General features: G+C 40.5%; 3 protein-coding genes across 3 annotated transcripts; 1 reads left to right on the top strand and 2 right to left on the bottom strand.

Moving 5' to 3' along the window:
• Positions 1 to 5,978: 5,978 nt before the first annotated feature.
• ppip5k1b (diphosphoinositol pentakisphosphate kinase 1b) lies at positions 5,979 to 41,362 on the bottom strand. The gene is given in 32 exon segments (XM_026364865.2): positions 5,979 to 8,175; positions 9,596 to 9,709; positions 9,862 to 9,999; positions 15,833 to 15,895; positions 17,482 to 17,628; positions 20,029 to 20,137; positions 20,238 to 20,378; positions 20,596 to 20,712; positions 20,811 to 20,918; positions 21,174 to 21,288; positions 21,397 to 21,524; positions 21,631 to 21,854; positions 22,026 to 22,167; positions 22,357 to 22,539; positions 22,893 to 23,014; positions 23,967 to 24,011; positions 24,989 to 25,114; positions 25,620 to 25,705; positions 27,798 to 27,907; positions 28,251 to 28,326; positions 28,473 to 28,559; positions 28,740 to 28,841; positions 29,704 to 29,825; positions 31,000 to 31,161; positions 31,318 to 31,419; positions 31,711 to 31,865; positions 31,958 to 31,970; positions 31,972 to 32,044; positions 32,276 to 32,366; positions 33,617 to 33,812; positions 34,554 to 35,040; positions 41,170 to 41,362. Coding segments are annotated over 31 exon segments (3,675 nt in total). The 5' UTR covers positions 34,740 to 35,040; positions 41,170 to 41,362; the 3' UTR covers positions 5,979 to 8,083.
• An 8,556-nt stretch (positions 41,363 to 49,918) lies between these two features.
• Positions 49,919 to 61,283, top strand: acanb (aggrecan b). The gene is made up of 18 exons (XM_026366565.1): positions 49,919 to 50,008; positions 54,284 to 54,362; positions 54,606 to 54,989; positions 55,101 to 55,275; positions 55,537 to 55,664; positions 55,752 to 56,045; positions 56,177 to 56,383; positions 56,802 to 56,976; positions 57,097 to 57,224; positions 57,330 to 57,623; positions 57,712 to 57,822; positions 57,922 to 58,020; positions 58,154 to 59,251; positions 59,347 to 59,505; positions 60,108 to 60,190; positions 60,338 to 60,482; positions 60,585 to 60,767; positions 61,158 to 61,283. Exons 2-18 carry the CDS (start codon positions 54,287 to 54,289, stop codon positions 61,247 to 61,249), a joined length of 3,831 nt encoding a protein of 1,276 aa, XP_026222350.1. The 5' UTR covers positions 49,919 to 50,008; positions 54,284 to 54,286; the 3' UTR covers positions 61,250 to 61,283.
• Positions 61,284 to 64,431: 3,148 nt separating this feature from the next.
• hapln3 (hyaluronan and proteoglycan link protein 3) lies at positions 64,432 to 69,721 on the bottom strand. Its single transcript, XM_026366582.2, has 5 exons — positions 69,619 to 69,721; positions 68,612 to 68,770; positions 66,992 to 67,390; positions 66,091 to 66,393; positions 64,432 to 65,976 (listed from the first exon to the last, which is right to left on the bottom strand). Exons 2-5 carry the CDS (start codon positions 68,757 to 68,759, stop codon positions 65,699 to 65,701), a joined length of 1,128 nt encoding a protein of 375 aa, XP_026222367.1. The 5' UTR covers positions 68,760 to 68,770; positions 69,619 to 69,721; the 3' UTR covers positions 64,432 to 65,698.
• Positions 69,722 to 72,089: the final 2,368 nt, after the last annotated feature.

The raw sequence follows: 72,089 nt of genomic DNA on the forward strand, positions 1-72,089 counted from the left end.
CATTTGATCACAATATGGTGTCATCCATCCATCTAATCTTTCTGCATGTGATTTATTTAGTTATAATCCTGAATGTAATTGTTTAACATGAAAATAAAAAAATACAATGCTATTTTAAAGAGGTATATTTGAAAAATGCTAATTGTCTTAACTGGTACTGAAATGACCTACAGTAATATAATACTGGGCTGTGCTTTTATTGTTTGCCCTATTAACATGTTGTTAAGAAGATGCTGTATTGATAGTTCTGTTTGATTTTCTCTCTTTTTGCATTGTAATAATCTTAGTTATGTTTTTCTTCCTCAGCGCAATATTCAATATCTCTGTCTCTTTAACTGGCAAAAGTAGAACTACTGCAGATTCATTGTAAAAGGGAAACAGCCTGGTGATCATCTATTAAAATACATTTAAATCTACATTTGTCGTGGGTGATGTTTGTGTCTCTTTACAGCTCGTTGTATGTGTTACAGCTTTTCTATACACTATTCCATTCTGTCATTAGTTTTGCACATATTTAATCATAAACACACGTATTGGAGAAAAATCATTTAAATAAATTAAATATAACAGATCTAGTGACGTGTTACAGCAGTCCAGCTGAGATATGTTAGTCTGGATGTGAAGTGGTGAACCGACCAATACTAAACCGTAATATAATTCACTTCAAATAAATTCAGTTATTTGAAAGACAGAATTGTAAAGCAGAAGCTAAAACTAAATAACGTGAAAGTGTATAAAAAATCGAAATGGTCAGTTTGACAGTTCCCGCATCAACATTCGTCTGTAAATGCAGCATTAATTACTGTCTACGTTGGTTACATTCAGACTGTATAGTTATAGAAGAATATTGGACATTTACCAAAAGGTTTATAAATGATCTGTTGATCAAGTTTTTTGTTCCTGATGGAGAATTTCAACGTTTGGACCAAACTTACATTAAAACAGTTGTTGAGACATTTTTAAAACTACTCACGAATTGTAGGATTCATCCTTTTGGGACCACAAATGTCTGTACAAAGTTTTATTACTATCCACCAGTGTTTGGACAGTGTGATCTTAGACGCAATAAAGCCACACACTGCATTAACTGACTGCTCTATGTTGGTTGGTTTTGTTATGCTCAACATTTCTGATCGATTTAGGGGAGTTTATATTTAGTTAAATTTCCTCTACATGATCTGCTGTATTCACTTTGAAATGGAAATAGATTGAGGTTAGACTTAAAAACATTAGACATTCAGTAAATCTGCTAAGTCACTCTGTATTTCACGGTAACTGAAGCAGCTCCGGGCGTCGTGCATTTCAGACATCAGCCGTCAGGCTCTTCAACAGATTTACTGAAGTGTGTTTTCCTTGTTTAACACCACATCACTGGGTTTCTCCGTTGCAGAGTTTTGTGAGAACAAAGACAGCACATGAATATAATTTATGATCTGAGTGAACATTTGATAAAAAAGATCTACTGAATATGAATCAACACTGACCTTTGTGGTCTGAAAGTGGCTTTGGATGTTTTCATTAACTGTGATTAGTTCCAGCTGGTGGACAAACAGCGATTTGCTTCTGTTCCAGTAAAAGCAGTTCAACAGTAATTTGCTCTCTGCTGTTTACTGTAGTTCTGTGCAGAAAATGGGTTTTAACCATAGAGTCCGTCTGACTTTAGAGGCTAGATGTTGATTTGAGGCTGATTTTAAATCTATCTACAGAACGTGTTCACGTTCAGCTACAACATTAAAGCACAAATTAACTGAATATAACATTAGATATTTAGCCATGGTACCATTGTGACTTCTTGGTTTGTCCACCATTTTAGTCTTGAAATGCAATTAATCAAAAATGATCATAAAATTTGGTCAGACATTCATGGCCACCAGAGGATGAACTAAACTTCATCAGCTTATTTATCATCAGTTTGTCTACTTGAAAAATTTTAGGTCTATGAGAAAACACCTGCAGAACTTTGTTGGCAGATGTAGTATAAAGTGTACTACACTACCCTCTATATCTCTAAATTAATTGCATTGTTAATATTAGTCAAATTTCATTTTGATGTGTTAGTAGTGGTGTGTTTGTCACTATTTTGCCAACAACTTCTGAAAAAAGGCAAAAAATGGTCATTATAAACTTCCTATACTGCATCAGCACAAGCCTGACACTGTGTTACTGACATTGCTTTAGAGTCTTAGTTTAGTTTAGTTTAGTTTTTATTTTCATAAAATACATAAGACATTATATTAATAAATAGTTCTTACCTTATTACTTCAGTTGAAGTGTCTCCCAGATGGAGTTGCTGACAGTTTCCTCACTCTGAAACAAAAGCCTCAAACTGTTAACATATCCTAAAGTAATCGTTTTTAACCACACTTTCAACTGTCTGTGTCTAATTCTAATACTGTCATATAGTGACAGAAACCCCATCAGTGACAAAACAGCAGTAAGCAACCAGACGTTAACAAGACTTTTTACAGCCATGCTTGTGACTGTGGGAGACACAGCATTAGCATTTGGTGCAGAATACAAACATCTAATCTTTAAAAATGTTTTGTAGAGGAAAAGTTCAAGCATGACTCAATTTATTACAATTCTTACAACAATCTATAGTTAGAGAAGTTTCTTTTAAAACTACAAATGTTAACTCATTGCGGTGCTTGAGGAAAACTTACAGCAGAATTGATCCTTTAAATCATTGAATGTGACCAATTCACTGGCGTCACCTGCAGCTGCACTGCTAGCATGGCCCAGAAGTAAAGATACACGAAACCCCTACTGGGACGCTGTGTAAGGCTCAATGGGCAGAATCAAAATACATTTATCTTAGTGGAAAAATGTGAAAATCCAATGAAAACAAAGCCTCAGATGAACTCGTAGAAATAGAAAAAATACCCATAATGAAACAAATATGCATCTTACGTTGTTATTCAGTTTCAACGTCTCCTGAATTATGTTGCTGTTAGTTTCTGAACTCTGAAATAATAACAGCAACTTACTTTACATAATAATTTTTAGCAAGTTAAAATTCTTGGCTGTCACGGCCAAGTCCTACATTGTTGGTACAAACAAGAAGAATCAGATTAGGTTTCTGTTGCTGTTGGAGCCATTAGAAGCAGCACTGCTCAATTCTCACTCCAGTCAAAAGAACTTTCCCAGTTTCCATTTGACTTTTTACAAAACTCCTACGTAGCTGTGGGGAAAGGAAACGACTGAACTACTACTAAGCTCTTAAAAATAAATAAATAAAATTACACACTCTCTGGGGAGATGAGCGACAGATACACTTGGTCTCCAAATTAACTCTGATGGATCCACACCTACAGCCTGATGCTTTCACTTCAGCCAGTGATGAATGGCTCCTAATTTATCTTTGTCTCTCGTGTCACTGCTCCTCGGCAGTTAGCGTGTCAGCCTCAAGTGTCTGTTTTTCTGTCTGCACAGGACGAAGAAGAAAAACGAAAGAAAGAAAGAACGATGTTGATGTTCACTAACCTCCGATGCTTTACTGTTGCACTACATGCAGCTAGTGTCTCCTAGTCCACACACTGCCGAGCACAACTGCTCCCATCCCTCCCTCGTTACCATGACAATGTGTTTTGACTTCAGAAGAGGGTGATGGGGGAGTTGGGAGTGTGAGCGTGCTGAGGTGGCACCGAAAGTCTAACTGGACACCTTCCTGCCTCTCTGCCGGGTTGGCACGGAGACTAGATGAGGGTAATTCTCTCATCAGCACGACTAATAGTTAGTCTGCTCTCCCGTCTTTCCCTCCCACTTCTCGCTCTGTGCATTAACATTTTTATTTTAGGGAATTAGCTGACTGCAAGCTGAAGTTGCTGAACAGTAGGAGGAAAGGACACTGTGACCTCCCACAGTTGAAAATGCACATGTAAAAGAAATGTGACTTAAATACAAGCTGAAAGGCCAAATGGATTTTTAGAGCAGGCTGGAAACGATTTGTAAATCTCAGTGCATGGTTAAACTTTCCAGGCTGAATAGTTTGACCAAATGAAATATACAAGAAATGAATCTTCAGGCCCAGCAGCACAGATGAGGCCTCTTTTAACTGTATATTTGCCCTGACTGAGTCACACACTCAGCCTGTGAACACTGCCCAGTGGTTTCAAACTGGTCAACGCATGAGTCATCAGCATTTTTATTTTTTTCACTTCAAGTGCCAAAACACTGCAGCTCAATTTCACAGATTTGCATCAAATTCAAGACTCTTTTAACATTAAAATTTGATTATGTTCAATTCACAGGGCTATTTGCAGTTTATACTTTTAGTCTAGCTAAATCCCACATTTCATACACATCCCATCTCATCTACTGTAATTCTACCTGTGTCTGCATTTTGCTGTTACCTGCACTTCATCTAAGAGATTAAAACTCATCTTGAAGTCACATCACATCTTAAAACTGAGCTTTTACACATTTTTAGCCAGTGAAAATTCTTTTTTCTTGATTGTGCTTCTGGTTTGAGTTTGACAAAGGTCACAAATCTACGTGCAGCCAATCGGAGCTCACCTTGGGAAAAATACTGTCTAGTTTGTACTGAAGCAACAAAAAGACAGTGTGCTTGTAGATAAAGAGTGTGTGTGTGTGTGTGTGTGTGTGTGTGTGTGTGTGTGTGTGTGTGTGTGTGTGTGTGTGTGAGTTGAATGAATGGACATTTCATGTGTGAACATAGGAAAAAAACAAGCCTGAGAAAAAGACTTGCCATCCAGACAGAATGAATGACATCAGCGTTTGGCTTCCGGTGAGTCTGCGGTCTCTGTCTGTGTGTCGCCCTCTCTCTCTCTGTTCACCAAACGCCCGCTCAGGAGGAGTCAATTACATCTGGGGGCGTCGCCATGGCAACACATGGGAGCAATAGGAGGAGGCATGAATCATCAGTATTCTTAAAAGCCATTTGGAGAGAGAGGAGAGTCAGCGGAGGGGAAGAGGAGATGATAGTAGAGGGAAGTAGGAAAGTAAAGTCGGTGGAACAGACAGGAGGAGACGATGGTAAAGATGGTGACAAAGACACTAAAAGGAGATAAGAAAGAGAGAACAAGACAATTAACTGGAAATAGGATGGTGGGACACATGAGGAGAGGAGGTGAAGTTAGAAAATGAAAATGAGGTGTTAAAGAAGAGCAGCTTAAAGAGGGAGAGGGTCTAAGGTGAGGAGAAAAGAATAAGAGATGACGAGAGGAAATGAAACAAGGAGCAGAGGAAGCAAAAAGGGGAGAGGCAAGGAGAAAAAGGGAGCCAAGGAGAGGAAAGGAAACGAGGAGAGGTGAGAAATAGGTGAGAAGACAAGGAGAGGAGAGGAAAAGTAAAAGTAAACAACACAAGGTAACAAGGTGAGGAGAGGAGAAAAGAACAGAAGAGATGAGGAGTGAAAAAGAAAAGACAGATGAAAGAAAACAAAGACATGATGAGAGAAGAAGAACAGGGTGGGGCAAAGGAAACAAGCAGAAGACATAAAGGAAACAAAGGGAAGGTGAGGATAGATTGTGAGGAGCTAAAAGTAGGAGAGGAGGGGAAGAGACACAATGAGATGATGTGAAAACAAGAGGCGAGTAAAGAGGAGGAAACAACTAAAGAAGAACAGAAGAGAGAAAGGTTGAAAATCAAAAGAAGGTGGAGGATGAAGAAGAGCGTCGAGTCACAGGGGAGGGAAAAAGGAAGGAGACAGAGGAGAGGTGTGTGTTGGCAGAGCAGTGACAAGGAGCTTTGTTTATCGAGCAACAAAAGGCTTATGTGTCTGGACCGTGGGACATTAACAGACACACACCCACACACACTCTCATTGACAGGATGCATTCCTTAACCCGTTAGTCCAACCTTAACTATCACAAGTAAAAGCTGGTGTGCACAATTATAACCACACACACACACACACACACACACACACACACACACACACAAACACACACACACACCCCATCCGTTTAGCAGGTGTGATCACTTGTGATTTGCTGCGCTTGATAACACACTGAACAATGGTTTCACGCTCTTTAATGGTTTTATTACCACTTCTCCAACATCACGTCCCGACCCGAACCTCAAGAGATGGAGCACAACACGTTACAGATCTGACACAACGAAACCTCAACACTGTTCTCCAGCAGCCAAACTCGTCACAAGTCTGTTCGGCTTGTATCGTCATTAAATAGCACATTAAATTATCACATAAATACACTAATAAAACCACCTGCATCAACCAACCCAAGAGAAACCTCTTTACGGGATTCTTGTACATCTGTTCCCAGATGCTGAGGGTGACTTTATTTTCAATTTAACATGTTGGAAATTAGCATGGAGCTGGTTTATTCTTTATTCTCCCTGTGTTTTGATGCTGCAGACGGTGCTGTCTGAACTTAATGCCCATAATTACTGCACTCTATTTATATATATTTATATAAATATAAAACTGTAAGTCATTGTTTTTTGATAGAGCTGTAACTCTGCAAGTTTTGGCAACAATAGTAAAAGTATTTCTTTGGAGATTTAAAGTAATGCGACCTTTACATTCAACACTGTGTCACATTGAAAGTGCATTGACTCCCAGTTCAGTCACATGTATATGATCATATACATAATAGTTTGGTGTGGTGAGTATTAAAGAGTTTGGACTGATCTTCAATAGAGAAAATCTAGAAAACTGCAGTATTCAGGTAGGCATCATTATCTAAAAGTACACTTATATTAACTTAATCAAGTGGTTTTTACCTTTAATTCTAAAATCAATCTATAATAATTTTTATTGAAATCAAATTTGATTTTTAAACCCCCAAAATTCAAAAGGCAATAAAATACAGCAGGAAACCCAAAATGTGTATAAATACTCTGACTTTCATATTTCTCTTGCAAATTATTTAAAGTCACATTTACACATAATTTATGTTTCCATTAAACAGCAGACAGATAGAAAAGATTCACACACTTTGATCAAGCTGGTTTGATTTTTACATTTCACAAATACCTGTATTTAATAAAAAACACACATTTGGAGTCCTGTTGTTTTGGTTGTACTGTATGAAGTAAACTAAAAACTCAGATTAGCGGGTGTCACCACTACATGATTTAAAATGATAACCAAACCCCTCCAGAAGATCTGAAATGATAAAAGTCAACAAAGACGTCTTAGTAGATGACAGCAGGACAGAACGACCTCTATTCGTTTTAGACCAGGCGTGCACAGTGAAAGGATTTGGGGAAATACACACACTTCCTTCATTCAAACTTTCTTTGGTGTATCAACGACTGTCATGTCTGTGCTAAATATGAAGCTAAATCCAGCTGCAGCTTCTCTGTTAACTAAAATAAACTAAACAAACGAGATACAACATGTTAATTAGAGGAAATGTTTTGTTGCCTATGATCTTTAGGACCAGGGCTGTCGACCCCGGTGCTATAACCTAACCAGCTGCTGGCTCTAGCTACAGATTGAACAGACAGACACGAGAGTGGTATTAATCTCCACTAACTGTAAATAAAGGTATTTAAACTTAAGGCTTAACCTTCTCCTCAGGCATTTGCTGCTGAACAACCAAACCAAGTCAAAGCAGTCACTCAGTTTCACTTGTATTTCTAAAGCAGCAGTCCTTTTTGTTTCAGGGTGAGTGGAGAAAAAATAAAGCATGAGCAACTTTTTGTAAATTCACCGTGAATCAGTGACGGCTGACACTTTGACTCACGGTCTAGTGTATTTCAGCGGTAAATGTCGGCAGATAAGGTCAGAAATGAGGCAGCTGGTGCGTGAAAGACTCTGTAAAATGGCATTTGGGTTCAAAGCAGCATTCAAACCAAACCACAGGCACAACTTGTGTGGATGTTTGCTCAATACAGTGCTGCTCAGTCGGAGCTGGTTTACACATGAAGAGGACGGGTGCAGTCACGAAGGTCCACTGTCACCACACACGAGAGGAAAGGTGTGGCCGCGTGGAGCCGCAGTCGGGGTGCAGCTGAAGAGTCTTTACAATGTGGGTGTTTAGAAAACCTGAGGCAGAGTGGCCTCTCTCCCGAATCACCGAATCCTCCGGTGAATGTGAGCAGTGGGACAGAGGACTTGGAAACCCACAGGTCCTTGTGTTTTTCAGTCTGTCTACTCACTGAAGCTAAAGTTCAGCGCAGAACACTCTGTGATTGGGGAGGAGGGTCCTGCACTGGATACAGCACTGGAAGGGACGCTGCCATCTTAACATAAAAAAAAAGAAAAGCAAGTTCAGTCAATTATCTTGTAGATCATTCACATCCCAGGCTGTTTCAAGACTTTGTCAGACTTTCCACTCAGAAAGTCCTGGAGTGTTATTGTATGTGCGTCACGTGAAGGGACACAAAGTGAACACGGGGAGGAGTGATGTGCTATAAAAACAGGAAAATAACAGCGTCATCCCAGCACCACTTTATCTTTTGTTGCCGTGGAGAACCTTACAACAGTTTTTCTGTTTTTTTAAATCAAAATCAAATCATGATACATTTCACGAGAGTACAGTCTTACAAATTAATATGAATTAAACCTGTAGATTGAGTGATAAACATGGTCAAATGAGCTCTTAAACCAGATCTGCAGGACGTAGCAACGACGTGGGATTAAGACAAAGAGAGATCAACACTAAAATAAAGAAAATAAGTAAAACCACATCTGAGAGCAGAGGCTTCATTAATCAACAAGAGTGTAAGTGAATCACGTCGCCACCCAGAGATGAAATGAGGAGACAAAGAGTTAAAAGAGCAGGGTGACATTAGAGGAGTGAACGGGTTGTTAAAGAGGATGCGATGTTCTCTCCAAAGCCCTGTTTTACTCAAGTTTTATACCCGATCATGATTCCGATAGTTATTTAGTAGTGTTTACAAAAACACAGCTGACTTTGCAAGAATGCAGAACAGTCATGGAAAGCCCACATCCCATAGTCTTAAATGCATACTTCAGTCGTTTCAGACGATGCTCTTACCCAGAGAAACTTAAAATGGCTGCTCAGGTTGGTGTTCAGAGTGCTGAAACAGTTCATTGATTCATTAATCGATTGGTTAGTTGACTGACAAAACATAAATGTTAAAAAACAAAACAGATATTTACTGGTTCCAGCTCCTCAAATTAAATAACGTGCTGCTGTTCTCTGAATTAAATATCAATTATTATGTAATTTGAAAAGTTAAATTAGAATAACAATGTAAATATGTGGTTTAAGGACATTCATACCCTTCAGCTGATGTGAGACTGAATGTGTGACCTTTATGATTCAGTTACTATCTGTAAGCACGTTGCAGATAAATAAGTGCCTATCAGGTCACATCTGCTGCCTTCAACAGGAAGGACATGCTGAATGTGGGCTTTTCATCTTCATCAAGGTTTTGCTGAGGATGCACACAGCCTGCTTCCATTTCTTACAGTTACTCATTTTTGCACATGGGAGATGCCCAGTGCAGCTCTGCTGGAAGAGCTGAGGATTAAAAGCCTTGTTCTGACAGCGATAGCGACTCGTTGGCCAAAAGCATATTAATAAATATGTATTTGACTTATTTTGGTCCTAATCTCCTGATAACTAACTGGGGACATTTATCAGAAGAGATTAAAAGGTGTCAGTGTGTTGTTTAACACCAGTGAAACACTCACGCCATAGAGACTGGCTGGGCGGTCGAAGGGACGTCTCCGACTCGGAGGACGACAGAGGCTGCTGGGGGCTGTAGAGACACGTTTGGCTCTGAGAGTCGAAGAGTCCGGAGAGTGCTGAATAAAGATAGAGCATGTTAAGACCAGCTTCCAAATGTTATATATACTGAACCTGAACTTACTTAATACAGTCATGGTGTCAACAATAGGTAGAAAAGATTCTGTGAGTTAATCGTATCTGCTGCTTCACAGTTGAGACCTCCAGGTACCTTTCATGGTTTTGGTGTGGGCCTCGCCGCTGCTCTCACACACCCTGCTGAGAAACTCTTCCACCTGCTTCAATGAGAGCAAGTTGTGCAGCGTCTCCAGTGGGTAGATAGAGGGAACCATGGAGCAGCCTTCAAAACCTGCAGTGGAGACAGGAACACAGCTCATTGAACAACTAGACAGAAAATGAGAAGTGCAGCTTACAAACAATGATGTAGAAACAACATTAAAAACAAGGGAATGGAGGTTGGTTCAATTCATCCACTTCTCCAGAGAGCATGCTGGTCAGCCTTGAATATCTCCATGACTAATGTGCTACGACGACACGTGTTCATAGCCATTATATAAACCAAGTGATCTAATATAACAACACAAGCAGAACGAACTGCATTTACAGACAGGCGACACCTTGAGAGGTCAAGACACGAATTTCCCCAGGTGATACGTAACCGAGTAGCTCAGTGTTAATGTTTCTCATGGGATCATTTGTGTGTAATATAACACAAACCCTTTTATGATTGATGGAAAAAATGTTTTAAATGGTTTGTAGAGCAAACTAAATTGCTCCTCCCCCCACTCTAGCCTATAATCTGATTATAAAACTACAACTCCAAAGAGCAGGAGTGGAGAGGCAGGTTGAATCAGACAGCTGCTGTAACAGCTGCTTGAAGTTGGCCAAGATAACTACGTAATATGAAAAAGAAATATGATCCCCGCTTTGGCTGAAACTGATATTACAAAGCCTTAGGAGAAAGTGTTTTTGGTACAGTAGCTCCACAAACAAAGATTTTTATTTACAAGTTTGACTGTGCTCTTCAGATTTGTTCCCTCAGTCTAATAAAGAACGGGTTATATAAACTTGTAAGAGGATGGTATTCGTCACATTTCTCTCCTTCCATCTTTGCTGCAGCCTCTTCATATGGATATCAAATTCAGCTCACACACCAGATGCAGTGGGAGCAGAAAACACGAATGCTACACTGCACCATTCACTCAACCATTAACCAACACAAGACAGGAGGAGGGGGGGAATGGAAGCACAATATTATTTAAACAGCAAAGAGAAAGTGATAAAAGTCAATGTGACAATGCCAAAAAACATCTTCTCGACTCTGTAGCAAATAAAAACATCTGTGTCTTATTACAGTCGTCTCTGCTGACGGCTAAGAACAATTGCATGGCTCCATTAAGTCGACAGAATGTGCCAAGACGTGCACCAGAAACACAGACGACCACTTAAAATTAGAGAAAGGAGATGATGACCCAAATCTTTCAACGTTTAAATATCTACCAGCTGGATAAGAAGCACATTTTGTGAGCACTGTTGGAATCTCAGTTGAGCTCTGGTCCACAGAGAGCGTTCATTAATGAACAAGTGTCCAGTTTTATTTTCTGTACAAGCAGGATGCAGTTAGATTAAAAACTATATTATAAAGTGGCGATCAAGTGTCCACCCACTACGTATGTAAAGACATTTCCTTCCTTGAGCAGATTCTAATGTTTAGAAACTCATGCACAAATGGAAATATGCCATAATGAAGCTTTTTTACTTAAAAATATGTCAGTAAAAAAAGAGCACAGGGGAGACAACAGAACTAAAGTCACAGTAAACTAAGAAGTTGTATGTTCCAGTTTCAAGAACTTGAATATGCAGGTGACTTGTTTTTATCTTCGTGCGTATTCACTCAAGTCTTTACATTTTGAAATGATATGTATAAAATAGTGGATGGGAACACGATGTTAAAAAACAAAACCTAACAAGTGCAGCGGAAACAGATTTAGCAGATAAAAAACACCATGCTCTCACTTAGGCTTTGTACCACATACTCTTAATCCCCCTAATATTTGCATTTACATTTACACAAAGACATACAGAAACATAAATGTAATTTTTCTTTTCTGGAAATTGGAGGAAAACTTAAACCATTTGTCAACAAAACTGACGCTGAAATATTTTTAAAGACCCATCCTGGGCCGCAAACATAAATCAAATCCAATCAGAAATTTGGGCGATTTGCTAACAACAACTCATCCATCAAATAAACCTGATATTGTCTGTTAGGTAGTGGGTAAATGTAGTAGGCAAAGCTGTGTCATGCATTATATTTTCTTGTCTGCTGGAAAAACCTTTTTTTTTTTACCCATGAGACAAAAACCTCCAACTGCTTGTGCCTGTATTACCTTTTCCGCCCTTTTTTACTATGTGTATCCTGGTACAGCCGTCAACCAACACGTGACATGTCTGAGATCAAGTTCTACTTTAAATTAAATACGTGCTGACCTGAAAAATGAAAGTGAAATAGTCACGTTTTCTACTTTAAAAGTCACTGTTGCATTCATTGACATGCGGAGTAACAAAACACATGTCGAGCTGAACATGAAATGGAGCAGAGCTGCAGATGTACAGTTGCAAGAAAAAGTAAGTGAGAGTTAAAAGTGCAAGTTCCTGTTTTTCTGCAGAAATCGGTCATGAAATGTAATTTGATGTTTGTCTGTCCTGTCTCTGTGTCTTTATTGAACCAACCCACTTAAGTCACTTACTTTATCTTGCAACTGTAATTATTTGAAATTAAAGGAAAAGCAGCAGATGAAGGACCAGGTTGCAAAAAAACAGAAGGTTGCAATAAAATACAGTGCAAAGCTCAGCTGTCATTGCCCCACATGGCTGAACGTGAGCGGGGGAGCACGTAAGCTGACCGTGGAGGGATTCAGGGAGTTCTTGGCCCGACATCAGCCACGTCTTCAGGAAGCGGAGGTGGTAGGGGCAGTGGTGCAGGTGGTGGGCCATGGCCCTGTCCACGACCAGAGGGGCAAACCCCAGTAGGGTCAGCTCAGGGAGAAGCCCCCCCAGCAGCTGGACTACATGGAGATCATCTGAGGGCTCTGAGGGCAGAGCAGGGAGAGAAGAAGTGACAGACAAAGGGAAGCAGAAGTAGTAGAAGAAGAAGATGTGCCAGAGATAAAAGAGCAGACTGTGTTTATAACGGTGAGAACAGGCTGCAGTTCTGATCTGTGTCTTTACATCAACACAGATGTTGCTACGAATGAACCCCCTCTGAACAGCTTCATCCATCAAACAAAGTTACAACCCAATAAAGACTGATGCAGCCAACAGTCAATAATCAATGACATCACAGTGAAAAAAGGAATCAATACAGATCCAGATACACAGACACAGATTGAGTTCTCACATCATGTTAACCAGAGGGCCTGAGTAGTCATCCGAGACATCTTTAATTTCAGAATAAAAGTAATGACATCCCATCCTCCCATGACAATTTATTTACTGCAATGACTGAAAAAAATTATTAGTATTTTAAGGTTTTGGAATAAAAAGCACGTCTTTCTTATAAGAGAACAAAAATCTCTGCCCTGAGATATGTGACAATTAGTTTGTAGAAACTTAAAGCTAATCTTTAACTGTATGCATCACTAGAGAACAACTGCAATAACTGTTCCTGTTTTGTCCTTTGGTGCAGCAGAAAATGCAGACGACACATAACCGATATTTCACCTTTTACAGTGCTATTTACAACTAGTTAGGAAACAGATAATTATGAAGCTCTGTAGAGCCAAGAGGGAAATGAGTAGGAAACCACTATGACACAGCAATTTCGTTCATAATGAATAAAATAAAATACATTCACTTTTCTCAGCTGCACAAAAATCCAACGTCTGAGATCAGTTTCTCCTTAAATCAACAATTCAACAGCGTTTTGCTCTGAAAACACTGCATTGATTCTGTGGAAGGATGAACTGACTGATTTATTACTCAATCTACAGAAATACACAAGTGACAATTGTCCCAAAATGTTTTATATCAACAAAAGCCCACCAGTAACTAAATACTCTGAGTAATTAACATTAAAATATCACTGCAGACATAAAATAAATATTTTTATGAAGAGGAAATTAGCACAGCATGTTAGCACCCACACTTTTTAAAGGAAGTATCATCACCCATCAGTAACCAAACAAAAAACAGACAGAGGCAGATGTCACAAAAAGAAAACACCTAATAATCACCCTAAATATGACTTTTTAAATTAGCACCATACCATCTCAGTGCAAACTGGAACTAAAGCGTTATCACGGTGGTTCACTGGGGTTTATCCAAACACTCGTCAATATTAGGGCAGATTTCTGAATTAACACAGGCTCTGCTCGTCACTCCAGCGAAGCAAACACTAATCAGACTGTCAACACATGCTGTTTCTAAACCACTGGTCTAAATCTTAAAAACCACTGAGTCATATCCAAATATCCAAACACGATTTGTTTTCAGTTGTGCTGCTGTGCAGCAGCATTTCATTTACCCCTTTTCAGTCAACAAGTGCCAGAGAGGCTGCCATTAGTGAACTCATCCATGAGCGATCTCCCGGAGGTGGTACAAAACTGCCACAAAACACATTTCAAGTGAGTGAATTTCATCATACTGCAGCTCTCACAACAATAAGAAACCTTTTTAGGAGGCGAGAACTGAGGAGTAACTCTCGTTAAGTTGCCAACAGCTGCGGTTTCCAAAAGACAACTTAGATGGGGTATGATACTGAGCAGGGTGGAGGACACAGAATAACTTAACAGACTCTGTTAAGTTATTCTGAAAGCTGCTGCTGCCCCTTTGTCACGAACAGCAGGTGGTCGGCAGAGTTTGGTAAAGACCTCACCATCAAGTCGTCTTCTATCAACTACAGGAGTGCAGCTAACGATTACTTTTATTATTGATTATTTTTTCTCTCTTAAATGATCAATTGATCATTTGGTTTCTAAAATATATTTGTGGAAAATGCCCATTACAGTATCACAGATCTGTAATATTACCTTCATAAAATGATTAAATAACCATGAAAAAAAGTTGCTAATACAAAGTTGTCAAGAAATTATATTAGAAATTAGATCCAAGTGCTGTAAAACTACAATTTGATGAAGAAAACAAAACTGCAAAGTAAATCTGTGTATATAAATAAATAACAAAAACTGAGAAATCAATAAAAACTCATTAAAACAAAGGGCTTCAGTGTTTTTCACTGACCAACTTCATTGTATTGTGTAAATTTAGAGTTTGATGTTAAAAAGTCGTGACAGAGCCACGTTTACTGCTAAGTTACATTAAGCCTCTTTTTAGTTACACTTCTTAGTCTCTTGGAAATTAAGGGTACTAACTGTTGTAGGTCTGATTACAGACAGGAACCAGACCTGGACCTCACTCAGGCCAGTCAAACACAAGCTCCTCTGTACATCTATGAAGCCACATTTGCAGAATGACACAGGATGTGTTTATCTGAATATCCCACTGTCTTTGTGCATTTATCAGTTAAATAAAGGTTTGTTCTCCCGCTGTGTTCATAGTCTCAAAAATTAAATAAATGTAAAACTGTATTCGAGTCACAAGCCTGAAAATGAAAAAATTAAAAAATATATAATATAAATAAGTATATCATCCTGCTCATTTTCTTGGAGTTCGCCATTCACATGTTAAAATGTCTCCCATGCAGTTTAAAGAGCAGCTTAACAACTGTTTTTAAGTTGCTCTTTATAATCACGACTGAAAATTATGCAAAGAAATTATTTGAGATAAATAAGAAGTGCAAGTGAGGATGAGTTATGTGTGCACAGATCATCTACACATGAAATATATCTAAGGAAGGAGATATATTCCACCACAGGATCACAGGGGTGAATTAAACTGGTGCAAGCAGACTGGGTGGTGTTAGATGTGAACACTGAAAAAAACACAAGACACAACAAACACCTGGAGAGTGTAGTCAAACAGAAACTCGAGTTGCTTAGTTTTTGTTTTGTTTTTAATCTTATAGACGCTGAATGTAATTAAACGCAGCCAAACGTCAAACTCCCAAAAAAAACAAAAAAAAACAAACAGAAAACACAGGAAATGTTTTCCCACAAAAAGCTCATGCAAGATAAGGAGATCTGGAGGAGTGTCGAAATAAGCTTTAATAAAAGCAGACATACCATTAGACGGATGCCTGGCAAACGACACAGAAAATCTCTTTACTGCCGGCATAGAGAGCAGCTCTGAGGAGATAAGAAAGGTAACTGGTGTTACTGGGACTGCTGGTTCCTGCGTCTGCCTGTTTGCCCGTTTGTTTGTGTTTTTAACATAAGAAAACAATAAAGGGAGAAGAGAAACAGAATGAGAGAGTTGTCCTGCTGATTGATCTGTGTCTGTCCGTCAACTAACATGCGTGAAATTGAGAGTCATCACTGAAAAAACACAAGGAGGAGATAGGCTATCAGAGAAAATGAAATGAACTGGAAGGTGGTGGAGTGAATGGAGTAAATGAGTGAATGAACATGCAGGAAGAGTGAATGATGCCGAGTCTTAATCTAAAGGGGATAATTCTGAGAACACATCAAGAAATGGTGCTTGAACTCATCTGATGCGGCCACTGAGGTCCAACAAACAAATAAAAGGCTGAGAACCACTGATCTGAAAACCAACCAACACTGCAGGTCGTTCGCAGGTTTTAATTCTAACCAGGACTGAACTTTCAGATTTCATTTCATTTACAAAATAATAATATGTTGTCCTAATATTACCCTCTCCGAGGGCAGCATGTGACGTGATGCATGCTGCCAGGAAAAGGGAGGCATGTTTGCTACTGTCGGTGTGCAGTCTTGCAGTCACAGTGACACCCGGTGGATAAAATGAACAGCTCAGGTTTGTGTGTTTAAAACAGTGGGGGAGAAAAATCCCCCTGTGGATATACAGATCCCTGTGGATGTATGTGATTCAGTACGAAAAAGATCTGCTGCTGTCTGAACCTGAGGAAGCTCAATTCATTTCTCACAGCAACTAAACAAACTTATGAGACTAAACAGCTGTGACCACGAGAACAAAACAGGTGTTTGGGATGATTCGACCTGATATAAGGAGCCACAAATGATATAAAAACATAAGTAGAGAGAGAAAAGGAGACTGGGGATTATTTAAAGGTGGATTATTGGGTCCTGAAAAAACATCTGTTCCAAATAACAGGCTAAGTTTCTTAATGTAAGGATTACTGTAAATTCTGATTAATGGAAAAAGCCAGACTTCTGGCTCCCAGACACAAAAACGACTTTACTGTGGATTAGGAAATTAAATTCCTTAAGAGAGGATCTACGTATGTAGTGCACAATAACAACATGCACAGAAAAGAGAGAGAGAGCATTTCAACACACCTGCACCCAAGCAGAAAGTGAGCAGTCATGCTTATCTGGAAAAACACTGATCATCACTAATATCACACAGCCCAATACAAGGTTTCATGCCCAGGATGTGCTGCACAGCCACATCTATTGCTGTCAGACCTGCTCCGTTATCATGCAAACTGTGAAATAAATCACTCAAGAAATGTGATGCAACACATTGAAATGACTCGTTCGTTTTGGAAAAGAGAGATTTAAGGGAACTTTTATTAAAATTTTTAAGTAACAGTAGAAAATGTCCCCAAAGAAAGAAAAAAAAAAGCTAAAAGGAGCAAAAAGTAGAAGAAAAAAAGATATTTTCAAGCCAGAAAGAAAGTTTCAACACTTTCTGGAGAAAGGAGAGATTCAAGATTCAAAAACTAAAAAGGAAGAAGGCCCATCTTGTGGAGGAAGACAGCGTGTGAACATACCGAACATGCCAATCTTGCATGGCAGACTGCCAGGGGACAGAGGTGGTTTTCGATGGTGGTGGTGCGTGCGGACGTAGTCCCGCAGGTTGGGGGCGCTACAGGACACCCCGAGGGTGGAGGCACTGAAGAGGCCAGAGCAGAGTGAGCCTGTGTGAGGAGGAGCCGGGGGGGGTTGGGGGAGAGGTGTGCAGGATGAAGGAATGGAGGGAGTGGAGGTGTGAAGGGTATTAGTTATTATTACACAGCATGCCTTTACTGCTCAAACTGTCACTACAGGTAGTTTCTTTGTACATCACGACGTACACCTGTGTGAAAACCCTGCAACTGCAGTTTGAGGGAATTTGATCTTTTAACTGAGGAAAAGAATAGTTTGATGATACAATGGCAGCAATGTTATCACATCATCGAGGACAATTCCTGGAAATAACGATGCTACAAGGTTTTCACAACAGTCACTGCAGTTACACCATGTGAGTGTGTTTATATGCATGCACGTGTAGTGTATTAGTGCATTTGTGTGCACACATGCGTACCGAACTAGGATGTTTTGCATGCAAAAGAATATGATGTAATACAATGGTTTGTTAAAGTTAGATGGTTAGAGTACAAGTCAGCCAGTTCTCAAGCATTCATTCAAATATTTTAAATCAATGTTGAGTGTGTAGATCACACAGAAGAGGAAATACTGCGGAGAATTGTACAGAAACAGAATAAATGCAGAAAAAGATAAGCTAATAATAACCTAAACAGCATCAGTGTTGAGTCTGTGCCTCATATGTTTGCTCTATAAACAGTATGGGAGTATGAAAAGCAGCGCACTGAACCCACAGACTGCATTTTTAACAGCTGCTGCTCTCGTCTGTGACCTGTGCAGTCAGTGGTGCCGGTGCCGAGCAGGCAGGGATCATTCAGCAGCCTCACACCTAGTATACATAACAAACAGGCCCAGCTTCTCTAACAATACCCAGAGGCTTCAGATGGAGTTCCTTTGATGTCGTGCAAACATAGAATTGACTGCTGCTTTCAGACTTGAGATAATCAGGCACTAACTGAAACGATGATTAACGCATTTAGAGAGAAGCAGTACTAATCAGCCCTGTCTCCTAAAATTGCAGCATGAATGAATGTTTAGCTGGTATGCAGCTAAACTGCAAACGCGATTACATTTTTTTTTAGCAAACATAATCAAATGATTGTGTTGTGATGCAACGTGTTTTTCGAATGAAAGTGATCCTGCACCACACAGATTTGAAATATATTAACAGAAAATAAGTTGCGAGGAGGGGGTTGGAGGGCATGGAGGAGGTATAACGTACAGTGCTGTGGTCACAAAACTGAATATTGACCTGGTTTCAATTATGTTCCCCACAAAAACATCTTGTAGTTGCAGTTTAGTTGTATAGAAACTTCACCTGTGCTGCACTTTTACAGTTTATTGGCTTCTATACCTAATATTTATTTAATCACAATGACAAATACTTATTGTAAATTATGCAAACTGGAGTACATCGTTATAATTTACTAACTGAATGCAGGAAAATCACAACTATCATGTATTCTTGGGTGACATCAAGCTGTAGTGAAGCAGTTTGATGTAGCACACGGGTTTCAAACTCAGACTGTGCTCAACTAAACTTTTTCAACAAACTGCCCCCACTCCCCGTCCTCACATTTATAGTTTTATGGTTTTCTCCACACGTCTTGATTTAGCCTTTCATGCCTGTGCGAGTGTCACCATGTTAGCAGGCTGTTAGAGGTTACATGCCCTTGGGAACTGGACACACAGCAAAACAAGAGACTTTCAAGGGTTCTTTCATTTGGGTATAGATTATATAAGACTGAAGAACCCAGAGTGGTTCATAAAATGGTTCTGATGCAGCTTTTTTCAATGTAGCACCAAAAAAAAAAAAAAAAAAAAAAAGTTTTTCAGGATCCAAAAATAATACCAAGGTCAATATGTTATTTTAAAAAGTGAGCGGTGATGTTTCCATATTTGCACATCCTTTCTGCAGCGTTGATTACTTTCAAATGTAACAGTGAAGTTGCAAACTGCAGTGAACCAAGTCGAGACCTGCAGACCTCAGAAATAAAAGACTGAAACAGCAGCAGTAGGTCATGACAGTGTTGTCAACTTCTCACTGAACGGGGTTATGGGTACGTCTCAGATTGCTCTATGACAACTAGAGATCCCGTGGTTGGCTGTGAATACAACTCTCTCCACTGACCTCTTGCCTACATAGTTTGGAGTTTGATCCTGTTTGGCTGCTGCTAAGCTAAGCTGGGTTTGAAGCAATGTGACTGGAGAGGGGGAGAAAGAAGGTGATGGAAAGAAAAGAGTGCAAAACAGAAAGAAAGAAATGAGCATGAGACGAAGATCTGGAAAGGTGGGAGGGTGAGGGAGGAGTCACAGAGGGCTTGTGATGAGGAGGAGGATTAGTGATGGCAACTGGAGATTAATGTCAAGTGAGGTTAGCATGTCTGTTGGCATAAGGTCTCTCATTCTCTGTGTCCCGCACACAAACACAATACTGTAAAGGAGGTTCCCACCTAGGCCACTGGTTGGTTTGATCTCAGGAGACTGGCGTGAGAGCGAGGGGAGGAGTCGGTGGGATGCGCAGCCTTTGGACGACTGGTTGGGAGAGGTCTCAGAGAGGACCTGAGGGAAAAGTCAGATACACAGAAATTATTAATCAATCACAATGTTAACAATCTTAATATGAACAGATTTATTCTTGAAACACACTGTGGGCTGGTACCTCCATGGAGCCGGTCTTGCGGTTGCGGATCATGGGAGACTTTCGCAGGACGTTGATTGGCTCAGAAAATGGAAGTGACTGGTCCGGCTGGTCCTCGGAGAGGTCCTCCAGACTGCCCTGATCTGGCTTTTTGTCTTCATTCTGTGATTAAATAAAAATGAAATGATGCACATTTAGGGTGTATTTTTGTCTATGGACAACCCGCCCCCACCTGCTCCTATATAGGATAACTGGCACCAGAAATGCAACTGCAGTGAGCAGCAGTGATGCTAAATCGTTTCACCGTTTGCCAACAATCACAATTTTAGAATGAGAGTCACAGAACAGTATAAGACAGAAACATGTAATGTTCACAAACCTCAGAGGAGGCTGGACGGAAACCGAAGCCGAGCGGTACGTTCTCCTCATCCTCGCATCCTTTGACTCCTGGACTGAAGTGAAGCTCTACATGAAACCGCTCCTCAGAGGACGGGTCCTGCACCACACAGATAAACAGAGACATAAAGAGATCAATACATGAAACTGCAGCAGTGAGGCTGACAGAAACACAGTGTGCAGTAAAGCAGCTCTGACCTTATTGTTGTCTTCATACAGCATGATGACTATCTGCGTCATATAGTTGAGTTCAGTCACAGCACTCAGGTAATCCATCGCCTGTTTCCACTGCTGGTCCTTCTCCTCCTGACACACAAACACAAACATATGTTAAATGCATGCAAAATTAAACATTCAAGCAACTCATTCATAGAAATTACTACAAATGATGACGCCTGCAATAGAGTTGATTTATGTTGTTAATTTGTTCCCTGCATGCTGGTAAATGCATCTACGTAGATTAAGCATCTGTTTCTAGATCTAGTCTTATTCTGCCAAAGAAAAAGTAATGAATGGTCTGAGGAAAACAAATCTGTCAGTGGTGATAAAAGCAGAGCGTACATCCAGCAATCCTCCGTAGCGGAACGTGCTGAGCAGAGAGTGGACGTGACTCTCGCTGGTGAAGTAGAGGCGTGTGCGGACATGACGGCCAGGGGACATCACACCTCGAGAATACCTGAACACCAGAGGACAGGAAGGGTCTCGTCACCAGAACGGCTTGTTGTTTTATTATTATTATATAAATACAGACACATGTAGCCTGGATGAATGTGTGCATGCTCACAGTGGGTGCAGCTTGTTAACAGCCTCGTCTTCGTGGGTCCTCTGCAGGTCCAACTGGATTTTCTTCATCAGGGGAACACAGTAAGCCTGAGCAATGTCCAGTTTCTCTGATTTGCTGATGCCATACTCCTGATATTAAAACAAAAAAGGTCATTTGAACCTGTTTATTAACTTATTTTACAATTCAGATCAGAACTTGAGAAAATCGTGCTAAATGGCACCGCTCTGTTTTAACCTGTGGTATGACGATGTCAGCCAAGGCACGTGACAGTCTGAACAGCTCCAGCGTGTCCTCCAGTCCAAGCGAGGCATTGTGCTGCGTGTCGTACTTTATACAATCGTAGATGTCTGGGATCTTGCTGATGTCGTAGCGCCCGTTCTTCATGCGGAAGTCTCTCTCCAGTTTGGACCAGCGCTGCAGCATGAGCTCCAATGTCTCGCTGTGGTAAAGCTGCAGGTCTGGAGAAGAGCACGATAACCAATCATCAGAATTAAAAGATGAATGTTAAACTTGTAATTACCCACAACAAATCCTCTCCATTAAAACATAAAACAAATATTTTTTCATTCCATCATTATTTTCCTGCTCATATGAACTACTATCTATTTCGATTGTGGAGGTTGATGTACCTGCAGACTTGGGGTCTTCCAGTCTCTTTCGAATTTGTGAGGTGAGGCTCTGAATAAGGGCATACACCTTGTCACAGGTTTTGACTGGATTCTGTATGATCTTCATGGAGTTCACGAGTGATGGACTTCCTGTTGGAGCCAACTGGGACACAACAAGCGTTACACAGTAGTAAATTCCAGTGCTGCACGGGCTGTTTTTGCATCAGTGTTTTCACAATTCTTTGGATTCTTGAGTCACATATTTCACAGTCAGCTGTTTAAACTTGAACCTGAGAATTACTTGCAAACATTGCACAAGGCCTCTCCTGAGCTCAAGTATGTTGCCACACACCTTCTCATAGTCCTCTGCTGTGAAGTCCTGGTCCTTCTGCATGATTTCATGCAGCCTGGCTTTGACCTTCTGTTGGCAGCCAGTCAGAGAGTCACGATCACTGTCCAGCAGTCCGTTCATGTTGGCACTCTTCACCATCTGAACCAGGATGGGAGTCAGTTCCCCTTCTAGAGCCAGCAGACCCTGCAGAGAAGCCAGAGAACTTGAACTAAAGTCATTGTGAGTCTACTTAACCTGTGCCATATCAGCCAAAGTACATGCAGAGTAAACGTCATGTGTTTAAGGTGAAAGGTTTAGCCTGAGTTTTAAAACAGTTTTTACAATGTGAAAATTACTGTAGGGATGTTTACACAAACATGATTATTTTGTTAATTTACAAGAACCTTAATGTTTTTCACTTATTTAACAGTGATTTATAGTGATGGGACATGGCTCCTCTTCAAGTTGTCTCAAAAAGACATTGTGTCCCTGTCAAACATGTTCAGCAGGATCAGTTATACAGGCAAAGTGCTTCAGGTACCTGTCTGACAAATTACCTTGGCAAAAGCAGCTGCTGTCATTTGCACTCTGCCTTCATCAGAGGCGTAAATCTTCAAGTCGTGGCGATAGGTGCTGTGCAGGCGGAGGAGGCCACAGCCAGGAAATCCAGCATAGTCACCTGGAACATGATCCACAGAGCAGATCACACAGTTAACTGGACTGATGCCAGCATTAAGACATTTCAACATTTTCCCATTTAAGAACTGGGTGAGTTGGATGGTTGTTAAAAGAAAAGAGAAAAATACATTTAATGGTATGTTGAGTGTACCCAAAAGTACCCAAGGATTCCCACTGGATTAAAACAGGCAACACAGTACCTGGGCAGGTGTAACATCACTTTCAGTTCAAATACATTGTCCTCAATGTTTTGTAAGTTTACTTACAAAACATACTCATTTGTATTGTTTAAGCTATAAAATGAAGTGAAAGTGAATAGATGTGGAGTAAAATCCCCAAAGTCACTGAAGACAGCCTCACTGCAGTTTAGACAAAATACCATAGATAACCGATTGGAGGATAAAATAAAAGTCTAACATGCTAACAGCTATATATTTATTATAGTTGTAGGAGGTGGATGCATACCAACGCAACAGATCAAATCACACTGATGCTTCATGCATTTTTAGTGTTCAGCCAATGAGCTTGATGTTATAGTATTGACATGTGCAACATGTCGGGGGGGCTTTCCCCTGCACTGAGATCTAATCCAGGCTACAACAGACTAGCTTTCACAAAACAAACAAACAACATTTCAAGAACTCATGAAAAACAAAACAAAAATAAAAACAATGCACTTGGATTAGTGTGAGATGATCCGCGTTAGCTTACAACACCAAAACTGACACGTGGGCTGTCTGTGCACTGAACATATGAACAAGTAACCAAAACAACAATGCTGTGGTGGATCACGTCAGGAACACAAACAATCCACAAACAGGACTTCTCGCCAGGTGAATAAAACAAAATCACGATGAGATGAGAGCTCAGAGCACGTTAGTGAACGGTGCGACAAACGCACAGAATGAGAGAGGAGTGGAGGAGCGCTGATATCCTGGAGACCTTTCTCTTACCAAACTCAACAGGGGACTCACAGCCAAGGGACCGGTGGTCACCGGCTAGTAGTTTACACAATGCAACAACAGGTAAGAAGAGAAGAGCAGAATTAATAGACACAACTTGTGATGAGAAAGAGGTGAAAACCTGGATGAGAAAATTTCCTCCTTTTAATAAAAAAAGAGGCAACGAAGATATAAACACCATCTAATCATGACATCAGCATATTTTCAATTCAGTTCTGCTTCAGGCTTTTTTTCTGTGCAGTTTGGGAGGTTGTGCTCTAAAGGAAGGAGTGGCTTTGAGGGACACTGAGGTACAGTAGTCCTTAGTTAATAGCTCTTCGACGAGATCGAGTGGAAGAAGCCCTTCATGTAACTGGGAGATTTGTCTGCTTGATCACCAACACTGTTTTCAAGAAAAGTACAGATGCATTTCTGTCTCTGTGGTGGCTGACGCCATGTACACACTCCATCTCACTTCCATCCAAGCTCAAACCTATTCTCTGTTTTGGCTTTTTTAGTTTAAATAGGACATTAAATTTCCCCTTTTACACCCTACACATACATTACACATGTTACTGCCAATTCTGTTTACAGTCTCTAACAGAAGAAAAATGTTTTCTCATCACACATTGACTTGATCTTTATTAACTATCAGCAGCTTTGTTTTATAGAGAAATCCATCAGCATCCCAACAAATTCCATTACGGAGGGCTAAGGTATAATTACATTATAATTAATTAATAAGGTAATTTTTCCAATGAATAAATTAACATTAATATGTGATTAAGGAATACATTTTGACCTGACATCATTTTTTTCCAGGTATTAGTCAATTTTTCTTATTAAATATAATTTAGTTTAACTGACTGCAACAAACACTAACAAAAATTGGTACAAAGAAGAAAATGGTAGAAAGAAGTCTTTCAATTTGTCTTTCCAGATGCAAAATAAACATTTATTGTTGTGCAAGTTTTTTTTTATGTCATTGTGGGTTTGCATTCGCTGGTGTGTGTGGGTCAGTGTGTGCTCGGTACCTTGACCTCCAGGGTACATGCAGCGAAAGGCCCTCCCCAGCTCCTCAGCCTGAACCCGACCTGCAGGCGTCAGTTCTCCGCCCCATTTCAACACCAACAGCAGAGATGGACCATCCTTCTTAGATTCTGGAAAAGCAGTATTTATCTCAACTCAGTGGAAACAAGTTTTTATTTATTAGTTTTGTTTTTTTATGTATAAAAACGTGTATTTTCCTGTATAGTTCAACTTCCCTTTCCCAACTTAGCCCCTTCCATTTGCTAAAATGTTTTGATTCAGATTTTCCAGGTGGTGTGTTGTTAACGTTTTGCTGGATAAAGCTCTCCAGCTCAACAGTTTATATATTTTCCATAATCTGAAAATTCTAAGCTACATGTAATTACTTAGAATCATTATCATGCCTCTTCATGTCTCACACTACAAATTACTTTTTCCAAAACAGACATTTGAAAAGAACTGCTATTACTTTAAGTACCATTTACTTGCAGTCTTCTTTTATTTTGTATTCAGACTTGTTGTGTTGTCTGATTAAATGTAATCAGTCTTCAACCCTCCACAGACGGCACATTATTCAAATACTGTTTACACACAGCTATTGTACTAGTAAACAAGCTAATCCTGTGTGTGTTGTACCTTCTTCTTCACTGGAGGCTTTAGGTTGGCCGTTGCGGAGATAGGTCAGCTGGACTTTCCTATTAATACCTGAGAAATGGCCGTACCTGGTGGGAATGCACACACACACACACACACACACACACACAACAAATTTTGATATGCACACAGACACAGAGATACACAAAGAATGTATCCCTACAACTTAGTTTACATATGTAACACTGTGGTAAAATTTGATTAAATACATTTGAATAATTGGTAAATGAATCGCTGAGTGTGTGAAGACAGGCAGGAAAAGGTTCAGATATATGTGTCTTTGTTTTCTTTGGATTATTACAGTTTGGTCTACGAGACGTGTGCAGAGTTTGTTCCTTTGCTTCATGAGAGGAGGAATGAAGAAGGGGACAACTTTAAACCTGACGCACTGATCAAGTGCCGATCTAATGATCATTCAACCACTCAGAGAATAACTTGAAACTAAGGACAAGCAGCTTCAATGGACTTTAAAGTATAATTTACAGCCTTAAAAAGCATGATGACAGAATCTGAACCAGGATAAATGACAGTGAACGAGGGAAAGGCCTGTGATAACAAACAAACAAACAAACAAAAAAAAAAAAACGCAACGTTTCAGTCAAGTTCTGATTTTTTCAGATTTTAAATGTTTGTTTCAGCCGTTCAAAAAGTTCATGTCTAAACGTTCCACAAAAAGACTAAAACAACAACTACTAACAAGTTTGGTGAGGTTTGGTTTGTTTGCTTAGTCTTCTGTGCCAAAGAGCTCTACTGTTGTTCAAAATCTTTTAAAACACATCAGTGAGTCACACTGGCTCACATGTTGGTTCAATCTTCTTCCTCTGGCGAATATGCGCCCCACGCCCTGGTAGCTGAACAGTTACAGCGCATGTCGCATAACCACAATGTCCCCGTTTCAAATCCGGCCCCATTTCACAATCTCTCTGTTTCCATGTTTCCTGCCTTTGTCTCTGTCTCTGTAACAGAGTTCCTTCACAGAAACGAATGAATATGTGCAGAAACATGATTCACTTCTGTTCTGCGCTGCAACTTCCTCTCTTTGAAGAAAGGCTTCTTATATTTTAAATGCCTACGACCGACTCCAACCAACACTACAAATATAAAAATGTCTGACACCTAAGAAATTGCTGAATGTGATGGATTCATAGATGTGGATTCACGTCATTCAGAGCCCTCACTTCAGATTCTCAAAACCTTTGCACAACACTATGTCAGAACTGGCAACAGACAAATAATTTTCTGCTTTGCTTTCACTTTTTGGAAACCCTACCTTTATATTGTACCTATTTACAGTCTTTCATGACATACTCTTATCTACTGTAGTTTTGAACACTGCATTTCTTGCATATGTGATATTCTAGGACTTCTAGGCAGATTATTTTGTTATCTCTACAGAGAAGAACACCAGCAAATTACTGAAATTAGTAAAAAAATGCTGATGAACGGCAAGAGGAAGAAGACATTAGAAGATCTACTGCAGAGTTCAGTTAATGTGTGGTGAAGGTGGCATGCACGCAGAGTAGCACAGCACACACTGATTTACACACATAGAACAGTGAAATCAATGACATTTGACTGTGTATGTGTTCAGTGTTAATGGCTAAAAATGAATGGATGTTAATGGAAGTGATACACTCAGTGTACAAAACATTAGGAATACCTTCCAAACTCAAAATTTCTAATCTAATCTTGCCCAAACTACGACGAGGACACAGTTTATACACAGTGTTCTGCAATTTTTAATGAGTGTATGAAAAGTCAAAGCTGTGTGAGAAAGGGCATTCCTCTTATTTTGCACACACGGTCTATGTGGACTACAGAAAAGGAGGGTGGTAAAACCTCATCCTTTAAAGTGAGAAGGGAGAGGATGCGTACTGAGTGTCATTCAAGCTGGATTCCCTTGTGGAGAGAAAGAAGAAGGGAGAGAAGAGGGATACAGGAGGGAAGAAAAGATAAAGCAAAGAGTTAGAGACACAAGAGGGAGGGAGCGAATCACAGTAAACATGTCTCTGCCTGCGAGTGGGAGAAAGGTGACCATTGGTTATGAATCTACAGTAGTTTTGCATTGTGATGAAAGTGGATGACTGCAGATGAATGATGATGGTGATGATGACTGATGCTGTGTGTTTGTGTGCGTGTCCGACGTGACACGTCACTCACATCTCCAGGACAGTTTTGAGTTGCTCCAGTTTAGATTTCTTCTCCTCGATCTCGCAGTCGTTGTGCTGGCCCAGTTCGACCAGCAGCAGGCGGGCGATGTCCAGGACTTCCTGGAAACACGGAGGCATCTTTAATTTTTCTATTCAGACTAAACACACGGGTCCTGACTGAATATCGTGTGAAAGACAAGACTGACAGCTTCAAAACCGTTTTAGAAAAAGACAATACAGTGACGGGATGAATGAACTGTGTGTGAGTGGATTTAGACAGCCAAGTATAAATATTTAGACAACAAAACAACACGATGAGTGGTGATCTATAATACGAATGAGGATCAACATGTGCCAACAACACTTTATCCTGTCTAATTATTTATTTTATACTAACTAAAGGATGTAGTGTTATCGTGTTGCTCAGGAACACGAGCGTGAGAAAAAGAACGGTCTCACTCACCTGTAGCTGTTTTGGCTTTTTCAGTTTTAGCTTTCCTGACTTGTATCCTCCATGCTTCTCAAACAACTCAAAGAACCTGTAAAAAGAAACAGAATAAAACAGCAGCACTGAGGAAAACAGTCTTTAAAGTTAAATGTATGTTGTCACTGAATCGTTCAATCGATTGGCCGAAGTGTGGTGTTATTTTATTGTACTGTTATTTGTGTTGTGCATGTGACTTACAGAGGATGTCGGACCTCCATTTTCATCTTTTGCTTTGGTGTGCGATCTCCGTGTCGTATGATGGCAATGACACAGCGCAGTTCCATCCTGAATATATCAGAGGAGTTGGGATGAGATTAAAATAGAGCAGAAGTTCAGACAAACCTTAAGTCATGACACTTTATGAGAAATCAGATTTTCAAATCATTTTGTGTCATATCACATCATATCTACGGGCTTTCCATACATCCAGTACAGTCAGCCAGTATTTAGTTTTTCAGTACGTACATTGTTCCTGAGGTTGTTGGGACGATGGGGATGTCTTCAGCCTCCATGGGGATCGACCAGGGGATGTGGAGTTGGGGGGCTAACTCTCTCATTACCATGTTCCTGGTGAGACAGAAAATCTATATTAGGAATCAAACTTTACTTATTTAAGTTGCTCCAGTCCAGACTACAATATATCAGAATGAACAGCAAACAGTTATATATTAGTATTTGTGTTCTGTACGTGTTTTTTCTTGCTCGGTTTTGTGCCGAATGTCTACAGAGAGTCTTTGTCACCTGAGCGTCAAACTTTGAACACATTAAAAAGAATAACGTCCACGCTAGTGTCCATTACTGCAGGCGAGCAGCATACGCTGTGTCTTGCACTTTCTGTTTGTAAAATTTATGAGTCTTTAGTCACAAAGCTTCAGCTCCTTTGCCTGGAAAGAGAGGTGATAAATCAGAAACTAAATAAGACGTGGAGCTAACAACAGGATCCCGTGAGCTGTCCAGAGCTTTGAATAAATCACAACATGACAGCTTCAAGGCAGCGTTTACTTTACAGTATAACAGACATTATCTAACGTAAAACACGGAAAGAAGAGACTAGTGTTTTACTCCAGTGCTGAAAATCCTGAAAGGATCAAATAGTCAAAACATGACTTTAATTTGACATGTTTATCTTTGGTTTTGATATGTTTAATACTTGCTTTTACAACGTTCTAGTTTTAATCTTAATTTAATTTGTAGTTAAATGTAAATTCCTGCTAAGCTTTAAATAAACTGCTGTAATGAATTATACGAGAAAAAGTATGTGAACCTTTTGAAATTTCATGGTTTTCTGCATTAATTTGTCATAAAATCTGATTTGATCTTCATCTAAGTATGTATAATGAACAACCATAAAACCTCAAAGTAAAAGTGGAAAAAGTATGTGAGGGTTTTATTTCCCTCATTTAACAGAGTGCTAGCTGCTGTTACCTACCCCAGAACTTTGGCACAGTCGTCGTAGTACTTCATGGAGTTTTTGACGAAGCTGAAGCCGTTGACATCACAGACATAGGAGTGGCCGTTGGCTCTGAGCAGATCAAACCCACACACTGTTTGCTGAAAATCACAAGCAGAGGTCTCTCGTCACATACACTATGTTGTTAGACACAATGTGAGGAGAAACTGTCTGGCATACATCTTCAGTCTGTTTATTAGACAAAAGATTAGAAACAAAGAACAGGGGAAACAGACATACTGCAGGATCAGGAGGGATTTAAGTGCTCTGGACCATGTGGTTGTAGTTTTAGTTTGAGGACTTTTTGATATAAACCAGCAGACAGAGATGTGCTGCATATGAACCAGTTAATATTTTACAGTGGAAAAGATTTCCATATAGTTTGGTTAGTTGTTCAGGATCATTACATTTACATGGAGTCATTTCACAGGTGTTTTCAGCCAAAGTGAGTCACAGGTGAGGTTCAATGATAAGAGAGGGAGAAAACACTGAAAGTAAAGTGCCATGAAAAACTCACTCAAACATCTTAAAAACTGTTTAATCTACAAATTGGAAAGTTTAAATTTAAATTTAACACTAGCTGAATGAAGCAGTTCAGTATTGACACATTATACGTAACTGGACATGTGTTACTTTACTAGTTTATTGGGCTTATAATTCAACTACAACTACACATTTTCCAAATTTTACAAAAAGACTTTAGTTAAACTAAATACACAGATTTTTAAATTCAGGAACTGTACTTAAAGGGAAAATGTGTGAATAATTTATTTCATTTTGCATTTTGATGTAGGAATATTTGCTTATAAGGAGTTTGCACCAGAAATCCTCACTATTTGCTTGTTGTTTGTAGAGGCTGTGAATAACGTGTCTGTTCCAATTCACCAAGTACCTTAAGTACTTTGGAGCCTACCATATTTAGTTAGGCTCCAAATGTAGACAGTTGGAGGCTCCACAATTGTCTTTGGTTACAGTAATGACTTTAAAAATATGTTCTCTCTACTCTGAAATAGGTTTAATAGGCTGATCTTACTGTCTCATGCAGCTAAACACAAGGTGAATCAATATTTTCTTGGCTACAAATGGATTAGTCCACATAAAAACGGTACCCAGTGGAGTTACAGACCACTAATGGCTTGCGCAGTAATAAAAGGGACAAGAAAAGAACCACAAGCCTATAAATAATGTAAAAGTAAAATAAATAAAGTGTCTTGGGACTTTAGTTTGTTCTCCTGAACAGCATGTTATGTCTGCTACATAATGACTCAAGTTTACCTTAAAGGCCAGGCAGACCTTCCGAGCCACCAGCTTCTCCATGGCAGTCAGCATGACAGGGTAGCGGATCTCCTTCCCCTCGCTGTCCCTCTCTACTTTTCCATCCAGAGCGGGAGACTTCCTTGCTTCTGCATGGGCGTAGTCTGGACCAACTGTGTAAACCTGGGATGTCGAGAAGCGCACGCAGGCCGAAAACACACAAATACAGATTATATATACACACACACACTCAATTATTTGGACAATAGACTCATTAGTTTGAGCGATGGTTAAAATATAATCAGTTCAAACATTTCACCAAGTGAAAATCCACTGTACCTTCACATCGGTGCCATCTGTGGGCATGAACTCCTCATAGATGTAAGACCCAGTCTTTCGTACGCTGCTTTCTGGGGAGTACACACTGCTACGGCTCCCAATCTACAGGAAAGGAAGATTCAAATGTTAAAAAATATCGTTAAATATTAAAATTATTTAAAGTTTTTGTTTTGTTTAGTTCTCCTATACAGTGACTGTTAACAGGTTTAATCTCTACAGCAGCTAAACATCCTGTGATGTTTAATGTTGTTATGTCTTCTCTTTTGTAAATCAATTCATTACATTTTGTTTTATTAGAGTAAAAGATGAGTAACACTACATCATTCATTTAAAGAAATAAACCTTCAGTTTAACACATTATTTGCAGAGTTGCATAAGAAACAGCTACAGTACCTTTCTGAAGAGCCTCTGACTTCCTCCTCCAGCTGATGTTGGGTAATAGATGTACACATTGTGGTCCTCGGCACACACAGGCTTCTCCACGAAGGGTTTATGGAATACCTCTCCATTCACCTCAACATGGTCCTCCCCCTCCACCAAGTTACATTCTGCACCCACAGACCCACAGACACATTAGATAAGATTTACATCATATCTAGAAAATACTGTAATGTTGCCTGATCTTCTGTTTCCTGCCCACCTTCAGGATTGTCAGGGGTCCCGGTTTAAAACAGCATAACGAGGTAGGTCAATGCCCTCTTCTTGTAGTATCCGATACACTTCCCTCCTGACAGAGAATCAAACCATAAATTACACACAAATAAAACATGACCACGTGTGTCAATTTGATGTGTGTGATTTACTTTCTGCCAAACAGCAGCTTCACAATCCCTTTGGGTACTTCAGTCAATTAATGTATGTGACCACGATTATACTCACTGTTGACGGTCTTATGGGGAACATTATTTTAAAATTACCATTAAAAGCCCCTTGTGTGTATGGCTGCTTCAGTCTGTACCTGTCCTGTATAAAATACTGCATATTGAGGTCATTGATGAGCAGTGGATTCCTGAGCTTGGCGTACTCCACAGCTTTGTCCAGTGGGAAACCTGAAAAAGTCACAAGCATAAAAACTGTAGCATCAACACAACATTCAACACATATGACCAAATTTAACCCAGACTATATCCTCTATTACTGCAGTTTGGAAGTTTGTGTGTGATGAGGAGACGTCACCAATATAAAAAGCTTCTAGGTTTGAATAAAACCAAATCAGAGTGCAGATATTGCTGTGACGAACTGTCAGGCGAAGCATATTGTTCATCACTTATTGTTGATGTTAGAAAAGATGGAAGTATTGAGACAGGATCTACAAACACTAGTGAGGTGCATTTTTAAACACGCTGATCAACTGATACTTCAGTTTTAATCTACTGATGCTGTCATAACATTAATGTGTCCTCAGGATTAAATTTTATTTTAATTCAGGTTTCAGTGAATTTTAGTAGGATTCAGAGTGAGCTAGAGCAGAAAAGTGATGAATGAGTGTTAGTACTCGTTTGCATATCACTTTAACCCTTTAGCTGAGTCTCCACCTTGTACTACAGGACATAACAGTGAAACACGTCTTTCAGTCATTTTATCAACACCCACCATGTGAGCACTAAACCCTGCTAATTAATATTAGAGGCACTGACACATTTTATTTGTGCCTTTAAAACATGTTAATTGCCTGTCAGACATAAAAACTATCATTGTTCTTAATATTCAACACATGACACACATCCATGTCTGTAGGGAAATATCTTAGAAATATTAGTTTTCCCTCTTTCCAAAAAAAAAAACACAACTGGACTATTATTTTCCCATAGTCCGAGCACTTCAAAACTCTTGTTCTATTAAAGATAGAATAGAAAACATTCCCATGTGATTTACATGAACGTGATACTTCATGGTTTTATTTTTTGCTTGGATGTTTCACCACCATTGATAAAAATAAAAGCTCTTGATGCTTTAATGGAAACATGCAGTCATAAGCATTCTTTGAGATGGAGGACGTTTATTTAAGATGCGGTGCGTTGCCTTAAATGGATATTTTCAATCCCACAGATCTTTTTTTTTTTCCCCTCGACTGATTCATCCCCATAAACCCGACACAGCCTGACACAGAGTTGGCAAACATGGTACAGATGTATGTCAAGAGAACACTGCACAGTTAATTCATTGAGCAGGTTAATGTGATTAAAAATGTAATCTGATTTCACTTTCAACTTTTGATTGTGGAATATCAGTTTTATATTTGTAGGTAAAATTGGTGCAGCACATAACCCACCCTCATGTTCATGATTCAAAGTTTTACCTTTGGAGTGAAACGAGATGAGGCAGTCGCAGAGAGGCCATTTCTCCACAGGTTCCTCCAGGATCACCTCCTCGGGAAAGATGACCACGTCAATGTAGTCGAACTTACAAAGGCGCTCCAGGATCTGAGTCATGGGTTTGGATGTGGACTTCTTCATCATGGCACATATGCCGACCACAACCTGTCGCTCTGATGGCTAAAGGAGAGGATGGAGACGGGGACGTGACGTGACATAAAGCACACAGACACAAATGTGTGAGTGTTCCTCATATACAGCAAAATAAATAATTCTAAATACACAGAAACAGAAAAAACCTGACATTGAAGTGACCTTTAAAAGAAAGATTCTTGTTTGCTATGATGCTCAGGATATGTTATTACAGTTTTAAAGCACTGACTTTTTCTAAATGAATTATATGGCAAAGTCTTCTGAGATCCAGTCGCATCATGTGATCTGCAATTCCAAGTTTGGCCACTAAATTACAAGCATTGTCCCCAGGGGCATACAGGCATGTTAAACACATCAGTACATTGTTATGCAAAGCTAAATGAGCGTTCTACAGTATCTAACATAAATCAACAAAACCCTTTATTAAAGAGATGACCACCCAGTTAATGTGTGCTGTTGACCCTGGAAGACTAATCTTATCTCAGCAAGTCTTTTGGTGATTTACTGCCGGCCTTGGTGTCTGTACCGTTTTTAAAAATCATTTCTTTTGAAGGATAAAGTTAGGTCTCAGGGTTCAATATGTATTGCTGCTACTTTGTCTGAAGCTGAATACATAACAAACATGTTTTGCAGGACAGGTTAATGGCAGCGTTACCTTTGCCTTTGTGGACTTTGGGTTCTGATAACTACAGATATAACATTTCAATTACTCGTAAACTTTGACTTTGACTCTGTGCGTGTGGACCTGAATTAACACCAGAAACTTACCGACTCATCGTCATCCTCCAGTTCTTCCTCTCGAAACATGTCACTCTTTATGCCTGCCTCCACTTGATCCATGTCTTGCTCATCATCATCACAGCCAACCATAAACCGAGGAACGTCTCTGTGATCCCACACCTGTCCTTCCGCTGTTCCTGGTCCTGGTGTTAGTCCGTCACAGATCCCGGACATCACAAACTGCTGTACAGCATGGCTGCTCCAGGTAGCTCCAACCAGCAGGGGGGTCAGATAACTACTATAGCGGCTAAGCAGGAAGACAACCCAGCTGACTGTGTTACGTCGTTGCTGGATGACTGACTCCTGATAGCAGTAGTGGTGATACAGCGAAGTGTCGGCCGGCGTCTGAGTCTGCTGATATCAGCTATGTGTGTGTGCAGCACAAGTTGAGGTAGAACATGAGTAGTGGACGTCCTAAGAGGTAAAGCAGGGGGAGTGGACTCCACGTGTGTTGAGGTAGACAGACAGGACGGTCCTGGTTGTAAAAAAGGAAGAACTGACAATCAGATGGAAGTTGCAGAGATAAAGCTGTTATGTATGTATGTAAGTGTACGAAGCCTTTCCTTTAGTAACTGGTGTGACCTCCTTCTGCAGCAACAGCTTCGACTAAACAGTTATTGTTGATGAACGCTGCACATCAGAGGGATTCAGCCCTTTGTTGTTCAGTGTTCTCCTGATGACTTTTTTAACCCGTTCAAGTCAAACTAAAAGATCACAGTGCTGTTTTACACACAGTGCTGTGCATGTTTTTTTAATACATACTGCTAAAGCTACATGTTTAATTTTCGCTCACCTCTGTTCTTCACCTACAATCTACGGGGTTAATGCAGGTTCAGCTGCTCGAGCTGCAGCAAAACATTTTCAGATGAATATTACTAATCATTAACACTTCATTATACAGAGAGACGTCCTGTACTTCATGTTAGTCTGCTGCTTATTCAGCACTCTTCGTTTTCTAAAGAGCCCATGTTGCTGTTTCTTGTTGCCACAACGACAGACCCTGAGGAGGAGGCCGTCTGTCTCTATTGTGTCTCTATTAAAGAGGTTCACATTACTCTGGTTTGCATTTCACTTTTCAGATGTAGCTGCTTACAAAACACCCTTGATGGATCAAGTCCTACTGTCATTCATTTTAATCATGACAATTAAATAAATTAAACTTTTTAAAATACATCAAATACAAATAATCAGTCAGATTCCTATTATTTAATGAATGGTCTAAATTTTCTTATCAAGTTTCTAATTTCTGTGACATTAAATGTCCACATATTCGTCTCCTGAGTCTGGGTTAGTTTTCTGTTCTGTGTATATTGTTATTGGTCATCAGGCTGCTTCACAACATACTGATGCAACACTGGAGTAGATTTAGCAATTGCTTTTAAAGTCCCACTTCCCAGAAGGATTCACAAACGCATTCTGGGAAGTGGAACAAAGACTTGACGTGTGTGTCGCTGCCTTTACTGTGAGGGCAGTGTAAAGTCGAAGCAATGCTGTTTGAGCTCCTCCTCTTAATGTGGCTTCTCAACTGCAACACAGTACTTTGTTTAATGTTGTTGTACCTTGCTGCTGCTCTCTTTATGTGTGAGCAGTATTCTGATTATGCATAAAACCAGCAAGCTCTGGACAAACCAATCTTTTGTTCTGATAATACCACTTTAATTTCTGGGAACTTAACTGCAGCAGCTGTCTCTGCAGAGAGCTCTCAGAATTAGGCATACACACCTACAGACATTAATCCCTAGAAAGACTGTCCTGAGCGTTTCACTCACTTCCTTGAAACATTCATAACAGAGAGAAAGTGAGGTAACTGAATATTTTGCTGGAGAATCATCACACACAGCAAAGCAGCACATGTTTCTGCAGTTTTCTGATTGGGAAATCATCACTCTCTTGCTCTCACTTTCTACCTACAGTAAGAACAACGGCTAAATTTCACTAACAATTTACCAACCTGTTTCTAGGGCGTGTGTGTGGTTCCTGTTTATTGGTTACTTGATCCCACAACTATTAAAAAACTAAGTTGTTATGTAATTCACTTATAACTGAGCCATTGCCCAAGAGTGAGGTGTGAAATGTAGCCGAGTTTCAAAGAGCATCACCCCCGACAGTAAACAGTTGGCTTGACAGGAGAAGCCTGCAGAAAAAAAAAAAAGAGGGGGGCAGATCCTATTGCTTCTCAGTGACGGCCGACAAGCCATCTGTGCACCGCACACAGTCTTTGAATGACTGCATGAACTTAATTACAGTCACTTCCACTCGCATGCAGAGCAAATGACTGCAGCGGCAACGCTAAACGTTCTGGCAGCTGACACGGTCATTCAGTGTCCTGGACTTTCTGCCAAGACGTACCTCAACCATGCATCACACGTGACCCAGCCTAACCTTGGTACCCAGAAATAACCATGACCTCCTCTGCAAGGGGGGCGCGACAGGAATTGATGGGTGGGGCCAAGGCAGGGGTGTTGGGTGCCATGGGCCTGATTTGCCATCCAAAGATAACTCATCACTGAGCTTGGAGGTGATGACAGTCCGCACTAGACTAAATGGCCCAGGGTCAAAAAACACTAACAGAGTTAAACTCATAAATAAATACCTATAACTGCTGCGAGGAGCCACAGCTGAGATCGAGTTTATTCAGTGTTTACGACATCAAGGTCATGACCTTCACTGGCATTATAAGCAAACACTGCAAGGAAATAGCTGCAGGATCAGTAGGAAAACCTGCACGAAATCACTTCTCACCAGCTCCATTTAAATAACTATGAACACAGAGCTCAGGTGGTGCAATGACAGGCTCTATGGGAAATAACACAACAACAACAAAAACAACATGCTATTACTGATTTCCAGGTACACAGGTACTTTGCTGAAGGTAGCTTCCTACAAATTGAATTCCTCTGACATGACGAATCTGTGGTGTTTACACAAGTCTTGCCACTGCTTGTCCCTTCTTCAGAGATAAAGGAAATTAAACTGAATGATTTGAGTGTGAAAAGAAAAACAGTATATAAGAGTCATATCTTATAAATCAACGTTTTCAGCCTGTGAATTCAAAAAGAAACTTTTTATGGATTAAAAATAATCTACTACTTCAGAAAACCATTTAAGAAACTAGGTTTGACTCTTTGCAGCCCCCCCACTCACACAGCATTAAGGTTGTTCTTTATTGGACCCTGACCGTTTAGTGTGTAATTATTTTATTTAAGCAAAGTGATTTTACTGCAGTTTGTGTTAAACCAACACTACAGGTTGTATATTACACTTTCACGGCCCGCGTCATAATTACGTCACAGTGAGTTCACTTCAGCCCACATAATGATAATAACTACGTGTGTTGGTTATACTGGTCTCCATTAAAGTTTTATCTCATAGCAGCTGCTACGGGCAGTGGGTTATTTTGTCTCCAGTGCCTCTGCCACCAAAACATGTCATGCAGTTTATGAACTGTAAATGGGTCCATACGATGTATATATGAATACAGCTTGAGGGGAGCATGTGCTTTCACCGTGTTGCTCAAATAGCACTAAATTATTTTGGCATGATGTTCGCGATGTTGGTGCACAAGATTTCAATTTGGGCCTCGTTTGACCCCCAGGAGGACTTCCACAAGCTGACCAATCAGAACAGAGTAGTATGTAGGGAAGGGACAGGAGCTCCCAGGAGCTTTTTAGTCTCAATCAGAGAGGAACTCCTAGATACATGAGTTTATTTTCCAACTGTAAAATGTCTTGCACAGTGCAAAAATACAATATTTAAAGGAACAAGAAAGCCAGTAAGTAGTAGTTTAAGTAAACTACTACTAAATATCTGTCCCAAAGACATACGGTGGGTCCTGACCATGATTCTTTTTAAAAGTTTTATCTGAAGAGACAAAGTCTGTAATCAAAGTTTAAGTTTCATAATAATATATCTAATATTGGTGATGATGATACAAGACTTCACGGACATCAGGAGTCGATTAACGTCAGAAACAACTTATTGTCCCTTTAACGGACAACAACACAAAATCCTTGTGTGAGACCGTCTCCTGTATGTCAGTCATATTGTTCCCCTCCAAATAATAAAACCCTCCATCACCAATGAATAAATGAAGAGGCTGATTACAAACATCCCCAGATGCTACCTGCCGGCCCTGATCCAGGGATGAGTCACCTCCGTCATCACTGCAGGACTACAGACGAACAACACAGCCCCAATAAAAAGCTTTTAACCTTTGAGACCATCTACCATGGGAAGCTTTCAACGTATTTATGACGGGGAGGAGTTGGTGATTAGATCCAGTTCACTATCACCGTTCCCCGATAAAAACTGAAACTGAGAAACACTTTGACACTGTGCAAACACTGTGCCGGTCTATTATGGATTCATACTTTGTGGACAGACACAATAACGTTTAGGCATTTGTAAGACAGAATAAGTACTAATGAGTGAAACATTTGTGATGAGGTTTTACAGTAAATTAAATTAAAGATAAAGCATTTTTCTCCAGAGTGAGGTTGATGGTGAGTAAATGAAGAGCTTGGCTTCTAAAACAGTCCCCGATAAATTATCAGAACTGTTAATTATTAAATGCAGTAAAACGTTGCTGCTGAACAGCTGAAGTGCACAAAGTTACTGAAGCAGAACACCATCACGCCCCTGAGGGTCAGACAACAAATTCTTGATGTTATCATGATTAAAGTGACCAGTGGAACAGCAGTTACAGCCGAAACTACAAGATCATAAATTCATCATGCACTGAATGCAACTCATGGAATTAGCTTTATTAGCAAACATAAGCTGGCATCACGACTAAAAAAGGGTGTATAACAGACCCTGCAAAACTGTCTATCAGTGCAAACTTCACTGTAGCAGAATAGACCACTGTAAGATTTACAAGATGATTTATAGAACAAGGAAATCCACGACTCTATTCTCCTGTTTCTGAGCTTCAGATGAATAACTTATCCCAAGTATAGATCTTTCAGCTTTCCATGATTTCCATAATAATAACATTTAAGTAAATCATACCATGTGGTGCATAATTTGAAAATAAAACTATATAATGACCGGCTACAACCTCTATCTTCTGTTTCTTATGTATTATCTGCAGTTTTTGATCTTTTTTATCATGTATCTGCTTTATTTTTTGTACTCATTCACACAGCTTTATCTTATTTTCGTTCAAATCAGCAGGCCCTGAATGAATTATATTATGTTTTTTTATACATCTGTGGGTTTTTACTGGAAATCAATGATGCTAAATTAGCATCTTCAACCGAAGACTGCATCTCCAGTGCTACCATTTGAGTCAAGCAGTAATCTAATGAGACATATTTTAACTTAATCAACGTCGTCAGCTGACAACCGCCCTGTTTTGACTACAGATGAAATTACCAGTGGCAGCAAATGCTGAAAGATGTCCTGGACTGATAAAGTTGGTATGAAAGTAGACGTGCATCCCCAGGACACGAGTCTCGTCCGTCCAGCTGAGCAGATTACAACAGCTGGACTAATGATTTGACACACGAGTCACTCCCAACTTGTAGATATGGTGCGTTATCTCACATAACACCAGTAAAACCAGAGTCTGTTGTGGGGAGACAGGAGCGACCCGCTGTTCTCACTGTGGAATAGTTGGAATTTAGTCTGGAAGTGGAAACTTAAATAATTTTAAAATATGATTTTAATGTACGGGCTAAAAGAAGTGACTTGGTGTTTAATTACATGTATAATTTATTAATGTCACGTCAGTGTTTAATGGTTTAATTAAAGAAAAAATCCCTGTATTTCACAGTTAACTAATAATTAACTGACTACTGATCATTTGTTTGACTATCGATGAAGGAAATGCATTTCTACCACATGTAAAGATCAGATAATTAATTAGGTCACCAGTGATTATCATATAATCAATTAGTAAAAGTGAGAAACATATCTCTGCTGGGCTTGAACCTGTGAGGACGGTTCACTTCAGTTTATCTCATGAGGTTTTAAATTGAATGTCTGGACTCACTTTGATTTGGGAAGTTGTGTTAGACATTTTCACTTTCATATCCTTGTTAGTGGTGACTGGCTTCTTCTATTTATTATCATTTAACCTGCATGGTTTTTGTTTAATCAGCTGATTATTTGGTCTATGAAACACTAGAAATACACATTAAGGATGCAAACAGGAAGTCCTGTCATGTTAGAAGCAGGATTCATTTCACTAGTTTTAATTCAACATGTCCAGACTGGTGAACTAACCACTGAGTCTACAGCTTGAACCCACAGCGCAGTGAATCCTTATGTAACCTGACAGTCCACATGTGTCCAGATGCGCCGTGGCTCCTTCTCTCTCAGGCTACAGGTGTGTTTGTCTCCAGGTGTCCTGCAGCGTCTCGACCCACTGGAGTCAGGTGGAGGAGCTGAAGCAGGAGGGACGACAAACCCCGCACAAAACGCACACACACGCTGCTCGGTGCGTGGGCCTGCTCGCTCCACGACCCTCCTGACGCACAGCGTGGGGCTGCAGGACGTGAAAACCCGCCTGCTTCAGTCCGTTTCCACCGACGCCGCGGCTCAATCCAACTTTTCGTCCGTGTCGGGCGCAACAGAAAGCGGTGAAAGCAGCGGGACTTACCGGCGGAAAGCTGCTGGAAGTCGGTCAGCTGCTCACTTCCTTGTTTCCTGTGAGTGGAGCTGAGAACAAACTGGTTCCATCTCACTTTGGTTTCTTTTTGTTCTCCTGTCGCCGCCGTAAACTTGTGCGTAAAACGCTAAAGTTCACGCCCGGTCATTGCTGGTGTTCGGCTGCTGCTGCTGACTTCCTTCCTTCCTTCCTTTTTGTTTCTTTCTCTTTTTTTTTCTTCACCTTTTTTGTTTTTTTCACCCCAGGTTTTTTTGTTTTTGAAGCCGTGCCATCAGCGCCCTGCAGCGGCCAAAGCTGCGCGCTGCAGCGCGGCACACTTTGTTTTGGTGCTGAAGGTGATGATGATAATAGTGGTGGAAGAAGTATTCAGAACCTTTAATGGAGTCAAAGTACTGATTCAACACTGTAGAAAGACTGTTTTAAAAGTAAAAGCCCTGTGTTTCAGTCTTATTAAAGGTGAAGTGAGCGGACAGTGAGAAAATGGGCCCTGACAGTGAAGCTCTCCCCATCAACACCTCCTAATTATGATTATTACCATGCTTGGAGCAATTTAGTAGCTGCTTATGTTTGTCATGATTATCTTTTGGGGGTTTTAAGTCTCTCCTCATTGCTTTTGAACAGTTTTTGATCATCACGTGTGCTTTTTTTGGTCTCATCAGGATCTTCTCTGACTTACTATAGATATTAATTAATATTATTAACTGTTTATGTTCCTGATCAGCAGCCTTGTCACTGGAAAACAGATGAAAGTATTGAAAGTAAAATCTCCCTGTGACTGTTTCACAATAAGTTTGTTTTGTCTAATCGGTTGTTATATATATGAATTCATAATAATACACTTGCTCTTCCTTTCCTGGTGCAGTTCCCTTCAGGTAATAAAAAAACAATAGTAGTCGAATAAGGTTATTTTCCGTTTGCCAGTTTCACCTTTGTGCTGTATTAATGGTCTCAATCACCTCATTCTCAGAAATACGCTGCGTTTTGTAACAGATGGACGACAATAATGAGAGACAAGGTTGGTAACAGGCAATCACAAATAGTAGCCAGCTGAGGGAAAATGTATAGATGAACAAAAACACGAATCAAATGACTAAACCAGACCAGACTAGACTAGGAGGACTGTAAACATGCAATCGGTACCTGACGGCCTATTGTCTGTCAAACTAGTCTAAAAACTATTCCGCACTAATCCGGGGAATGAGCTCGGGGTGTGTGAAGGGAAGAGCACGCTCGACTGACGGATGGAGTAACAGCAGCAACATGAGATGAAAAAATAAAAACAGATTTAGTGAATGTGACTGTTCATTAATTAAACTCAGTGCTGTATCTCTCTCTTTTTATTTGTGTGCAAGCGATTTCCCCATTTTTGTATTATCATCATATAGAAATGTGTCACAGCAGCACTTTCACAAGGATGAGAACCTCCTACATGTTTTATTTTTTATTAAAACTACACATGGAGACACAAGAAGATATTCCACGACTAAATTAAGACACGTTACACAATAAATTGATTCTACTGGTTCACTTTATTATCCCACACACACATATTAAGATGCAGCACACCGTGTCAGTAAAGCACCTAAAGATGTGAGGGAAATGATCATCACACTGGCATCAACTAACAAAGTGTAATGAGCACAAAATAATAACTTTTTAAATTCAAGGGAGTGTTAGCAGTAGAAATGAATCAAGGAAAATCAGCTTTATTCTGCCGACAGCCTTAATACATATATAAATCAGATTATTGTTCTCTCTGGGATATAAGACACAGACCTCTCACTTCATTAGCTTTATAACGCCTGCCTCACACACAGAAACCTCACACAGTCAGATGAGGACTGAAGTAAAGCTCACGTAGACGTCCATCACCCCACAGTCCCCGTTGCTTCCCGTTGATTCTTTCCCAGCATCGGACTCACCCTGGTCGCTGCCAGACAGCCCAGTGTGGCTGATGTGAGTCTGGCAACCTGACAAGAAAATGTGGAGCGGCTCTCTGTCCCATCATGCAGCACGGCATGAGAAGCTAGTCTGTGCTGCAGTATAAGAAAGTAGTGTTCACTGAAAACCAGTTACCACCTCTCCCCTCCATCCCCTCATCTTCTCTCTCACCACCAATCTGGCACCCAAAAACCTAAAAACCTATTTTTTAACACTCAAAATTATGCAATGGATTAAAAAAAATAGCTAAATGTTCTCTAAAGCACTCTGTCTTCACTCATTCAATGAGCACACTGTCATTTAGAAGCATGTTGGATTTTGAAAGCCTCCTGACAAACAAAACCTTGTTCACTTATACGTGGTATTCGTCTTACAAGCAGACAGAAACAGAGGAAACAGGGGTGAAAAGGTTTGTTTAAAATGTGCAGCGCTGTAACATTAGCAGTCTGATTTGTGGAGACGCCCATAGGGAGAAAGTGGTTAAAAAGCCTGTGCTGTGACCAATTTAGCATCATATAAACAATTTTAAAACAGGAAACCTTTCCTTCATGTAGTTTCCATAGATGACGAGTGTGCACAGTCACTAATTATGGATAATGAAGTGAACAGGTTTCACTGTGCAACTGCTTCCTCTCATTTTTCTCTTCTTGTCTTGTTCACTCTTTCCCAGAGACTTATGCTAATGAAGAGGGTGGAAAGTATTTGGTGTTATTATGGCTCATAAACTCTTCCACCTTGATCTTTTTTACAAAAGACTGTGCTAACATTTCCCACTCAAGGCCACAGTAACTATGGATTACATTTTATTAATGGCTGAGGTTTAAAATAGCTCCAGGAATGACAGAGATGCATGCAAACAGCATGCTTTGGGCTTACACGTGTCAGGAAGCAACAACTAACATTACAAAAACCATCACTATAATAGCCACTGGTGTGTTATATTTTGTGAAATTTTGGATAATCCAGTTTCACTTTTGTGATGTTTACTGGGAAAAATAACTCTTTGGTAGAACTGCCATCAACACAAGTGCTTATTTGTAAGGGGTCACAAGCCAAATGTGTTAATTTAAAACATATTTTACAAGTTGTTTCAGATTTAAATGCAGAATCCTGATCTGTGAATGAACTATATCGGTATAACTATTAAATAAATGCATGGATTATTGAATGAGCCTACAAGACACCAGTCCAGAGGCCCAAGAGGCTGGGAAACCAAAAAACAAAGAAACATAGAGATCCATCAACCTCAAAAGGATGTAAAATAACCTAAAAATGATCAACAAATACCTACAACTAACCCAAGCAGACAAAAAACAGATATAGTATGACGAATAATAATACGAATACGAATAATCTAAATCAAATGACCTCAGACAGACTCTGTACAACTAAAACCAGATGCAAAATGCATCAATAGCGACAACAGTTAAAGCAAATATCAAAATAAAGGAAAGAAGAAGACATCTACTCTACACATTTAGTCCAATGATGCTCACCACATATATATATACATATACATATGTATAGGCTAGTTTAGATTTATATTTAGTGAGTGAGTTACAGCCATAAAGCAGCTATTCACATCTATAGAGGGGCTGCAAAGAAAAAAAAAGCCCTCCCACTTGATAAACTGCAAGAGGCTGTGTCAACACACACACACACACACACACACACACACACACACACACACACACACACACACACACACACACACACACACACACACACACATTTTCCTAAACGGATAGCAGAACAGGATGCCTCGCCAGGACTGGTTGAAAGACGGCCTTATGACAGAAAACACACACACACACTGATAAACACACACAGCCCTCATTTTTATTTTAACAACATGTATTTTGAGAAAAGACACAAAAAATTTAGTTTTTCAGTCTTTTATGACAGGATAACATTTTAGAAAGAGACACACAACATGCACAGAAACTGAGTCTGGTGCCATCTGCTGGTCCAGAGTCAGGTTGCAGGATTCATCACAGAAGTATGTTTTCTTGCAGAATGTGTGGTTTCAGCTTTTTGGTGAATTGGTCATTCATCTGTTTTTGTTTTTTTTTTTATTTAATTTAATTATTTTAATTGGGTTCGATCAGTGTGGGCCGAACAATCTGACCTTCTGTTTGTTGGATGAGTCAAATGTCCTGAGGACTTGTGAGTAACAGCAAGTTGGAAAATTCAGCAGCATTTGGACTTAAACGTGGATGAACTCAGGCTTGTGTGGCGAAAGCAGCATTCAGTGTATTTTTGGTAGTAACAAATTATGAACTCAGTCATTTTGAAAGCGGTATCAGTTTCTAACACTTGTGTTTATGTTGCTGCAACCTGCTGCTGAACTCCAGGATGTCACTGAAATGAAAATGTTGCTAAATATACACCACCCGTTAAAAATAAAAGTCACACACTCTAATATTTCTTTGGACCGCCTTTAGCTTTAATTACAGCACGTATTCACCCTGGCAGCGTTTCCATAAGCTTCTGCAATGTCTCAACATTTATTCCTGATCCCAAGATCATAGCACTGCCCCCACAGGTTTGTACAGTAGGCACTAGACATGATGGTGCATCACTTCACCCTCCTCTCTTGATACCCTGATGCTCCCATCACTCTGGAACAGGGTAAATCTGGACTCATCAGACCACATGACCTTCTTCCATTGGACAGTTCTTAACACAGTTTAAGTAGTTTCATAAATCTCCTCAGATGTTTTCTTTGATTCATGTCAATAATTTGCCTCTTCTAAAACAGATTAACATATTTTCCACGACCACAGGATGTGTGTTCAGACATGGTTGTAAAGAAATGAGAAGCTACCCACTGCATCAGTTGCTGTTGCCATTAGAATTATAATCATCCATATAGTAATTATAAAATCAGAGGCTCTTAACTATCTGCTTAGTTTATTCCAGGTGGTGACTTTTTTTATGGACGGGCAGTGTACTTTATATAGTTTGAGTGGCCCCTGCTGCTCTATTACACTGAATAAAGCACTTATCTGTCTGCCTCTCTGTTTGTATGGTATTTAGCATTATTATTGTTTATCGAGCGTGTGTGTAATACGTTTTCAGTTCTGCTGAACGTGTGTTGGGATAAATGCTAACACATCTTATAGTAGAGTAAAAATTTGCCTAAATGTGTTAATCAGCATTAAAATCTAATGATATAATGACAATATGTACTAGTGCTGCAGGACTTGTCAGAAGACATAAGGATTCATCTTCTGGCACTAAATGTGTGTACCAATTTATATTATTTATATAAAAGACATGTAATTAAAAGTATGTTATTCATCCTCTGGGGTCTATGGATGTCCAGTATATGCTGTATGTGTACATGTATCGCTTGGTGCACAGCCGTGTGCGTCTGTGGGAAAAGAAAGTGCATCAACTGAAACCTCAGCACTTTTCTCAAGCTTGAAATTTGTCACCCTGAAGATAGATCCTCAGTTTGGTTCCAGCTGACCCGATCCGACTCCCTTTGTCAGCAATATTCCAGCTTGTTTCCCGAGTGCGGCTTCTCACATTTGGATCCTCTGAGCTACAGAAGAGTGAAAACACAAGCGGCTCTGTGCTGACCTCGTCCACTCTGAGGGGTCTTTCAGGTGTCTTTTGGTTGCTAGTGAAATCTCTACTCACTCAGACTGTTAATGAGCTGAAACCAATGAAGCGATGGTTTGAATGTATTCACAAAGGCACTGATAAATAAACGCAGGGTGGGATGGCTGTGGATCAGGCTGCAGAGCCAATCAGGGGTCTGTGGTTCAATTCCCAGCTCTCAAGTGTCGTTGGGAAAGACAGTTAAGATGCAGTTAAGTGGGTCAGGTCAGCTGTGTGTGACATTTGGCATAAAGCATTTTGAGCATCAATGAAGTAGAAACACGCTGCACAAGTGCAGCTGAAACTGTTTTCAGCCCAGGCTTAACTCATGATTAAATTTACTAAATTCTGCATTTTTGTGAGAACAAATAGCTCATTCATGGTTGAAATAGTGTGATATATTGTACAAATTGGTGTGTTACAGGATATCACAGTCATTTAAAATGTAATATTACTGGTTTTGTGAGTCAGTTCGACTCCACGTCCACACACACAATCTTTTACGACCCAGTGAAAATAGACCGGCCTGTTTCTGGAGACTGGTTGTGTGCCTTATTATATACAGTATGGTTAGTCCAACACGTGAAGCTTATATACTCGACAGTTAACAAGTTCCGTGCAATGACGCTGTAACGTAGTGAAGAACAGAGTGAGAACAAGAGCAGTTTGTAGTCTAACATTGATGCACAGGGTGGAAAACTTGATTAAAGACATTACCATTCATGTCCAATTCACATTTCATTTCAAATTTTATGTTCACCAACTCTAATCTTAGCCTCCATTACGTCTTAAACCTGATGCTATTGAGCAATAGGGACAGTCATGTGTGCGCCTACAGTACAAAGTCTTAACTGATTTATTTCTAGAGGCCTGGACGGACTGATTCTCAATCCGAGAAGAGGACTCACTTATACAAACACTGATGATTCCTTCACTTCCCAATTCAGAAATAAAAGGATGGTTGCTGCCCCACTTGATGATTTAGGTTTGTAATAGCAGTGTATTCAATAAACAGTTTATTCTTTACACAAAACTGTGATTTACAGCAATTTTGCTGCAGGCTAAAACCAAGAATAGTCATTTAGAAGTATTTATTGTTTTAACAATTAGTCTCACAGGACACCTCTGGGTAACAAGAAACACCTGTGAGTCACATGTTCCAGTACATTTTCTCTTCTGACACGTTACGTATGTCCTCTTTTATCTAATATATCCAAATACAAGCTGAAGTTCTGAGTTTGTCTCATCTTTTCATTTAAACTCAAACATATTCAACAAAAAAACAAATAAATGGGCATTCACACATGGCTGAAAGGTCATCTAGATTTATAAATGTGAGGTGATGGAAAGTCTGGGGATGGTTAAATTTTTGTGATAAATAACTCTCTTTGTTTCAGTGACACAGTAGTTAATCCACAATTTATGAAAATGGAAAAAATGTCTACTGCCCTGTAAAAAACGCCCAAATGCTTTCCTTTGTCTGGCATTCAGTTTGTCTTTCATGGAACAGTTGTAGCGTTTGACTCACTAGAAATTTGGCTGTCTTCACCTTGAGTAAGACAAACCTAAACATCAACTCCTGCCTGGTTGTGTGGTTATTAGAGAGATTTTCCATGTAGCAGAACTGTAAATGCCACCTCATTGAATGAACACTCTCTTTATACTGATGCAAATATATTGGTTTTCTCATTGCTAATTTAAGTTTGACTGTTTTTGAGGTGGTGTGATACAGAAATCTTCTGTGATGTTACCCAGCAGCACCTGGTGAGTAAAGCTGATGTTTCTGTTTCACGTGCAGCTGCTGAACAAACACTGAGTGTGGAAATAAACAACCACAATCAGAGTAAATCAGCAGCTAATGTCTGTACATGACCTTTTCTTTGAAGACATGATGGTAAGTGTGTGTCAGTGAGTGCAGGTAGTACAGAGTCGGTATTTAAACCTCTGAATAGAGACGAACAGGAAACACGCCTTCCCTCAACCTCAGGACAACATTAGCATGTTTAACTTCACACTGAATGCACACAGACACCAGCAGACATGCACAGACAAACACATGTTCAGACAATTACTTACATAAATAAACCTGATTTCCACTTTCACACCTGTCCAGTTCTTAAGGGAATTTTCTTCTAAATTGGCCCAATTGTTCACTTGAACACTATTTGAGAATAACTTGAGAGAGTTTCATTACAACTGGTGCAAACGTCCACTTGGACTCGTGGAGGAACTGCGTCTGAGTTTGGACAGACATGAATATGAAGTATAACTTGGCTGATGGATGGTTGGAGGAGGCAAACACCCACAAGGCAGTAGTTCCAGTTTGACTTCAGCTTGCATTAAATTGCTTTAATATATGATACCTCGTTTCTTTGATGCTGCACATTGAAACTTTAAATGTTTCAGCGTGATGGAGCATTTAAGGCAGAAAACTGAATTTGTTCTGTGACTATATATGATACCAGTAACAAATGTGTTCTATTACAACATTGAGAACTGGTCAAGCAACTAACAGGATATTGTTAAATTATCTATTGCACCAGACTATTTATTTAATTAGTTCAGTACAAGTATGCTTTCTCTATCCACTAGTTATTAACTCTACACCTCTAGTATGACTAATGAAAAAACACACACTCTGACGAGGCCTGAGCTTCTGCCTCCAGCACCAACTTGAATCTACATGCACCCACAGTCGGAAACATTTGACCTGGCTGTTAATGTGTCAGCCCCCCGTTCGTGAGTCAACACTGAGTTTGTCATATAATATAATCATAGTTAGAGGGACGTGCAAAGAGGTTCCCAAGGGGCACTAATTCAAAAAAGGGGGCGCCCATCAGTACAGATTCAAACTGTTATTTCATACAGAAATTATTAATAACACACATCTCCTGTATAGTGTACATAGACTTCTATCCATGGTAAAACCTGTAAAGCCTCATAATCAAATTCACCCTCATTTAATTGTGAGTATGAGAATGTGCAGATATCATTGCTTACTTCTGTTCAGGAGTAAATATCCTTCCTATTGTCTCTCCGTTTTTTCTGATTCAGTGTTTCAGTTTTGATATTCAATGCTGTTCGTATGACCTCACCAACTGGCAGGAGAGGACCACATCTTTTTTCTCTCTCCCTCCCTCTCATTCCCTCCCTCTCCCTGTCTCTTTCCAACATCTAAATGTGTGGTGGAGTTTGAATAAAGCTTCTTTCTGCTCTCCTACACAGGCAGGAGCAAGAGGCCCCTGGAGTCGCTGGCACCGGGAGCTTTTGAGCATCAACGGTACGTTAAAAACTCACCACTGGAGTCCCCTACAAGGAATATTTTGAAGGGGTTTTAGGGGATACTTTTGTGCTTCTTCATCCTCTGCCTGGAGGAAAGGTATTGAATCAGGTACACAGATGTCAAGTTACAGGTAACTTCTGGAAGTTTCTTTTTGCATTTGGGTTCTTTGGAAAGTGAAACATATTACAGCAGAAATCAAATTTGACAAAACAGATAATAAAACGAAAAGAAGCAACTGTTAACTCACTAATGACTTTTTGTCATTGTGCTGGAAATCTGGTACGGTGTCTGAATTTTAACACAGCTAGTTAATGTCATTGATGTGTACAAGATTTTAAATATTTGTTGGGACAAGTTTATGTCAATGATGATTTGAAATGTATAATCAGTTAAATAGGGGTTGGAAAATGGTTAATTTTTTAAAATATGTATATTAATCAAATTTATATACTTTGGATGGAGTTGAATTATGAAATTTAACATGTCTCTGATTTGCTTATATCTTATTACCATATTAGTGACCAATTAATGCCGGTGCTAATTGTGCCACTGTCTTCCCTGTTATCTCTACAACGGAGCTCAACATGATCATAATAATTTACATATCAAAATTTGCCCTCTTGATTCTTAATTGTGTCATTATACAATTACCTTTTTTTTTTTTTACCAAAGTCTGATAAAACTAGAACCAGACTTTGAGTTTAAAATTGAAATATTTAAAAAGCTTCAAGTCATGTGCTTCAGAATTTAAAATTCTAACTGGTGAAGATGTAAATGCAGAAAACAGGGTTTGATTATTTGGAAAACAACACCACTTACTTCAATATGTGGCACTGCTCTGTAAAATTACATCCTGTTTCTATAGTAACACAAGGCAGTGTGGGTACATGTTGTGAACTGTAAATGAGAAATGAGAAAACAATACATACAAGACACAATGGGTTCAGTTAAAGCTGCTATCTTTATGCTTTTCCAAATTTTTAACACCTTTAACCGATCAATGTGCACATGCTCCTCGAACATGTCTGTGATCGTAGATTGCTGAGTATGCTGACATGTACTAATGCAATAAGCATATAACTCTTTCCCCTTCAATCATCTCACTGTACAAGCAACTCTGTGTGCACTTCAATGTAGTGACACAGGAATACACATTGCCATGCGTTCTGTAGCGCTGGGTATAGGACGTGTGCTCCCACACATACCCTTAGTGATCTATGAGTGTGAGTCTGTGTTTGTCAGTGTGTGCGCATGCATATCAATGTCGACTCTGTTCAGCTGCTAGAGGGTTGGAAGGGGGAGGTGGTGAGCCTACCCTGGATGCCCTCCTTGTGTTTACCTTGGCAAGATTACACCCCACAAAGCCCTGCCCCTGTCCGTTGCTGGAACAGACCAGGGTCTTTTTGGCCCTCCACCTCAGCCAGGAGCGGAACATACCACAGCAGCCGAACACAGGAGCAGCAGCCACCCCACTGACTGAATAGGCATACTGTGGAGACAGGGCTGATTGGCTTGACCTGCCCTGGTGCTGCTTGCTCTCAAATGCTGATGCATATTATGAAATGGCCAAAGCTTAACATAATACATAATAAATAAATAATGCATGAAGAGACCAGAGGATCTGCTCAGTGAATAAGTAGAATAAAGGTGAGATTTGATTGGCTTCATTAAAGAAATAGGTGAAGGGTTTCTGCTGTGTGAGTTTGATTGATGGCTGATTATGTCTATGTATTTTTGGGAGGCCCACCTTAACTGTGATGTTAAATAATACGTAGGAAATATAGTATTATGACTTCCCTTTCCATTCATACATACATATTGTATTTGAACCCATTATCACTAAAATAATAACTTGACACTAAACTGAAAAGTTGCATTTTACTGCAGTTTCTAGTTTAACCTCTGACCTCTGTACCTGACTACAATCAGCATCACTTACGGTTGTGATTGGACGTCAACATAGACAGCAGGACTTTATGAATAATTGGTGCAGTTCAGTAGAGTTTAACTTTTAAGCAAAGTGTGCATCACTTAAAGACAACTTTTAACTCTTATCTGTAAAGAAAGACAGAAAACCATTAAAGCTTCAGAGATGCCAATTTCTTCACTGGAGAAAAAAAAAGCAAAGGCATATTTTTACACATCTCATTTTTATATTTGTACTAGGAAAACTAGGAAATATAAATAAGCCCAACAAGTCCAGAAAATGTATATGAAAATAATGAGTAGTGTGAGAATAAAGCAGAAAAGTTGGAAAAAGGCAGAAGCCATTAACGCCTTCCAAATCAGGGAGTTATCACAACGAGGTTTCAGGACTGAGCATCATGAACATGTGTAATTATTCCAGGGTGGATTTCTCCATCTGTCTGCACATCCTGTGTGAAATTTTGTGTTTCTGTTCAAACTGAGCCAAGATTCACTCTGAGACAGAGCTTAGGCAGCAGCGCAAATATTAGTCCTACGCTAATGTATACTGTGGATTTGTGGAACTCTGAGAATGCAAGCAGCCAACACACACACACACACACACTGCATAATCAACATGCCTTTATACCATGTCTACCCGTGTGCTTACTAAGGGTAAAGACCAAATTGTTTCATTACCCTGTACAAAATATGCCATGGAAATAGAATTTGAGTTATTCAATAGACGTGTGTTAAATTACATGTATGTATTTTGTTGTTTTAATGCTGAGTCAGCTGAACCTGCCTCTCTCCTCCTTTGGCCTTTTACCATCAGGTTACCAAGTTCAGCCTCTGCAAACTCTCTGTGAGCTTTAGGTTTATTGGTTGTAAATGTGTCTTTGTGGCTGTTTGGAATGAACCGGTAGCGTTCTGCAGCAGTCCTGGGGCTTGTGAACGCAGCACAATGAAGGTTCAGTTTGGACTCGCAACGGTCCCAGTGTTGGCGTGTGCTGCACATCACGTCACAGCAGTGGAAAGTTGAGAGAATAAATAAGCAGTGCGGTAATGTGGCTTTGACAGAAGTGGGGTTGTGATATTGAAATTGGTATTTTTGGACTGAAGTTTCCAGCTGCTGATATTAAATTATATTTATGATCAAACTTAGTCTTGTTACATAAAAAGTGAACGAACCATAGCAACTAAATGACTTACATCTTAATTTTCTTTTAGCAAATCCTCTGGGATATTACTGGCCTTTAAGTGGAATGAAAATGTGTAGAAAGTGCATTTGAAAAAGCAGCAGACTAAAATAAGTACTGTAAAAGTTGACATTAACAACTCGGTGAGGCTACACAGGACTTACAAACTAAAGCACTGTGCAGATGAGGTTTTGATTTTAAGATAATACTAAAAAAAAAGATCAGTGAATTATCAGTATTGTGAGGATTCATACACCATGTGGGTATTTTTAACTTAGCCTAACTGCACAGCAGTTTATCCAATGGTTGTGAGAATATTTCAGTGTGGACCAAAGTTGTGGAGTGACTGACCCGAGTCCCTCGAGACGCACAGCTCACATGTCTAAAAATGGACAAAAAGCTTTAAATTCCAAAGCAGGTTTTACTGTTGTTGGCAAGAAATCTCAACTCCATTCACTGTGAAAGTCACAGAGCGAGCCACATGTTATATAATGTAGGACGCATCCTATTATATTGACGTGTAAAGTATTTGACAAGAACAGATCATTGTTTTCAGGCATGCAGACGTTAAATATTCTGACAAAGGGTAAATCACCTCAGACTGTGCTCACAAACACACGCCAACAGAAACCACTGAAAGTAAAAAAGGTTCACTTTAACATTTATTACTTCATTAGTTTGTAACAGATGTAAAAGTGTTTTTAAGGAATACATCATACTTATACTTCTCTCCGTCTCTGTGCCTTCACTTATCTTAGTACTAAAAACATTTCCTGTGCCCAGAGGCTGTGCGGCTTTCATTCCTCAGCGAGCATGTATGGTATTTTCAAATGATACTGGACTCCTGACTTCCTATTTCTATTTTAGCTAATGATGGTGACACAGTAAAGAAATGTGCTGTATATTCTGGATAACATGGAATATGAATTGTGGGAAAACACAGTAGGATACAGAAATAGATGAAACTCTATAAACCACGTAATTATCATAACAATTAAATCACTATTCATTCAGGGGAAGCTAGAAATTATATTGTATTATTTACATATTGTATTTCACATACTATACATCCCTAAAACAATTGCAGTCACAATGGTTTTAAGCAGCTTTAACCACAGCTTGTCTTTTGTCTTAATTGATTCCATTGGTGTCTTTGGATATTTTTTAGGTAATGATGACCCTCTTGCTTCTGCTGTGTGTGTCCTTGCCCCTCATCTCGGCAACAATATCATTAGAAAAACAAGATGGTAAGGGACATGCTGAAGTTTTCTTAAATCGAGTCTTTTCTTCATCATCAGTATGTAAATAAATAAATTACATGTCTGTTGTAAATACTTGAATGAGGAAGCCAAGTCAGCCTTTGTGCTTTTATTAGCTTATCTGCAGACACTTGCAGAAACGTACCTATTTTCTAGCACTGTACATGAGGTTGTGTCCTTATTACCAAATAAAAAGACTATCAAGTTAAATATGACCTATATCTTTCACAGACTTGGATGGTACGTTACGTGTTAGCATCCCTTTGGAGACTCCCCTCCGACCTCTGCTAGGAGGCAAGGTAGTGGTACCATGCTACTTCCAGGACAACACCTTCAACGACTCTCTAGCCCCAACTATCTCCCCAGTATCACATCGCATCAAATGGAGCTATGTCACCAAGGAAAATGTCACAACCATCCTGGTGGCATCAGAGGGAAAGTTTAATGTGGAGACAGAGTATTTGGACAGAGTGACGATGGTCAACTACCCTCTGGTGCCCACTGATGCCACAATTGAGATAACAGAGCTGAGGTCCAAAGATTCTGGCACCTACCGCTGCGAGGTACTGCACGGTATCGAGGATAACTACGACTCTGTGGACATCCAGGTTCAGGGTATGTTACAATTATAAAAATCAGATGATGATGTTTCATCACTCCCCACAGTTAGCAGGATGATCTTATTACAAACCCAAACTGTCTCTACTCACTTTTTGTATCTCACAGGTATTGTGTTCCACTATCGAGCCATCTCCTCCCGCTACACCCTGACATTTGAGAAGGCCAAGGCTGCCTGCCTCCAAAACAGCGCCACCATCGCCACTCCTGCCCAGCTCCAAGCTGCCTACGATGATGGATACCACCAATGTGACGCTGGATGGCTCTCTGATCAAACTGTTAGGTACGTTTCATCCATCCAGTCATCAAGGAAAGGTCAAGCTAACACACTGAAGGCAGGAGAAAAGGCTTGAGAGGCATGATCAAATAATAATTCGAAGGCAGGAGAAAAGGCTTGAAAATAATAATTCAAGTTACAAAAATTGTCAGATGCAGCCTTCACCAATCTGGAAAGGCTTTTTGTGTTTTAGTGTCTTTTCTAACTCTAAACTAAATCATTATTTATGTTGTTGCTACCTAAGTCTGTGTTTCTTGATCTGTTAAGGTACCCCATCCATGAACCAAGGGAGCGTTGCTATGGAGACAAGGAGAACTTCCCAGGCGTGAGAACCTACGGAGTGAGGGATGTCAATGAGACCTATGATGTGTACTGTTTTGCTGAGAAACTATCAGGTACTGTAGATTCACCTGAAACATCTCCACTGCACTGTCATGTAAATGTGTTTGTCTTCATGTTGTCCTTCATGTATCTCCTCCCAGGCAGAGTCTTTTACTCCATGTCTGTAGAGAAGTTCACTTTCTACGAAGCAGGAGATCAATGCACCAAACTCGGTGCCCGGCTTGCCACCACTGGAGAGCTTTACTTGGCCTGGAAGGCTGGCATGGATGTGTGTGATGCTGGCTGGCTGGCAGACAGGAGCGTACGCTACCCCATCAACATTGCCAGGCCCCAGTGTGGAGGGGGGCTTCTGGGAGTGAGGACTGTCTACTTGTTCCCCAACCAGACAGGGTACCCCTACCCAGACTCTCGCTATGATGCCATCTGCTTCCAAGGTAAATCCTGTAGAAAGACTTCTTGTGATTTTTCTTACTTTGTGGAAGCTCCTTTAACTGAGAGTATAAATTAGTTATTAGTGACTAATAACACTATAAAACATGTCAGTCATGCAATCTTGTTTACTCAGCTGGTGAGGATGAAGATGTTGTGCCTGGGAGAACCACCCCTTTCCCAGATATCATTCGTATAACCCCTGCCCCTGGTGTGGGTCCATCTCTCCTTACCACACCTGGAGGTGAGGAGATCAAGGGTGAAGAAGTGTCCATCCTCTCCCCATTGCCAGGCCCTCCTGCATTCGATCTGACAGGAATAGATGATGCCATGGCTTCTACAGGTGAGTTGGTTACACATTACTGTAAACTGTAAGAATAGCATCTAAAATAGTTTGATAGAAGTGAGGACAAGAAGAACTGGTACCACTATAAGAGTAAAATAAAACACATCCACATGTTCAAGCAGCAGAACACAGGTCTCAGCAGTGACATGTTCGGTAATTTGCTGTTTTGCAGCCTTTTCATTCCCATTCTTGGCTGCAGCCATGTTAATTAGCCTTTAACATTACTGCTGGTTAACCTGAAATTACATAACCACCGGGCAGATGATAAATGTTCCAACCAGTAAATTACACCAATCTGCATCTGTGGAAATGTGGAAATAAGACTTAGTGCTGTGAGTTTAGCAAACAGAAAAATAAATTACTGTAAGAATTAGATTACTAAACACTTCCTTCCCTGCCTCTGTATTTCTTCCAGGTGTGGTGTTCCACTACCGACCCATCACCGGTCGCTACACTCTGACCTTTCTGGAGGCTCAGCAGGCCTGCAAGAGTATAGGCGCCATCATTGCCAGCCCCAAGCAGCTGCAGGCCGCCTTTGAGAAAGGCCTGCACCAATGTGACGCTGGATGGCTCCGTGACCAAACTGTCCGGTGAGTCAAATGAATATGTACGATAGTGAAGGGAATAACAGCATTTTAGAGCCAATTCCAGAAGAGACTGAACAAAACAAAGCCTTTATATGCTGTAACATCATCCTCTGTTACGCTCAGGTATCCAGTAGTATCACCCAGAGACAGGTGTGCCGGTAATCTGCTACACCTTCCAGGAGTCAGGTCCTATGGCTTGAGACCAGCCAACGAACTTTACGATGTGTTTTGTTACGTGGAGCGATTGCAAGGTAAATAAAATGCACACTACAAGTACAAGAATTTAGATTTACTGTCAACTTGTATTTCAGTCTGTGTACAGCTGTGTCTTAGCTGTTGTGTGCTCATTCTACCAGGTGAGGTATTCTTCACCAGTGACTACGACAGCTTCTCCTACGAGGAAGCTGTGCAGCATTGTCAGAAACTGAACACCACCTTGGCCACCACCGGGCAGCTGTATGCCGCCTGGAAACAGGGTCTTGACAACTGCCGTCCAGGCTGGCTACTAGACCGCAGCGTTCGCTACCCCATCACAACCCCCAGGTCCCGCTGTGGAGGTGGTCAGGTCGGGGTCCAGATCATCTACACTCACCCCAATCAGACAGGATTCCCTGATGAGTACTCACGCTATGACGCCTACTGTTTCAGAGGTACTAATATTACTATATTATTGTTAATGGTAGTATGTCGGCTTCCCAATACCAATACAATTTTCTTGTAATCTCACTTTGCCTTCAGCTGAAGTCCCTGCTGTGCATGTTGAAAATGAAACCAGTGTTGATGTGACCACAGTGACGATGGATTTTATCAATGAGACAACAGCTATAACTGAGTTCTTTGCTCCCACTGGTAAGACAAGCATGAAATATTTAATTATTCATTTTTAATTGGTTGTTGGTGCTGTTTATACAACTTCACATGACGCTGCCTTGTGTTTTTTCCCTTTAGTTGAACCAACAGTACTCTACAATCAAACAGAAAGCAGTCAAAATGTTACTGAATTTATCAAACAGACAACCATTATAACCGACGCTGCCCCTCCTCCTGGTAAGACAGCTGTAGTTCAGTGCTGCTTTAATCCTTTTACAGGGTTACTTACTTTAAACCCCTTTAGTTTTTAAATATATTTACCAAATGCTGGTTAAGGCACTAAACCACACTGTACCTTCACTCCCTGTAGTCCCTGAAGTCTCAGGATCTGGTTCAGCTGATCATTCAGCCAGCGGAGACATCTCAGGAGAGTCTGGCTTTTCTAGTACAAGTGTTGGTACCTCCGGTTCCGGACAAGACATCACCTTCAGCGGACATGCCGACATCTTTTCTGGAGAACAGTCTACCTCAGGAGGTCTCCAGGAAGCAGAAGAAGGAAGTACTGCCATTTTTATATCTGGAGAAAGTGGCAGTGCTTCTGGTAGTGCTTCTGGATCAGGGGAAGTGACTGACGAACAACAATCTGACTTCAGTGCATCTGGATCAGGCTTCACCAGTGGAAGTGGAGGTATCAGTGGTAGTGGTGAAGACTTAGTGATCATCATGGTGGATGGAAAGATAGTGGAGGTGTCAAAAACCGACCGAGAAACCACTGAGCAGCAGTTGGGAAAGGGCGATATCGAGTCATTTGAATCAAGTGCATCAGGATCGGGAAGTGCGTCTGGGTCAGGTTCTGGTGGGTTTTCGGGCATCTCATTTGTTGACCACAGTGGCACTGATCTGACAGTTCAGCTGTCTGGTGAGCAAGAATTGTCTGGATACCAGCCCTCTGGATCAGGGTTCTACAGCGGCTCGCCAAGTGGTCTTTCATCTGGTGTGTCAGGCAGTGCTTCTGCCTCTGGAGACTCTTCCCAAGAACACGGTGAAATCATTTTCGTAACAGATGATGAGTTGATGGAAGTGACTGTGGAGCCACTGGATCGCAGCCCTGCAGCAGGCCGGGGGGTGGTCGAGATAAGTGGGCAAGGAAGTGGGTCCGGGATCCACCATGACTTCAGTGGCACTTTGGACCAAAGCTTGCATCTTTCAGGAAGTGGTGACTCTTATGAAAAACTAATTGCTGACAAGCGTTCCGTAATCCTACCACCTGAATCTACAATGACCAACGCAGAGTACATTACCCATTTTCATAATTTGAGACCTTTATTTGAGAAGGAGGAAAATCACAACAATGAAGGATCTACACTTCATGTATTCACTCCAGACACAGCTTATACCAGCCCAACCACAGCACCATCAGTGTTTTTAGCAACCCCTGCCGTTGTGATGCAGCCTGAAGTAGTTAAAGGTAGGTGTTAACTTTGGTGGTCCCATATCTTAGCAATTATCGTTGATGAAGAACTGTGACAAATGTGCTTCGATGTCTATAATTTGTGTATGTAGAAGTGCACGGCTGTGCTGAAGGTTGGATGGAGTTCATGGGCAACTGTTACCTTCACTTTGCGGAGAGACTCACCTGGTCTGATGCTGAGCAACGCTGTCAGGACATCAATGCCCACCTGGTCAGCATCAGCTCTCTAGAGGAACAGCAGTTTGTTAACTGTAAGTATCTGATTAGGTCTCTCTCTCGCAATGTTTGTTTTAACATCTGATTTTCATTTAGTTTCAGTTTGAGCGTTTTTTTTTTTTTATTTTAGTCGTGATTAGTTAGAAAAGAAAAGAAGACATTTGAGCCTAGGTTGTGTCAGTGAAATCAGCTCAGTTGGTAAAGCCATCACCTATGGACCCCAGGTTCAGTGGTTCATCTGGGTTCCTCCTGGCTACTTGTTGAGCCAGGATGTGGTCCAAAATCTTCTTTCAAGAATAGATAACATCATATAACGTTACAGAGACACAGGGTTTCTGAAGCATTGTCTTTATGTCAGCACAATAGTTACTGCACTTAGTTCCCATTTTCAAAGTTTAATTGCATAATTAGTATTTGGCTTTAGTTTCATTTCTTTCTTTACTTTAATGTTTTTAAATAAGATCAACAGTGAAAACTTGTTATTGTTATAACTTGTCTGAACTTTTTGTATTTGATGCTGCAGTGGTAACAACTAACACCAGTTGTCTCACAGAAAATCCAAACATTTAGCTTTAGTCAGAGGGAAGACATGTTTCATTTTTGGTAATGCTGAAATCTTCTTTTCTTTGCAACACAGCCAATGGTCAGGACTACCAGTGGATTGGACTTAGTGACAAAGATGTTGAGAATGAGTTCAGCTGGACAGATGGTAGTCCTTTGGTGAGTTTGGTTGGAGATTAGTTGGCTATTATTTATTCAGTTGTGTACTTAGATGGTCATTGCTGCACAAAACACCACTAAACTTTGCTTAATGACTGCTTTTTTGTCATTTTACTGAAAATGTTTTATCATAATGTCTGTGCTCAGACCTTTGAGAACTGGAGGTCAAATCAACCAGATAACTACTTCATCTCTGAGGAGGACTGTGTGGTGATAATCTGGCAGGAAGGTGGACAGTGGAATGACGTGCCCTGCAATTACCACCTTCCCTTCACCTGCAAGACTGGACCCGGTACAGTGGGCATCCTGGGTTTGAATATGTGTCTGGTCTGATTCTGAGAATCCTTTACATGAAAGTTCCTAGAAAAATACTGATGAATGTGTCTTTTTTCAGTCACGTGTGGAGTTCCTCCTAAGGTAGAAAATGGCCGACCTATGGGAACCAGCAGGGATCACTACGCCATCAATTCTACAATCCGCTACCAGTGTGATGCGGGCTACACGGCTCGCCACCTGCCTGTAATTCATTGTATGGCAAACGGACAGTGGCAAGAGCCACAAGTGGAGTGTATAGAAGGTGAGTATGCAAGAAAATGCTGACATCATCCAAGTGTAATTCATATTAGAGAAGGACTACTGAACAATACCAGATACCAGAAACAATATGAAGTAATAACTCACAAGACAAACACAGGCAAAATGCTAAATCTATACAATACCTAGGAGAGTGTAAAATAAATAATTAAAATAAATGAGGCATAAAGTGTGTGTAACTCAGTGGTCAGTGTGGAAGGTGTAATATATTGTACACAGAAAACCCAAGTTGAAAACCCACTGATGAAGTGAGCCCATGGCAGTTCCTGAAATGGATCCTTTAGCCACACCATTAACTTCAGGGTAATTTATAAGTCATTTGGCTACTCGTGTTTATATGATGTCATCAGTATGCGTACCTTTTCTCCCTCAGCTGGCGCCAACCATAACAGGCTACACAAAAGATCCCCCAGGAGAAGAAGTAAAGGGGTAAGCCGCCAGGAGAACCAGAGAAAGCTGCTCTGAGGAGGACTGAAAAGACAAACAGAAAGCCACAAAGGACCCCTTTTGTTAGGAAGCATGGACACCAATGCAAATGCCCAACCAAAAAGATAACATTCCCTGCCATGTACATACCAATCAAAAGCACATCTAGACAGCGATAGTATAATTTACTCATGTTTTGGATCTTTGAATGTCACCATGCACCTTCTGAGGTGCAGTTTTCTATGTATTTATACAGTCTAATTTATAGCTGTGATATAGTATTTGCAAGTATTCTCAAAATACAAGATGACATTTTCTGCAACAAGTTCCCAGTACTGCACACAACTTTACATAGATAAAACCTGTCAAACTGTGACACACAAAGTCCAAAACATGGCAATAAAATGTTACGAATTGCAACTGAATTCTCCCAAGTCATACACATTATTACACACGTATTTTAAGGGCATTTTTAAATCTGTCATGTCATTTATTTTCTTTCTTTTAACTTCAGAGTGGAAAAGCCACAATTTCTAACAAGATTCTCAAGCATTTTGGTAGCTCCCCCTTAAAATTCAGCACTGAGAACACGCTAACCCATTTGAATATAATTTAGAGAATGGTGACCTTAGGATTTGTTTTACTTGAATTATCCGAGGAGGCCTTGATGCTTGCAATAATTCAGTACTGCATAAAATCAAAAAAAGTATGAGTAAAAACTAGGGAGAAGTTTTGTTTGTAATACCATGAATCAACTTTTGAGAAATCCCAAGAATCTTATTACATCCTCAAATTTGAGAACCACTGTGCAACAACACCACCACAGTATCAAACATACTGAAGTGATTGTGCCGTGATTACAGTCACCACGAAAGACCTGGATTGAAATAATTACAGTCACCACGAAAGACCTGGATTGAAATAGTCAGCACTCATGCACTTTTTGGAGTCTTCAGTCACTTCTGTGCTAAACATTGTAATGTGGTGCACCTTAAGTAGTAGAAATTAAATAAAAACACCCCAATGTTCATATGTAGCTTATAAATAACAAGAAAACCATACTGAGTAACAAGTAAGATCTACAATATCTCATTGAACTGAGTGGCTGTATTTGCCTTAAGGAGTCTCCAGGACACTGCAAAATTCCACCTTACTGGGCCATGCAATGATTCAAAAGATGCACATCCATATTTTCAGGTAGAGTTTATATTTGTGACATCTCACAAGCATCCATGACCTCGTCTAGCACTGTCTGATAAACCTTTTATTAGATTCAGTGTTTCCTAAATGTAAATATTCTCACTACAATTCTCTGAACAGCAGGATCTGTCATTAACTTAGTGCAGACAGCTTGTGAGACTAATTAATTATCACCCTGTTTGTTGTTTGGTTAGTTTAATTAACTGTTGAGCTGCAGCTATGAGTTAGCTACAAATGGGCATTACTAATTTAACATCCAGCTGGACAGAAGAAAAGTGGATTTTACATTTAAGCCTTAGATATCTTTTTGGCGGTGAAACTTTGGATGTGTCAATTAAAGCAGTAGAAATTAAAAAATGACAACAAAGGAGCTAATGAGGGTCGATGTAGTAGAAGAGCTTCTTCTGTAAAATGTTGACCATGACCCTTTTACGGTCAAGATTAGCTTAAAATCTGTGATCAGATACTTCTCTTCTCAGAGAACAACTCACAAACACTGAAGCAGCAAACGGCGCACACAGTCAAACTGGTAGTCACAATGACACACGGTACAGAGCATGAAGGTGAGCGAGCCATCGTTGTTTGCTCAATGGAGTGTGAATCTTTTAAAGGTAATTAATTTGATTTAGACAAAACGGTGGAATGGTTGACAGAAAATCAGAGCCGGAAAAGAAGTGTAGGCCACTGTCAGTGTCTGTGACTTATTGGTTCTTCAGATTGTGAATCCTGATGTGAACATACAGTATACTGTACTGTGCTGTACCAAATAAAACTTGGAACCATCCGTCTCTGTGAAATTATTGTTCTAGTCCCACAAAACTGTATTTGCATTGTGTGCTACAGAACATATAAATCCTAAACTGAAAAACAAGCTGCTAAACAAGCTCAATTATCCACGTCAGAGGAATAAACATGGCATTTAGTTTGTTTTTTCCCTTTCTGTGGAACCCAGTGGTGGAAAAACATGCAGTGAATAGTTCGTTCATCAGTCTCTACAGCGACTACTTTCATCACTTCAATCGCTGCAAACAGATCCGCCCTGTGTGGGTATGTGTGCGACAGAATACAGCAGTAGTGCGTTTATTAGTATGTGTTGAGAAAGTACGTGTGGTTGATGTTTGTATGCATATATGTGGAGTGCTTGTGCAGTCACACTGTACATCCGTGTGCGTAACCAGAAGTGTACGTGCACTAGTAATCTGTGTGTGTGTGTTTGTGCCCATGTTTGGCCAGCAGGTGTAAATAAGTCATGTTTATGAAACTGGCTGACTTCATCACTGTGACTTCTGTTCACACCCGGATGCAGGAAGGTGCAGCACGTACAGCTCCGCACATCTAAAACGTGCATCATGCCCAGACAGAGCGGCGTCTGTTTGCTTTACATACAACGACTGTTTTGTACGTGTCAGTAAACCATCTCACCTCTACTCACAGTCCTGTTTGAACAGTGAGTAAAACTGTAATGGCAGGTAGAGTTCAAACTGAAGGTGCCATCTTTTAAGTTGTGTATCGGATCCAGATATAAACACCTGGAAATAAAAACTGAAGTGTTCTTTTTTAAACATAACTGAAGCATGAACGTTTTAAAAGTGGTGGAAAGTAATTTGTGGTAATTTGTATGTTTTTGATACTGATATTTGGCAGCTGCAGCTACTTTGCAGATTAATATTCTACATACACATTTACAGGTTTGACTCACCTGAAGCTGCAGTGTTTCAGTCACGCAAAGCACTGGACCCATTGTTGGTGGTGACAAACAGCATCAGGTTTAAAATAAATCGACTCTTCTCTTGATGTCAGAACCGGCGTAGGCATGTCAGGTTTTACAACAGGGTTGAAAGTGTGGTTGACGAACTTGGTCACGGTCCCAAGCAACAATGGACCGAGTCATCAGCACATAGAAGAACTCACAATCTGAACCTGTTGTCAGGGTGTCTCCAGGTGTGTTGGATCAGCCGCACCTAAATCTACCTAACGATTGCACAAATGTTCCTAAATTATACCTTATTTCTTCAAACACGTCTTTACAGAAGTGTTTTTATTAATTTGTAGGAAATAGTACAAATGCATAGATAATAAAAAACATTAAAAGGTACATGTGTGTAACGAAACACTTCTTCTTTCACAATGGATGTAAACATGGTATTTTAAATATTAAAACAATACAGATACTTACTCATAACTTATGCTTTCTTTTTTATCAATGTCAACTACTTGTAATCACAAAGTGAAAAACACGCATTATACTTATATAATATATAAAACGGGATGCTTGGACATTTTAGGAGACAAACAAAAGACCCCATTCTATTTCACAGTGTTAGAAAGTGGAAGTGACAGTGTACGATTACGGACCAACTGTAAAGATCTGACAGAAACAGAATGAGAATCACTCTCCACTCCTTTACCATCAAGATGCTCTGTAACAGGGCAATAAAACTAAAAATCTGCTGATGTAAGATTGGAAGTTTCACACTTCTGAAATGTTTCTACTGTTTTTATATTAGGTGAAGTCACGTTAGGAGTGCAGTAGGTTTGAATATGAATACATTTTCTGTGTCCAAAATCTGTTTGAAATGAATCATCTGCGATTTAAAGTCAGAGCTGCTCGTGGATTGAAGTCAAAGCTGTTCAAATGTAGGAAGTGGGAAATTATTTAAAGCAAAATCTGCTCTGTGGGATGTGAGAGACTAATTTGCAACCAAGATAAACGAAGCCAAGAACAAACCAACAAACGATGCACTCTCTGTATCTGTAGGAGGGAGAGACCTGTGTCTGTTGAGTTTTACAGATATTAAGACGTCTGATGAGGATATCCCAGCTAATATTACAGCATACATGCACAAAAAGCCAGGTCTAGAAAGAATTTGTTTTCACAGTTTGGAAAAACCTGGCTGGGCCTGTCCAGAACCTCTGAAGAAGAACTGGACCTGGACTGAAAACTCATCACCTCAACTGAATGAAACAAATCTCTACAGCCAGGGTCCAAAATCTTATAGGATGTCTTCCCAAAAGATGGAAGGGTGTTAAAACAGCATATAAATGCTCATGCTTTTGAAATATGTTCAACAAATACATGTGAGTTATGTTCCAGTGACAACATACTGGTTAGAAAACACCACATTATGGATGTACACAGTTTAACAGTTGATGACTGGTAGTAAATGTAATACCGCTGGCTTCACTTTAAAATGGACAAACGGGTTAACTGCTAATTGGCATCCAGGCTACGGCTAATGCTAACCTCCAGGCCAGAGCGTTGAATCAGCTTCTTAATGTCTCAAGTGTCTACAGGTAACAGTAGACACCGTATTTCAGGAACAGAGGGGGGAACCCGAAAGTACGCACCCCTGGTTCTGGTGGGCCACAGTTGGAACGGGCTTTATTGATAGGGTAACGGACACTCCCATCAGCCAACCAGCCTGCATCACAGTGGTCCAATCCCTTCAGTCTCCACGAGGCGAAAAGCTGTCCCACTTTGGCGATTTGACTTCCATCACTAGCACAAGCCTGGACCGCCTCTGTGAAGTTGAGCTTGGTCGGGTGCTTTAAGAAGTACACTATCCCTAAGGAGGCAAGATCAGAGAAGTTCTCTGTAGTTCTACAGCAAAGCAAACTGAAGACACAACACACACCTTCACCCCCACATCCAGTGTAAAAACATTTAGACTCATACTGACCTTTGACTGAGGCGGAGAAGCAGAAAGCATCATAGCGATGGAGGAGGCGGTGTCGTTGCCCATAGCTACGCAGACCAGGAGCTAAATCAACTCCCCCACAGCCGTCACGTGGGACTGTGATTGGATACTGCACGGTGCCGTCAGCCAACCAGCCAGCATTACACCAATCCAGCCCATCCTCCCACGCTGTGAAGAGCTGCTCAAATGTGGCCAGAGTGGCATCCTGATCTCGACACGCTTGTTGGGCCTCAAAGAAGTTGAAATGATAGCGTCCTTTCTGAGAGTAGTAGGGGAACACCACGCCTTTACAGGGAAGAGAAGTGCATTATGAAATCACAACGTACAGATAAGTGACGTTACCAAAGCCTCCTGTGATGAATACCTTGGTTTTTGGGGCTGGTAGTGTTTCAGTGATGACTATCAATCAGTAAGTCATGTTACAGCTGTTTCATTTAGGTGTGATGGCACCAATCATGGCACTCGTTCATCTGAATATGATCTGCTCTTCTTCTAAAACGTTTCTTTCTGCTGTGTGTGCAGCCTAACAGACATGAACCTCTCATTTTTTTGTGCTAGCACAAAGTTTTTCAGCACAAATTTGCAGCAAGGCTAAGGCTTTACTGCTCAGTTCAGATTTTTCTCTCAAATCCTGTGATGAGTGTAAGTGGCTCAGATGTGGGTCACTTGGGGAGCTAAAATTTCAGATTCAGCTACATCAGCGAATAATGTTAATGTGCTGTCGAATGCTACCTGCAGACTTGGAAATCTCTGGCTGGTGCTACACTTCAAGTCATCTTGAAAAGGATTAGAAATGACACCGATGTCATTTAAATTTTTAGTGCAAACGAATCGACTTGAGGTGAAAAGACCTCAGCCACGACATAAAAACTGTATTTCTCACCCCGCAGCTCCAGGTCCACAGTCACACTCTCGTCCTCCAGGCCGTCAATCACCTCACAGCGATACCTTCCTGTATCGTTGAGTTGCAATTCATTGATGACTAGAGACATGTCCCCTGGTGCTGAGCGGCGCAGCCGCACACGACCTTTGAAGCTGCCATAGCTACGGTGGCGGTTGCCCATGGTGACCATAACCTCAGTTTCCTTGGCGAGGTCTTCAGGGGAGGCAGGCTCTGTGATGGTGTTGGCAGGTAACCAGGACCATTTAACCCGGGTCCTGCGCGGTGTGGAGGGTTCGGGCTCGTAGTGGTAGTGACAGGGAAGGATGACGCTGCTGCCCCTGGTTGCCAGCACTGAAGGCTGTGGGGATTCCACCAGGAGACGGACGCCATTGAAGTAGACTAGAAAAGAAGAAAAGGGGGGAAAGAGGAAAATAACAACAGGTTTTATCCAGTAGAGTTCTGATTGTATTCAGTATTCGTGTTCTCTGTATTATAGATTGATGAGACACTTCCAATAATGGTTAAATCTAAAGTTTCGTTCTGTGCCTTTAATCCGTACTGTGTGTATAGGTTACATTATAGCTCAGTTGGCCGACTTATCCAAACCAGAAGTGACGCAATGCACAACATCAAGGCCCTGAAACTCGTACACCACAGGGAATAACAGCAGTTATTGGTGTTATTGGGAACACCTGTGTTTTCCCTGCTATGATATGTTAAAATATACATTACTCACTTACTAATCCTGCGCTCTGCCTCTAGGTCGTTGAGGTCAAATTCCACAGAACTTTTCTTAGTCCCCCACCCTTAAAACTAAAGGACACTGAGCCTTTGCTATTGCTGCCTCCAGGCTGTGGGACAGTCAATTTAAATACCCTCCCTTGCTTCTAGTTCAATTTGAAGTCGCCCTAATTTATGTATTTTAAATGTATTTTAACCTTTTTTTATGTTATGTTATGTTGTTATAATTCTTATATGTTGTTGTAATGTGTACACAGTTTAAAAGTCCTTTGGCTCAACCTCTGTTGTTTTAAAAGTGCTGTTTAAATAAACCCTACCTGACTTAAAATGTCAAGCAGTGATGAAACACAGTTTGCTCAATTGGACTTGTCATTCAACAGGTCGCTCAGTGTACCACGGTTTTCTATTTGAATTATGCTGACATGTGATGATGTGTCCATCTTTGTTGATTAACATCTATGCAGCTCTGAAATGAGTGAGATTAACATTAACGTGTTCAAAATCGAATTAGAATCAGCCTAAAAACTGGGCCACAGCTGCACGGCCTGGATCTCACAGCAGATATTAACTTGTCAAACACAGTTGTATTAAAGTTAATGTCTTTCTGGAACAGCTTACTGAGCAAATCAAATTCACGTGTAAGTGTGGATAAGCACATCTGCCAAATGTAAATTATACCATCGCTTCAAAGTGTCTTGAGAAACATCTGTCCAATCATATTTATGAACCTAAACTAGTGTGACGTGCAAACAAAGTCCCTGCAGGTCAGTTCTGTCTTCTCCCAAACTATTTACATTAATAATCTTTTTATATATTTATCACTGACAAGCACACACACACACACACACACACACACACACACACACACTAAGGACTGACTCTCTCCGTTGCCGTTGCCGTTGCTGATGTCCTGGTAGTGGAAGCCGTTGCTGTACCCGGGGGCCCAGCCCTGAGTGCCGGGCAGCAGCAGCAGCAGCAGCAGGGACAGGAAGAAGACCAGTAGGGGGCGCAGTAGGCTGAGCATCATGCTGTGCTGGACTGAAGAATGAGAGAAAAATACATCGACTTTATTCAGCTGTCCCTCATCAGAACTGCCATAAATACCAAGCTCCACCCTGTGAGTCACACTGTACTCAATCCGTGAACAGTGTCTGGGCTCCTCGGTGCCACTACACCTCAAAACACTTTGTCACATCCATTTAAAAATGAATACTTCACAAATTGGCCTGTGCTGGATTAGAGTCCTTCACCCTGGGTTAAAGGGCAGGACGCAGTGTTTACTTATAACCCTATAGTCAAATTAAAATCATATTAGTTGATAATTTAGTGCTTAAAGTGTGAATGTAGAGTATAAACCACCGTTTTGATGCATAAATTCTTATTTTGTAATAAAAAACATCACATTTCTTTTTCTATAAATCATTTTATGCAAATAAGAACAGTCAAAATTTATTGCAACTGAAAAAAATCATAGGTGTGTGGAAATGTATTACAGGCTAAAGGTAGAAAATGATGAAACCTTCCTCACATTGTTGGCAGACAACCATCAGAAATATATGTTAAACACATTATCCGTAATTATTTAGTTGGAAGTTTCCACTTCATCTTCCCTAAAGTGTCCAACACCTAAATTATTTAACAAATCCGTGCTGCTGATAAAGTATTTCGTTGTGAAATAATAAAGTGTATTAAATGTCTTTCGACTCCTCTGTGCTCCGTCCTGAAGCAGCCCTTATTTCTAGTGAAGCGTTAACACAGCGGTGAATTTTTGCTCCAAAGTTCAGTCATTAAATCTTCTAACTGAATCTGTCTGGTTTCAATCGGACTCATGAAGGTCGCAGGGTAAAAAAAAACTGAAAAGAGAAGTCGTAAATAAGCCGACTCACAGATAACCAGTTGTCCGCCCCGTGTGTCTTCAGTTCATCTCCTCCTCATCCTCCGCCGTCTCCGCGTCTCTGTGCGCGCTGCGCCGCTCCGCGTCCGGAGGAGCGCCCGTGACGTCACGACAAGAGGCATCCCGTTTGAAGTTCTCGCTGTGACGTAGGCACACGCAGATATGCAAACCCCACATAAATACTAAAACACGCAGGACTTTATAAGATATCATCAGACTAAAAGTTAAAGAGACACTGTGGAACTTTTCTCTAATGTGCAGTTGGAGTTTAACTGTACTTGGAAACTTCCTGTCATGAAGTGCAGAGATGTTCTTTTCTAAAGGTTTCTGAGAGAGGATTATTTTTCTAACCAATCAGAGAATCCCACGGTGTGCAGAACAACTTAATGATCAACGCTCTAATAACACTGGCGACCCTGTACCACCAACCTCCATCTGTGGAGTCCGTCCACTTCCTGACGACCCAGGATCTCCATAGAAAGCAGAACATCAGCTCTGAATGGGTTCAACCTGGTGCATTTCTACACTGCTGTCATTGACTCCATCACAACCTGCTCCATCACTGTTTAATAAGCTTCCTCTGTCAAGCACAAGAGCATCAACGCATCATTCACTAGGCTAAGAGGGTGATCAGCTACAACCTGCTATCACTCCAGCACCTGCACAAATCCAGGATCCTGAAGTGTGTGGATAACGTTATAGGTAGATTATGGCCGACTTCTGTGCCCCCACAGTCCACTACTGCTGCTGCTGCTATATCTCTATGCTGTCTGTCTGTCTGTTGTGTTGTCATCAAAGTGATTCCAACACAAACACCTGTGCAGCCTTCACCCATCTTGCACCCAGATCCAACCTGAGAAAAAAAAAACTGTAATCTGGCTGTACAATAATAAATAACAGATGGCCAAATGTGGCCGTCCAACATGTGATGGAGAAACTCTGCAACCAAAGCAACTGCTCCTTTTAAGGACTACGACAAATATCTGAGATTTATGGCAGGTGTGAAGTGGAAATGTTCTCCAGTCTCTTTATAAACAGCAGCAGTGTCACTGGCTGCCAGCTTCTGTGCTCCTGGTATGTTGAGGCTGACACAGCATATTTTACGCCCCTGTTTTGCCATGGCCTCAAGTAACACAGCAAATATTGCCACATGAACTCATATTTCAATCATTAGCTGAAATAATCACAGCCATGGAGGAAAATAAAGAGCGATTCCAGTTCTCCGCTGGGGCCCGAGAGAATGTGCTGCTGTAGTGCCGCCGCCCAAATATCTGAGGGATGGCTGGTTATCGCAGTGCAGATGCAAGCTGCCCTCCTGACACTGACACACAGTGAACCCTGCAGCTGTGGTAGGTATTATTGTCTGACAAGACCCCGCCATCCCCAGAGGAGCCACAGAGCGTGGAGTCCCCCTCTTAAAGAGTCCTGAGCCTGTTTCTGAAACTTGCACGCAATGCTTTGCTCTGTGGTCAGCCCCTCTGCAGCCGCTGATGTTTTTCTCGTGACTTGACTGACACCCGGCCGACATAACAGAAATCCAAACCTACTATTTCGACAGAGGGGGGCCGTGTGTTGGGTTTGTGGATGTTGAGGAAAAACCTGCCCTAAGCCTAAGACAACCAGGATGTGCAGGTTTTCATGTTAAATTATGCTTCTGGACACACACTTCTCTACATCACAGTAAAGATTTATACTGAAACACTTTATTGCACGAATCCCAACAATCCAAATGGTTTCCTGGAACTTTTCCTCATACATTTGTGACAGTTAGTTGGTGTTATGTTGTTAATTACCGGGACTTTCCAGTAACAAATGAAATATATATGTTCTCAGTACTTCCACTTGCTCACATATTTCTTACACCTTCCACATCACAGGTTTTCTCTCTTAGGACTTGGGAATTTCAGATGGATTTGGACGTCTGTTTATATCTTCACTTGTTTACATATATATCAACTGTGTACATCTTTCATGGAAATGTTCCAGAAAATTGAGCACTTGTAGAATGAAGTTTGCTCTGATAACATCTTTGCACACTGTCAGGAGGTAGTCACCTACAGTCTTTTCCACATGTGCTGAACACATGTTGGCTGCTTTTCTATTACTCTGAAATGTCCAAGTCAACCCGACCAATCTCATTTGGATGTAGGTCAGATCATTGTGGAGGCCATCTGAGACATCATGTTCCCTCTTGGACACGTAGCTTTGTTCCAACAGTCACTGATTTTATTCAGGACCAACATGACGACACTTCCATCCCCAGGGCCGTGAAGTCAGCATGGCTGAAAACTACAAAGCACTGAAGGAGCACAGACTTCGTCCAAAGCTGAACAATTCTTTGACTCTCCGTTACGCCCAAAGGAATTTTAACTTCAATCTGAGTTTATGTGACCTTGCAAACCGTCTAAGTACATAAATGTCACATTCCTGGCCAAATACGAAAAAAGAAAAAAAAACATAATC

This window comes from Anabas testudineus, chromosome 6, assembly GCF_900324465.2.
Source record: "Anabas testudineus chromosome 6, fAnaTes1.2, whole genome shotgun sequence".
NCBI lineage: Eukaryota > Metazoa > Chordata > Actinopteri > Anabantiformes > Anabantidae > Anabas > Anabas testudineus.

Bases quoted from the DNA above. Each gene is read 5' to 3' on its own strand.
- acanb (XM_026366565.1), top strand. From the start codon at position 54,287: ATGATGACCCTCTTGCTTCTGCTGTGTGTGTCCTTGCCCCTCATCTCG. The intron at 55,665-55,751 runs GTACTGTAGATT...ATCTCCTCCCAG, and splicing joins TTTTGCTGAGAAACTATCAG to GCAGAGTCTTTTACTCCATG. The intron at 57,624-57,711 runs GTACTAATATTA...CTTTGCCTTCAG, and splicing joins TGACGCCTACTGTTTCAGAG to CTGAAGTCCCTGCTGTGCAT.
- hapln3 (XM_026366582.2), bottom strand. From the start codon at position 68,759: ATGATGCTCAGCCTACTGCGCCCCCTACTGGTCTTCTTCCTGTCCCTG. The intron at 67,391-68,611 runs GTCAGTCCTTAG...CTTCTTTTCTAG, and splicing joins CGGCAACGGCAACGGAGAGA to TCTACTTCAATGGCGTCCGT. The intron at 65,977-66,090 runs GTCAGTATGAGT...TTGCCTCCTTAG, and splicing joins CTTCTCCGCCTCAGTCAAAG to GGATAGTGTACTTCTTAAAG.